Below are 60,948 nucleotides of genomic sequence, written 5' to 3' on the forward strand. Positions count from 1 at the left end.
TCATTTCAAGTTGGGGATATGGTTTTTCTTCGTCTACAGCCATACAAACAATCCTCCCTAAAGCTGAAAGGGCGTCATAAGCTGGCCCCAAAATTTTATGGGCCTTATAAGGTTCTGCAGAAGATTGGTTCAGTTGCTTATAAACTGGAACTTCCTCCTTCTTCCCGCATTCATCCAGTCTTTCATGTTTCTTGTCTAAAGAAAGTTCTGGGTACCACTGTCAGAGCACAAACTACTCTCCCTGAAATGGATACGGAAGGATCCATTATCCTGGAGCCGGTGGCAATCATTGACCAGCGCACTCGCCAGCTTCGCTCTCGCTCCATCTCTGAGGTCTTGATTCAGTGGCATGGCATGCAACCAGAGGATGCTACCTGGGAACCCCTTCTTCAGATTCAACAACAATTTCCACACCTTAAGCTTTGAGGACAAAGCTTTTTTCTAAGGGAGAGGGGATGTTAGGAACCTGTGTGTTCCTTCTGTTTATTTTGTTAGAGTAGTGTTGTTGGACGCATATGCTTTGTAAGTCGTCCCGTGAGTATATTTTATTATCCCACATGCATAGGTAGTATTACTTTTCTAGATTGTACTCAGTATATAAGAATAGGTTGAGGCCCTTGATGGGCACGGACGAATTTAGTGTATTGAGCTTGCTCAAAGGAGGTTACCCCCTCGAAGTGGCCTGCGATCAGTAGATTCATTCTGAGTTCTGCTATCACTTTGTATTCTGTTATTTCGAGCATTCTCACGATATTGCTATAAGGAGGTTCTTCACAATATGTATATATAGATATGTACATATATATATGTATGTATATATATATATATATATGTACATATATATACATATGTATATGTATGTATATATATATATACATATGTATATATATGTACATATATATATATATATACATACATATATATATGTACATATATATATATACATATGTACATATATATGTACATATATATATATACATATATATATATATATACATATACATATATATATATATATACATATATATATATATATACATATTCAAAAATAATTTTTTGGGGGCAGGGACTTTTGTTTTTATTAAATATATATATATATATATATATATATATATAAAATAAAAAATGATTTTGGTGGGTGAGGCCATCAACCCCCCATCCACCCCATCTCTCCACCCCACCACAACAGTGAGAGGGCTGCTGGCAGTCATTAAAGGTTGCACACATCAAACCTTGGTACCATGTTAGCAGAAGTATTGATGTAGGCAATACTCTGCTATCATGACAGTAGAGCTACTGCGAGAGTAACCTAGCCTATATGCTCTAAAACAATTAATGGTAAGTTTATTTTATTATTTTTTAAATTTAATTTTATTAAATTAAATTAATTTAATAATATTTTTATTAAATGTTAATTTTCATAAATGTTTAAATTATTAAATGTTAGATTTAAATTTTATAAATATTTATAACTATTAAATGATATAACATAAAATTATTATTATTTTCTTTTAATAGTTATTATTTTATTATTAGATCAATAGTTACTTTATTAATAATTTAATTTAATTTTTTTATCGGTAAGAGGCCGAAGCCAAGATTAATTGTTTGTTATTATTTACTATTATTTATTAATCTCATGTAGATTTGAACCCAAGACCTCTTAGGTAGGAGGCTCACAATTTTACAGTTGTGTTGTAGGCTGTTGCCTAATAATTTAATTTATGTTATTTTATTAATAAATTAATGATTATTATCTTTAGTAATCTAATGACTATTGATTAAAAATTAATAATATTTAATTAATGAATTATGTTATTATATGTGAAAAGTAAATTTGACAATTTGTATACTTTAGTTACTCGAAAACTAGCAATGAAATGAAAACTCAAACCTTACTGTAAACTCAAACTATGTGTTTTCAAAATTAAACAAAATATGAAACTACACTGTTTGTTGAATGCTTTCTTGTATGTTGGGTTTGGGGCTAACTTAGAGTGTTCTCTAGTTCTAGGATTTTTACTAGAGGCCAGAAAGTATTGTTTTGGTAATTACATATGATGTTATGATTTGGTTTATGTGTACTTTCTTGGATCAGTTCTATTAGGATGATCATATTAGTGATGCTTGTATTTTGACCAAGTGATTTTGGCACTTGTTAGTTGCTTGTTTAGAGAACTGATGTATGGTTTTTCGTCTTTTGAGATCTTTTTGCTTTGTTGAGCCTAGGGTAGGTTATCTGTATGTTAAGTTAGGAAGTGGCTTGCAATGGAGGCCGAAGCCCTAAAGAGGTTGACAAGTAACCTATTGTAAGTTATTTTAATAAGTGAAAAAACTAGACTAAATAAGAGTAAAATGAACTAATAAGAGTTATTGTCTTTCCTCGCCCATGCCTTGAGTGCTAGTACAACATAGGATGGGAGTAGAGAGGACACTTGGTTGCAACCATGCAACGTTAGTATGCCTTTTCAATACAAAAGGATAGTAGTGCCGCATAGAGTCACCAGGTGGCTAAAGGATTAAAAGACTAATTAGGTAACCTTAGAGTTCACTCGTGCGATAACACATGGCCACTAGTATAATAGATTTCTTATGTGTCTTTTTTACCTGTGGATTTAGATGTCATTTTATCTTGGTACCTTTCAGTTAGATTTCTTTTAGGTTTCCCTTGACCTAGATATTACTTTTGGCTTTTGAGTTTGATATCCAGTTTGGGACTTGAGACTATCTCCTTAGCATGATGGGGGTGAGCCTTTTTGGGTTACCATGAGGTTGGGTGGTACTGATTTTTACTTTTACAATTGAGATCTATCAATTCAATACTATGGCTGGAGTTCCTTGTTCAACATTTCCTTTCATTCTATCTTTGTGTACTATGATGGATGGTTATACCTATTTTATGTATTTTAATTTCATGAATCTTAAAGAGATGATGTAATCTATTTTATGATGTATATTCTTTCAACCTTTCATGCCCTATGACATGTATAGTGGATGATTGTGCAATCTAATTATTGCCAAGTGGCATTTGGGACAATTGTATATTAGTTAAATGGATTTGAACTTGTAGTTTTTGATTAAGTAAAACAGGTTTTATAGGGATCCTGAAACCCAAAAGTTTTACAGCATAAAGATAGAAATTTAAAAAGTCCTGCTAACATGAAACTACTACGAAAATCCAAAACCAACAAAAGGCCCAAGACTAAGAGGCAAAAGCCAACACCAAAAAAAACTGTAAGAAAAACCAAAAGAGAAATAGACTGATGGTTGTCCTTATCCAGATCCTATAGAGTTATTGTAGCTTCGTTGTCCTTCTAATTGTCTATTCCTTCCTGGTTCTTGTTTTGGGTTTCCACCTGGTCCACCTAGTTCACCTAGTAGCCTCCTCTTAGCCAAATTCTAGCCTGGTCTTCTGCACCATGTCCCCACCAAGGCCAACTCTCATTAGAGAATCCCCCATATTGACAATGTTCTCATTCAGGGTGTGCAGAGTGTCCATGATTTGTTTTGTCATGATCTGGTGGATGGAATCAAACCTTTGGATTTTTTGTTCAACCAAGGAGAGTTTTTCCTCTTGTTTGTCTTTGGTGTCCTAGCCACTGCAGATATTCTAACTACCTTTCTGATCTCTCTTCCTTCTTGTGGTCGGATGTTCTGGCTGCTATCTTAGTTTTTCTTATCCTTTAGAGCCTCAATTTCCTGAAACAACCATTTGATGGAATAAAAGTTATCAATCAAGCTATGCTTCATGTTGTTCAAGAGGTCAAAGTTGGTTTCCCACGCATTGTCAGAAATGACCAACAGAGCAGAGTCAATTAGCTCATCATAATGGGTTTTGCTATCAAGGTCTTCCAACACCTATATGTTCATTGGCTCTCCAACAATACCCAAACTTACAGTATCCATGTTAAAATTCCTCCAAGCCCTACTCCTATTCTTCCTAATCACCTCCCCACTTTTTTCCACCATAATTTCAATCATTCCCTCAAGCGGTGATGTGGGCAGGACAGGGTCAGGGGTCTCAGCACACTGGGCTTTCAGGTCTTCTTAGGGTAGGGCCTAGTCATCTTTTCTTTTCCTAGGGTTTCCCAGGGGGGTGTCAAGAGCTACCTCCTCCATGTCTCTTTCTCTCCCCTTCTCCTCTTCTATCAAATTATCCTTCCCTAGCTCCTTATCCTCATCCTCAGAGTCCATGTCAGTCTCCTCTTCTTCCTCACTATCTGCCTCCTAAGGCTCAAGCTTGGGGAGAAGGGGAGGGAGGCTTCTAGGGCTCTTTCTATTGGGAATGTGAGGATTATGGGTAGAGATGGCTTTGGTGGAGTTTTCCTCATCCTCAGTTTTCACTACCTGAACATCCCCAAAATCAGAACTGGCGGTGTCCTTTGAAGCACAATCTGGATCACCAAGGGATTTTCCTCTGGTTTGAGTTTTCAAAAACTTGTAAACCAGGAGAAGAAGGCCTTCATGGAGGGCAGGGTTGGTAACAGGTTTTTTCTTGAAACCCTCAATACTCTTGGACATGGAACTATAAAGATAAAAGGGAAGAGAAATTTTAACACCATGCCTAAAGTAGTTTAACAAAACAAAATGGTGCATTCTTATCTTGTTGAACCTAGGGTCGAGAGTGAAATGCTCAATGAGGATCCTAAGAACATACCTCCAATTTTTTTTGATGGATTCTATGTCATAGTAGGTTTCAATCTTGAAAATTTTATCTTTCTCCATTTCATTCTTGACAAAATTGTTAACTACATTGGTTGACATCTTTTTGTCCCTATAGAATTTCATGCCTTCCTAGGGAATGTCTGTCACCTCCATGATCAAGCCCTCAAAAATTTGATGGATGACACCATCAATTTTGACTCTCCTGTTGCTCCATGTTTCCACCATGATTTTGGTAACCCCAGCTTCAAAGCCATGAAGCTTCTCCATGAACTTGTGATGCTATCTTTTTTGAGTTTGTGCCATACCTTCTCCTTCTCCTTCCAACTCTCTGACTCCCCCTAGGGCTATCTTCTAACCTCTCTCCAACCATGGCTACCTTCAACTCTGTAAAATCTATACCACTAGCTATTTTACAATGCTCAATTTTCCTTGGGGTGCTTAAAATGAAAACATTTTTACGATATTTAGTGGTTCTATTCTTGCCATTCCTCGAAGCATGCCTTCTGCATGCATAATTATGACTTGAAAAGGGCTCCACATGATTTCTAATAACTCCCCCTCCAATGTGTGATTTAGCAAATCCTTTCATTATTAAAATAGGATTATATTTGTACCCTAGATTCTATCCTCTCAAATCAACTCAATCGCCATTACTGGGATTTCGTCTCCATTCATCCACATCATCACCAAGTTTCTAGTGACGACATCATTGGCAAACTAGTCAACAACTAACTTGGCTTCCTGATAAGTGTGGCTGATGTGAGTCTTTTTGAACTTGTCCAAGTTGGATTTGATGTCTGTGATGACATTGGAAATCATCTAGGAAGGCACAAATTGACCTTTGATGCAATTGATTATGTTTAGGGAGTTGCCCTCAAGCCACAGGTGCTTGATCCTGGAGGCCAAGGCCAGCTTAACAATATGTTTGGCCATATTGGCTTTAGCAAAGTGGTTTTTCTGGTGATGAAGAGGGAATGAAATAGCTACAATTCCTCTGCCCAAACTATTTCTAATTATGCCTTGGCTTCCGACCGGACTGGGGTTCCCCTTTGCCGCTCCATCAAAGTTGGCTTTGTGCCAATCCTTAGGGGGAAAAGACCATCTTTCTTCATGTCTGCTCTTGGCCCTATCTTTCTTACTAGATTTTTTGATTCCACCTTCCTTGATATTTCCTTCTTTAGTTATTGCAAAGTTCTCCAGAATGAGACCTATTTTTTTAGCAATTATGAACTCTGGAGACTCTCTTTCTCTGAATATTCTATTGTTGCACTCTTTCTAGATTCCCCAATAGAAGTGTGGGAGCGTCCAAGAGCTCATTAACTAAGAGTTCAAACCAGAGTGATGGCTTCTCCACTAGTAGAATAAATCTAGGATACTGGGTGGGGGGCACCAACTTAATCCAAGATCCTTAGTTAGGAAGATCTACACCTTGGATGAGTAGGGGTAGTGGATGAATAAATGATTGACCATTTCTAGTTCATGCTTGCAGAGGCAACATCTATTGGGGATAATTTGGCCTCTCTTGGCTAAATTATCTAATGTGATAATTTTGTCTTGCACGAGGAGCCAGAAGAAAATGTTGATTTTAGGTGTGAGACTAGAAATCCATGCTTTGGCCCAAATAGGTTTCTCCATCCTGTCCCATATAGAGAAATAACCAGAAGCAATAGAATAAAGCCCATTTGAGGTGTCTCCCCAAATGATGGAGTCCCTATCATTGTTGATGAAGGTGGAATTCAGTAAAACCATCAAGGGGTTAAGGTCCAAGGATAGCACAGATAGGTTGTGCCATCCATTCTCTGATCTGAACTTGTAGTTAATCTTCAATGTGGATGTGTTATATATTTGATTTAGTATTAATTAAATTTAAATGTAATTCAACGTCATGGGATCCTTAAGGAATGTAATATGTTTATGTGTTGCTTATGTATGAATGTATGTTATTGCTTCCGTTGGTTTATAACTGTTGTTATATGTTATCTTTAAAAAAATTGTTTGAAAAACTTAGTGAAACTTTAGGTTAGATCTTTTGGATCCCTTGGCAAGGTGTTAAATCATGTGTAGGCCTTCTTCTTTGAACCACATACACGATCTTGGAGGACGTACAACTTATTGGTGGGTGCAAATTCTTTTTTGGAGAAAAGTGCACCATTTTTAGCTTAAGCTCTACAAAGTTTTTCTTGAGCTTTGCGTTTTTTGGAATGGATTTAGCTATGTCACATCTCACATACCTACTGGCCCTACCGGCTCCATACCTTCCATGCTGATTTGGCTCAATTTTTTGAGTGTATGTGAAGGCATGATTTCACCCACACCTTGATCCAATTGGAGGTCTCCCTACACTCACAGGTCTCATGAGTTATTTGAAATAAAGAAATTCAAATTCTATTTAGAGGATTTGGAGACTTTTTTGGAGGCATTTTTAATTGGTAAAGCATGTTTTTGGAAGGCCTACAACTTCTCCACCAAGCACCCTACCACGTGCTCTTATCTCCATGCCTCAATTTGTTTTGGCACCTATGCTCCTTAGGTGTCTCCTTTCATTAAAATGGTGCTACTGATGCATATGAAAGAGGTACTTTTTTTTGGATCTGATGTATCATTTTTTGGCCATCAATTATTGGTTGGGGATTTTTGTGTAGTCAATACTCTCCTTGTGCCCATGAGTTTAGCACACTCTTTGGGAAACTCTCCTATTCAATGGAACCTGTGCTCCTTGGGTGTCTCCTTTCATTAAAATGGTGTTGTTGATGCATATGAAAGAGGTACATTTTTTTTGGACCTGATGTATCAATTTTTGGCCATCAATTATTGGTTGGGGATTTTTGTGCAATCAATACTCTCCTCATGCCCATGAGTTTAGCACACTCTTTGGGAAACTCTCCTATTCAATGGCACCTATACTCCTTGGGTATCTCCTTTCATTAAAATGGTGTTGCTGATGCATATGAAATAGGTACATATTTTTTTGGATCTAATGTATCATTTTTTGGCCATGAATTATTGGTTGGGGATTTTTGTGCAGTCAATACTCTCCTCGTGCCCATGAGTTTAGCACACTCTTTGGGAAACTCTCCTATTCAATGATTTGTTTAATGAGAAGAACCCCACTTTTTTTTGGTCCCTGTGTGCCACATCAGACCCAGTGGTTTGGGCCTTTTTTGTGATGGTTTCCCACATTATAAGAGATTTTAGTCTGATTGGCAAGTTTGATTGGTGGGTTTGAGTAGTTTGTGGGTGGATTTTGTACTTTTCAATGGCACATTGTTTTAGTATGGTGCATGTAGTTTCATCTCTATTGTGACCACATGGACTTCATAATATTGGCATTTTTCTTTACACCTACAACTTTCTAAAGTTCATGCGAACTCCTGGACAGTTTTCTCCACTTGACATCTTTTTGCTCAAAGATATCTCTGTGATTTTCACATGCACATGCATATTTTTGGTGGAACTAGCATTTTGAAAGAGTTATATTTTGGAATGGTTCTTGTTTTTGATGTCATTGATTGGATCATTCCCACCCATGTCAACCCTACATAGATCAGAGAAGAGTGCATATGTTTTGCGCTAAAGGCATTTTTTTTTCAAAGGAACTCCATGTGAATTTTTTTTTAGAACACTTTGTGTTCCCAACTTTTACAATGCTTTTTTCAGTTGGTCTGAGGCTTAAAGCCTAGTTAGTGCCTTAAATTTATGAAGGGAATTTTTATTGGGTGGTGCAAAAGGTACACCTCCTACATGAGTACCATCCTTAGTGTTGACTACACTCACATCCACCATGACATTTGTGTCTAACCTTTTGTTAGTCCCTCATTGGAATAGGGTACTTTGCCAATTTTGGAGCTCAATTTTTTTTTTTGGGGTCCCATGCACCAATATTTTGGTGCCCTTTGGTGGGGACACGTAGACAGTCTATAAAATTTGTATGGGAAGTTTTTTAGTTTCTAGTTTTTTGGCCATCATATTTTGCTCTAGCACTGACTCTTTTACTGACAATAGATTTTTCATTTCTATCTTGTTTCTAGAAGAGGTCATTTTATGGCATTTTTTTTCCTTGATGACTATTTTTCGTCAAATTTGGGCATGTAGTTTGGTGAAATCAACACCACATAAGCATTGCATCAACATATTTGTCACCTCCTCAGGCTCTGTTTGGACCTACCTTCACATTTTTGCTCATATCTTGGGCATACAAACTCTATATTTTGTAAATGAGATATCACCAAAAAGTGGGCTATGATCCTGTCATAGTGGTACAAGTGATTTTCAATTGTTTTTTTGTTGTCAAAGTTAGGGGTACATTTTTTCACTCTAGGAGACATATCTTGAGCATCAAATCTCCCATTTGAGAATTCTTTATATCGTTGAAAAGGTCTTTTTGACTTCTTTTCAGTGATGTTGGTTGTTTTTCCAAATTTTGCTCTAGGCACATTCTATTTAGTCTTTTGTAATTTTGCATTCTAGTAAATATCTTGGTTGTTTCAGGTCCAAGGATTGATTTCATTGCATCGGATGAATCATATGACTTTTACTATCTTTTGTATTAGTCTTATGTCTCTTCTAGTCTATTTAGACATCATTGTATCCATTTTTGCAAGCACATTGAGATATAGTGCCACTCTATTGCATTTCAGGATCTTGCACATCTTTGTGTTTTTTTGTACTCGCACTACATTATAAAGTGCCTTGGGAGGTTTAATGTTGGCCATATTTTGCATCTTCCTTTGTCAAGTAAGTGTTCCTTCCATGACATTAGCCTCATTATGTATTTAGGACACGTGCCATTATAGGTATTTGTACTTCTTTTGCACTCTTGATGTTCCTGGTTCTTCTTTCTACATGAGATATTGCATTTAGTTTTAGTGTTCATGTCTTACCTCTCAACATTATAGGAGAGTTATGTTGGTTCTATTTCTTTCTTGGTTTGATGGAGTGTGTTATGTATTTATTATTTGATCCTATGTACTAGGTGATTGCAGTGGTTGGATACCTATGCATTTTGGTGAGATGGATCATCTACCATATTGTAGATCCTAACTAGTAGGTGACTAGGATTCCCTCCCTCAACCACATCAGAAACATCAAACATAAAGTAAAACATACATGTACACCATACACATGCAAGTATGTAGTAAGTAACCATACAAACTGAATATAGATCATCCATCTAACTATCATCATGAAATAGTTGAAATCAGTATATGGAAAAATGAAATATCATCGTCAAAAGAATACATATAAGCACCTAAAATAATTGAGTATGAAGCAACTCATCAAATATATAAACTGAGTATAAAATAAAATTCAATCAAATCAGGTAACTGAGTACCACTAAATCATAAAACATAACCATAAAGCTAGCCTTAAAGAATTCGACAATATAACATGAAAGTAAACTAGGGGTAGCCACTAAATTATGATTATGATTTAAAGATTCAAGTAATGAGTGTAGAAGAACCTCAAAATTTTGAAGAAGATAAGAATCGTAAAGAATAGATGAATTCAATGCATGAAGAATGTGTTTCAGTTATGAACAATGACACTTGGGAACTAACTGAACTACTAGCAAGTAAAATATCTATTAGTTGTAAATGGTTGTTCAAAACAAAGTTTAATGCTAATGTTACTGTTGATAAATTCAAAGCTAGACTAGTTGCAAAAGGATACTCATGCAAGGAAGGAATTGATTATGAAATAATTTTGCACCAATAGCTAATATGAATATTATTAGACTTACAATTGCACTTTCTACTAAATTTGATTAGGTTCTTCTCAAATGGATGTTAAATTAGCATTTTTAAATGGTGATTTAAGAAAAGACATTTATCTTGTTCAACTAGAAAGTTTTGTAAAATAGGGAATTAACACTTGGTATGTAAGTTAACAAGGCATTATTAGGTCTCAAACAAGCATCAAGACCACAGTATGAGAAAATTGATAAATTCTTCTTTCAAGAAGGATATATCAAGAGTAAAAATTATCCAAATGTGTACATGAAGAATGATGAACATGGGAATGTGTTAGAATATTTAGAATAATTGAGAGGGCAGCGGGGGGGGAAGGGTGAATCCAAGGCCCAAATGTACTCATTGAACAAACAATTACTTAATCAACTTCAAATCTTATCATTCTATAGCTTGGTCCCTACAGTCAACTTTTAGCAACATCAACTAGCTGTCCACTCTCCTAAATATAATAGACTTATAGAATGTAAACATTAATCTATAAAACAACATACATAACATCCACACAAGTTTGACATAAGGATTTAACATGGAAACCCAATTTCAAAAAAACCACCAATAACATGTCACTAATTTTCACTCCTCTAAAGTAAATTCTATTAGGAGCCAAACCTATTAAAGATTACAAAACACACTATTAAATGCGACCTTGTTAAAGGATTTAATCACCCTATTAGGAGTGGCCTTGTTAGAGGACTTTAGAATATTCCATCAGAATGTCACCCTACTAAAGGATTTACATATGATTGTTAGGTCAACCATGATTAAAAGATTTCAATTCTATTTACAATGGCTAGAAAGTAACAATAGATTTTGATCTATTAGGTTTTCATGTACAGATCTTAATTTTTCTTATAAGCCAATTCAATATCTAGCCTCCATTGTCATCTCATTCTCTAATTTTCTTGGAAACCCACCAAGAAATCACCCTTCACTTATTCTTAGCTCTTCTCAACCTTCTGCTTATATTCACCATTCAATAACATCAACAACTATATTAACTTTCAATAATTCTATCTAGAACATATTAAAAGTTTTCCCTCGTACCTCCTTAAATGGGCAATTCTAATTTTTTCCTTCTTAAATATCACCGTAGATCTTAGGGTTTACTATTAGACCCACCACATACAATGTATGTGAGCATCATCTCATTTATCCTCTTCTTTTCTAGAAACTTCTCTTGGAATCCATTCTTTAGGTCATTTACCAAATCCTCCTTTGGTATTGAATGATCTAAATCATCAATCCTTATCTTCAACACACTTTTCATATTCCAATAAATATATTTTTTCCATGCAAGATCAAAGCATATTGAAACACAACATCATTTTGTAAGAGACGAAATTCAATCTTAAGAAATAGCAACCAACTATTTCTCTTTCATCTACTGAAGTTGAGCACAAAACATTATGTAGTGCTACTTGTGAAGCAATTTGGCTAAGGATAATTCTTGAAGATATGGGACAAAATCAAGAGGGGCCTACTTCAATCAAGTGTGACAATCAAAGTAAAATCAAACTTAAAAGAAATCCTATGCATCATGTAAGATCAAAGCATACTGAAACACAACATCATTTTGTAAGAAAGAAAATTTAGTCTCAAGAGATAGAGTTGAACTATTGTAATACAATGGTGATGTACAACTGATATATTTACTAAGTCCTTAGGAAAAATAAAGTTTGTAAATTTAGAGAGATGTTAGGGGTCAAACAAAATTTGGTTATTTCTTCAGGGGGAGTGTTAGAGTAATGAATAACCATATGCACATATAGCAAATCAAGTTTGAGTTGTTGGTAGTAAGAGTCTAGTTTAATTGTAGCTATGTCATAGAATTCTAGTTTGAACAAATGACTAACTATAGATCTTTCTCTTAGATCCAATTAGTTGTATAGAGTAGTCCACTTGTCCATTACTCTTGTTGTGTTGTCAAATCCTCTTGCGGTATTGTCAAACTCTTAATAGTTTTTTGTCAATCTCTATTGTAATATTTTAGGAATGTAGGTTGCTCATTCAATTGGATAACTAGACTCCCATTATTCAATAATATCAAGTTCCTAGTTCCTCTTCTCCTATCTATTTTCTTCTTATGTATTGTAACTCTATTTTTCAATAAAGTTTCCCTTCCAAATTCACTAAAAAGACATTTGTGAGATGAGGAAGATGACATAAACTCTAGCAGAAAAACTTTGATTGATTTGAATTTTGTTAAAAATAAAAGTAAAAATTGAATGCCTTTAAGTAGGAATACCAAATATTAAATATAAAGACCCCCAAATAAACTAGTATACTTTTATTTGCATGACTTGACTTGGTTTAGAGTTCATATGGCAAGTGCTCTTCATGACAAAAATTGACTCATAATAAATAGCGAAATCTTGATAAACGAGTGATAATTGATAAGTTGAAAAAGAACCCAACGAATGGATATAATAGTATTTTCATGGAATTCGTTACCTCTAAATTCAAAATTAATGGATTTCATGAGATGCTACCCACCTTTTGATTTAGCGACAATGAGAGGTTGTGTTGGATTCCGTGCAAGTAGTTCTTGCAATTCTTTTTCTTAAATGATTGGAAATATATCCATTGAAAATTTAGTCATCCTATTAATTAAGTCTAGACTAACTCTAGATTCAAGATAAATGTTGTGATGGACAGGTCTTGTAGATAGTGGAATGCACCTGTTATATAGTGCATTTTATAAATTGGTCATACAATCATAAGGACACTACGGTTCTATAACATGCTTTCATGTAAACATATAATTTTTTTTTTTGATGTTACAATTTTTAAGGATTTGTAATGATTAAATTCATGTTATAGTATTTATAAAATATTTATGTGGTAGTCTTTGTTGGTTGGTAGTTTGTAGGCTTCGTGCCTTTGTTGGACTACTTTGCAGTTTTGAATCCTCCATCAAAAAAATGAAAATCATACCGTAATATAATAGATATAAGGAAAAAATTACATATACATGTTATTTTCACAATAATAGTAATATTTCTTACCTATCCAACAACTTGTGAGACTCGAGTTGTGGTGGCTTATGTCCACTCAGTTTCATGATAATTTATTTAAGGAATCCCATTATAACTTTCTAAGTTTCCTACTAAGATCTATGTATAAGAAACTCCTTCCTTTATGTCCCCTTTCCCATAGACTCAATACCAAGAGACATTGCAACCTCAAAAGACAATTACAAAATAAGTTTAACTCTCTAATCTAGAAGTCTAAAGAGGATGCTCAAGCCCAACTTCTATCCTATGAAACTCTCCATGTAGAAATTACTATTATGACAAGCTTTTATTTATCAAACTTCCTTTTTTTCTAAAAAAGAGACTATCAAGTGTGTCTTTTGGTTCTTCTCTCATGCCCAACAACTCTGGATGTTCCTCTTCTCCACTTTTGCTACACTATTTTCTCAAGCTTGGTCTTTCCTACATTATTATTTTGTAATCTTTCAGACACATTATCCTTAACCACATTTGGAGAATTACATGTATGATTACCTTTTCATGTCCCTTTCACTCTTTTCTAGTGGAATATTTGATAATCTCTTTAAATTTCTCTCCTTCATTCCTTGCTCTTCAAGTTACTCTCTAGATTAATGGGGGGCTTAGAAGATCACTTGACTACCATCAAACTTAGCTCAGTGTGTTTGAAGCAAAGTGACAAGGGTAGGTTCCTTAAACATCACCAACCTTTTGTGCCCCCAACAAATACCAACAAAATGTCAAATTCTATGGTCACTATTTTATGTTATAACTTATAATTTTTTCTTTCTTATTAATGAAATTGCTTCTTTCAATGGGGAACACCTTGTAGCAAAATAGAAATTTGAGAGCTTCTAATTTGGGAGGTCTTGAGTTTGAGTCTACTTGAGCCCATGTTAATCTATGTTGTGTGACATCCCTTTTTCTAAGCCTTAATTTGTAGTCTTGGAGATGTTTTTCTATTAAAAGGAAACTTGGTCTTTCACCCACAATAAGTGTGTCTATGCTATGAGTTCATTGAGCACCTTTATTGTTGTTTACCTCTCTTACATGCTCATTTCAATTTTCTAATGTTCTCTTCAATTCCAACACTATTGAAGGCAGTTGCAACTCTATGTAAATGTTGAATTGAGAAGAGAAGAATTAGGAATATCATACTGGTTGGTTGATGATTAAGATTGCAGATTAATATCTCACATATCTTATACAAACTGTTCTAATCTAATATTTTTTCCCTTTAAGGTTTTTAATACACAAGGTGGTCACAAAACACATGACACACACTTTCTATAAATACTTAGAATGATTACAACAATTTTTACACTTAAATTATTCATAAATCTTGGGCTTTGATGTAGTAGGTCACAATAAGAAAGCCCACTAGGAATCATTCTTAGATTAAAACATTGAACTATGCATTCATTGCAATTGGTATTCATGAGGCCCTAGAAGATTTAAAAATGAAGAAGGTAGGAAAAATAAGTTATGATTTGCAAGTACAAAAACTTAAAATAGGATAGAAACTTAGGGCTCCATTTGGAAACATTTTACTCATGGTGCAATAGCAACAATACAACTAGATATTGTACATACTTTAGGTAGCTCACTCCAGGCCAATCATTCTTCCTATAGGCTAACATTAGGTTTCAAGTATTTTGATTAGAGCCAAAAAATAATCTTAAGTAGCTTCATTTTGTCAATCCATGATACAAAAGACGATTTTGTAGTATGAAACCCAAAGAACCCACACCTTATTTTTGTTCATGCTTGTGACACACTCAAATTGGGCATTTAGTATGATGTCAGTAAACCACCAATTTCTAACTTCCTCAATTTTGGTGATGCATAACTTATTTTCCTTCATAATTCCCTTATGAATATGTCCTTTCTCCTTCATTACTTCAGCCAGACTAAATGCATCACCTTTATATGGTACCATTTCCAACTCAAATTTCTTTGCAATTAGTTTCTATAGTTTTTTCCATTTAAACACATCTCAATTACCACAATTAAAGGTCCAATTCTTAGTATTAATTAAGTTCCACAACAACTCATATTTCTTGCTTTAAAATAAATTCAACACCAGATACATCCATAAATTGTTCCCAAGTGATTCTATTGCTTGGGTATTTGAAAGGAAGCCCTCATGTTTGCAAATGGAAGCATAGACATAGAGAGTACCAATCATGTTCATCAAGTTCCAAGGAGAGAAGCCAAATATGACTGTAGGGTAGTGAATGGACCAAGCCATTCTCTTTTTCTTCATGACAACATCAAACAATATATCTTCAAGTGTGTAGTAGTCTAAATTAGGCTCGGGTAGCCTAGGAAGCTCTTCATGAAGGGGTGGCTTGTGGGGCTGAATATTTTGACTTTTGGTCAGATTATCAAACAAAGCATAGTAATGTTTTACACTAGTCTACAGACATATGTGCTCAAGATTTTGGGCAATAATTGAAACATTTATATCTATCAATACATTAAATTAGGAAAGGTAAGGAACAGGATAACAAAAATCATTTATAGGGTTCCTCCCTTGTTCAACACATCACATTAAAAGTATTCAACTAGATTATCTAGAGACCAATTAGGCTTGGGCCTCCTTGCAACATCATAAACTTTCCAGGGCCCACCAAGAGTGTTTGACAAAGGAAAGATTTTAGCCAAGCTATTGCCCACAATTTTTGTGACTCCTATTATTAGAATTCATCTTTGCTAGTTGGATTTTTTTTCTAAGACTTGAACATTTTGTTTGGTTCTCCCATGCATCTAAATAATAATCACATACATAATTCTACTAGATAAGTGAGTCTAATTATTAAGCACTCACTTTCCTTGTTTCAATGGTGGAGTGAGACAAAATGGAAAATTGACCTTAATTTGAGCAAAGAAATATCATGTTTTGATCTTATTTTCCTAAACATCATTTATACAACCTAGACATGCAAATTAAGTTAACATCCATTTATCTTGATTGAAAAAACCACTACATAGTATACTCTATTTGGCACAACAAACTATTTCTACAAGGTAGAATATTCAATGTACAAATTATTTTTACTGAGATCTGAGAATTGGGAAGTTCATCATTTTGACTATAGATTTTATTTCAGGGTCATTAGGTAGTGACCTTCACATTACCATGTTCAAATATTTTCCATAGCCTAGCTTTGTACTTGAAAATCCTAATAATTTAATAAGTGTAGCATAGATTATTACTTAACTCTAGAGCAATTCAACTAGAAAAATAGAGCAATTAAAGAGCTCTTTTAAAAAACTCACCAAACCATTTTGTTATTCTCATAACTTTCTAGATCCCATATGAGAAAATGATTCATAACTGCTATTTTTTGAAACATAAAACCCAAAATGATGAGAGCTTCAACAACCAAAATAGAGAATTTGATAAACAATATTTTTTAAAACAAAATCAAAAAATTGAAGAGAAAACAGGAAAGTTGGAACATAAAAGGCACCTCTATTAAAGGTGTTTTGCACAAAGTTAACACATGTTTCCCACCAAGGACTACAATTAAGTAGTTCAACTCCAAGGAAGAAACAAAAGAACCAATGGTGTTCTTGACTACTTTGCACTTTGCTTCATTTGATTATCTTAGAGTTAACTCATCATGTGTCCTACACACACCAATATTGTAAAATACACAGGGAACTAAAACACTAACTTCTCTATGATGTGGAGAGGCTTCCCACCATGAGTTCCAAATTATTATGATGGATCCAATGTAAGAACCTAATGCTAACATGCCATACAATGCATTAGTTCATGAGAGGCACTAGGAAAAGAACAAATTTGGCACAACTTAGCCATATATTGCTATTAAATTGATTTTTAGTGGTTTGGTGGTTGGGTTTTGTGCCCCCCTCACCAAACTTCACCTTTAGTAGTTGTAGAGAATTCAGTTTGTAGAAAAGGGGATGAAGAAAACCCATATCAACACATGTGATCCAATTTTATTATTGAATAGACCTTTTAAATGCTTACCTCCAAATGAAACATACAAATCTTAGACAGTTGGGAATCATAGGTTTCTTGTAATTTCTAAAATGGTAGAAACTATTGAATAGACTATCAAGCACACTGGATACAAATTATATTTGAGGTCTTCAAATTTAGAGAGATTGACATTTTGGTCCCACTCCCATATTTTTATGTTTAATGGGATTGATGTTTTGGTTCAACCCAACTTATGAGGAATTAGTCATCCAAACATCGGAACTTGTGAAAATAGTGATTGTTACTCATATATTTCATCTTTCTCATTTGATCTGCTAAATTTTTTCCTTATTCTCTTCTCTTGTTGATTGTTCTCATTATGTATCACTGTGTTTGATCCAAAATATGTCTAATCCAAAAGAAAACACTTTAAACTATAGAAATTTCATATATTTAAATGGTCACTGGTGCTCCACATATGTTTTCCTCTTTTTGGAGGTTGTCGAAAGTTTACATATTTAAAAATATTTTATTAAGGGAGTTGAGAGTTGTGTCATTTCAGAGCTCTTTGTGGTAAGAATTTCATAGATCTTTTGAATAACCAAAGTGGACCAAAGTGAGCATTTTTGGGTTTAAATGTGTTCCTTGTGTTGTTAGGTTAGGGTAGGGTGGTGGTTTTTTCCCCCTCTTTTAGTTAGTCAATATTTTTTTGAGACTATTTAAAACTTGGTATCTTTCTAAAGTAGAAATGTAATCTAGTTCAAAAGTTTAAATTCTTGAAATGTAAAGAAAAGTGGTGGAATTAATTTTAAATATTAAAGAAAATATTAACAAATGTAATGCCCCGCCCGGAGATCCTTGGAAAAAAGGATTCAAATCAAGCCAAGATATTTTTTTTTACAAGTATAAATGCACAAGACAATATCATACAGGGATCACAAAGATCACAACGGAAGACTTCAACACAATCCTGACAACCAATGAATCTCCGAACGCCACTACCCAACTGACACACCCAAACAAAAGCCAACAACCACCACAACAAGATGAGGGCACAAGAAATGACCACTCATCAACAAAACACCAAGCTGGTGTAAAATGCAAAATCCTAAAATTTGGCTAAGCCTCAAATCCTGAAGCCTTGAATATTGGCTAAGTCTGGATTTTTGAAGCCCTGAAATTTCCTAGAATCCATAACTCATCTCTGAGAGGTCTGAAACCTATCTCAAACGATTTTTTGCATATATTAAAATATATCTTAAGCATAAGGCCAACTTATACTTAAACGATATATTTTAAACCCTAAGAGACTAAAACAGAAACACGAAAACTCAATTTCAAGACAAACCGACAGAATTCAAAATGCAACAGCATAGGGTCGAAGAACGCCCAAAAGGGTATCCAAAACCACTCTCAAAAAGATTCGATCATGAAGAAAAGTGCTCGCTGATGGCATGCGCAGGTTTTTCACAAAAACCATGCGACACTTTCTACTAAGGGAGGGCGACACTTCTCCCTTACTGAGTGCGACACTTCTCAAGAAGGCGTGCGATACTGGAAAAGTATCGTGCGACATTTCTCATAAAGCCATGCGACACTCTTCTAGTGTCGTATGACACTTCTCCAGTAATGTGTGTGATACTTTACAGTATCGTACGACATTCTTTCTATGGGTGTGTGATACTTTATCAGTGTCGCACAATGCTGAACAAATGTCGCCCATAGAAAGGAAAAACACTACCAGAACTCAAAAACGGAGAAAAACCAACAAAAAAACCTCCAAACCGGGGAGTACCGGATCCACAAAGGCTCGAGGAATGAACACTCGAGTGCAAGAACAACACAGAATGAAGAACACCAAACCATCTAAACTACAGCAGCAAAGAACACACTAAAAATAAGCATTGCAGAGAACAAAAGCAACATCGCAATGAACTCAACAACCAAACTAAGTACGCGGTTCCTCCCAACCGTCAATAGCATCATAAGACAATCGTGGGTCCTAGCCATCCCCCGCGCGTAACATCCCAAGCCACCGACCAGATCGTCAGTACTGTCGTAATAGGGATGTCACTACTAAAACATGCAACAATATAAGCATAAGGAAATCTAACATGCTAGTAGTAAAGCATAAAGATAATCCTACAGTAGATAACATCACCTATCACATGCTAAACAACAGTAAGCAACATATACGCTACTAAATCAAATAACGTCATATAATCATATGCTAAACATCATGATAAGGGAATGCGTCAAGCAAACTAACATCATCTAAACATGATATACAAGCATTCCAATGAAAGCATAAATCACAAGAAAGCATACTCCAAAACCTAAAGTACCAAGTGAAAAACATCCAGCAACGGTCGCACTAGGATAAGAGACCGTCTCTGTACACCAGTCCCTAGCAGTGGTGAAGGTAGCTACGCCTCCCAACCACGTAGCACCCATAGGTCCACACCCGCCGTGCTGATGGAGATAATGATCCAACCACAAACACACAAAAGCACAACATCCAAGGCTAACACTCATGTCAGACAGTATGATGGCTGAACCAAGAACCTAAGACAATGCAAGGAGTAAAGGTCCTGGTCAGACACTCAAAAGGCTACTAAGTAGGGGCTGACATCATGGAGAGTCGCTTGGCATCGACAAGCCCAAGCTTGGATCTGTGTAGCTCAACTCCCTCAACGGAAGGCCAATACATTGTGTAGCTCAACTCCCTCAACGGAAGGCCAATACACAAAAGTACCATTTTATTATCTTAAGTTTTATTACCAGTCACACATTTTATTTAGTTATCACTTATATAAAACTTCCTCTGCCAACCGGGAAGTAGTCACCAAGTTACAGGATAGAAGCCCCCTCGATATGCTACCCTACCCTACCCATGCTCATCCTACGACAAGTGCCCGTGGGCATGCATACTCCCATCCCAACCCTAATGATCATAACTTCCGACAAATCCACGGAAGATCAGGCCTCGCAAGTCACCCAACAAATGTACGCGCACATACTCGTGTGTGGTGCACCACCATCATGAAGATCATAACACAAGGACAGGAATGAGAACATAATGCAAAGAAAACACCCAGTCGAAAGCAACATGGGAAGAACGGATTCTACACGACTCCCAAAGCCAATAAAATCGTACATCATAAAATTACTCAACCGGCCTCAATCCAAGAGTGTTGATTCTACACGAACCCCAATGATGTAACAAGACCAAAAGTCATGAACTTACTCAACCGGCCTCAATCCGAGAGTATGGATTCTACACGAATCCTAGCGTTCACAAAACAAAAGCAAAGGACCAACAAAAACCATAACAGGGGTAAAATCACTCAACCGAACACAACGCCAAGAGTACGGATGCAACACACATCCCAATGCAACATAAAAGTGCAAAAGTGGTCTGACTGATATCCAAATGGATCATCAAAGTCCACGACCCACATTGTGCCAAGAAAACTCGAGAAAATAGGACGGCATGCAAAACGAGGTAAAAACCCCAAAAATTTAGAAAACTTCAAAATTAAAACCCATTTGGCCTTTGGGTTCAAAAACCCCAAAAATCCAAAAATAAATGAAATCGGACACCGTATGCAAAAACGGCCAGCATAACGGCGTAAAATCCCAAACCCTCATCTTAAAAAATAGAGAAATGTTCATACCCGCCCAACCGGGTAGAACTAGCATACAGAAACGGAGGGGAACACTAGTTCTCAGCCTCCAAACAAATGGCTACCAAAAACAGAAGCATAAACGGAGCAGAAACAATAAAACGGGAAAGCCCTACCTCACAGCCAAAAGGGCAAAATGGGAATCTGAACCATAAAATAAATATCTCGCAGAAGTAGCTGATACTCGCAGAAATCCAAGGTTTCCCCGAGCTGGATCCAACGAGCCCAACCTCGCGACGATCCCACGCCCGTAGCTCCCACAACAAAATAAACAATAAATCCTCATGAAGAGGATTTTTGGTTTTACTCTCCAACTTTCCAATTTGAAAGTGAGAAGTGAGGAATTAAATTCCTCTTTGGATACTTATTCACTTTTTGGGTGAATAATCGATTAGGGCATTTAACTAGCCAATCTAGTTAAACCCCGAATCGACCCAAATGAAAATAGGCTATTCCTATAAATAGGAATTCATCTATGGCAAAGCTGCCAAAAATATAAAATAAATCAATTAAAAAGCTCAAAAACCCAAAAACACATAAACCTCCTTAACAACTTCGCAACAATGCGAACCTCTAAATGCACAGACACGCTTATTGGTCTAATCACATAATGCAAATGAGCTTGGATTTAATAATCACCGAAAGGTTTAATTTAAAAATTTAATTAAGGATATGTCAACCATACAAAGGCGACATTGGCAAAATATGAACGGTTGAATCACTAACTCCAAGTGCCACTGCCAGGGATATAAATCCTGCACACTAAACAACACGATCAAGTGCAATTGCATATAATAACATAGTCGAAGCAATAAATGTATTAAATCACCTAATTTAACCATTTATTTAATTATATTAAAATAATCTATTTACATCACTCACGTTCGCAAAAGGCATAGCAACGCAGGAATGAAGTAAATAACCATAGCATTAAATCCATCACATAACAAAATTAGAGGTATGTCCAAATACCAAATAACCAGATAACATCATAAAACACACTGTCATCTCAAAATGGCATCATCATGCAATATGATTAACTGAACAACATAGTAGTCTAATATCTATGATACTGGAATCAAAGAGTAACATTTGACCCTCAGGTCATCTCAAATGTAACACATAACATGAGAACAGATATCTCTCAGATCAGAAATATAACAAGGTAAATGTCCACAACACAACCAAATAATCCCATTTGAACAATCCATTTAATTACTTACACATTAATAATGATTGATTACTCTGCATTAAAAAGGCATTTAAAACACATAAGAAAACATAGTCATAAACATGACTAACCATTGCTACAAGAACCTAGTCCAGTGTAGCATGGTAATGGTACACAGTGCAATCTGTGCACACATCTCAGGGTAATCACGGAACAACCTCATGATACCACATCGATCCTGGTAACCACTGGCACAAAGCTCAGTGAACCAAAAATCACATCATAATCTCAAAGATCAGTGAAAAGCATAATCAAAGCAACTGATAAAGAAACATAAATCCAAACACCTCAATGGTGTAGACCACTCAGGGTCACAATCATGATCCATCACAACAAAAGATCAACAAGGGTGCATCCATCAGGACGACTTACAAAAGTCAAATGGGAGAGGCACTACAAAAAATAAGTTATTTTTCTTGAAGTTTTTAGTAAAAATCTAAAATTTCATATGATTAGTAAATACTATGAAAAAAATAGTGTCAAAATGTGCATTCTTATGTTATATTGTTTTGCATCACCATCATCTGCATGGTGTAGTTTGATAATTTTTGGATTATCATTAATTTTAAATTTTTTTTTTAATTATTAATACATATAATTAAATGTGCATTTTGATTTTTAGGTAGAGATTTACATGCATTTTGATTATCTTATAATTTAAAAATTTGTTAGTTTGTTTTTCAATCAATTAATAAATATAGTCAAATGTGCATCTTAATTTATAGATATATGTTTCCACACACCACCATTTATGTAAGCCTTGTAATTTGATGTTTTGAATATTTTAATTTATTAATTTATAATTAATTAATACGTACAATCAGATGCACATTATAATGTTTAAAGAGATTATGTATGCATCACCATCTCATAAAGTCCAAAAAATGGTGGTTTTTAGATTAATTTTAATTTTGAATTATATTTTGTAACGTAAAAGTTTATTGGATTTGATGATTTACTTTATATATAAACATAATGCTAGATTATTTATATTCTATTTTATCTTTTGAGTAAATTGCTACCTAAAGGTAGCTACTGTTCTATTCTTTAAAAAAATGATTACATATTAAATGTAGAGAGAGAACATAAAAGTATGAATAGTCTATATGACTTCCTATAATCTCTCAATATGTGTCAATTAGAACAAGCTCTTGTTTTTAAACATCATGTATTCATGAGTTTGTAAATTAAGTCTATTTATACCATGACACAACACTCCATAATTATCATGATATTGTTTCTAAAGAAGAGATTTACGGGAGGCGGAGATCCAGGTCTATTTGGCTAGATGAAGGTGACAAAAATTAAAAAAATAATAATTTATCTACTTTAAAACATAGAGCCAAAACTAAAATTTCAAGTCTTAATAAAGGAAGTACAAAATTAATTGAGGAAAAGGAAATTTTAGAGGAAATGGTCTCCTTTTTCTCTTCTTTGATGTCCTCAAATCCTAGAATTGATATGACTCATTAGGCTAAGTTGTTGGATGTTATTCCTTCTTTAGTTACTGAAGATCAAAATATATTGCTATGTGTTATTCCTAAGGAAGAGGAAATTTATAAAGTTGTTTGCTTGTTAGGAGGGGAAAAGTCAATAGGGCTAGATGGTTTTCCTATGTTGTTTTTTTAGAAAGAATGGGATCTGATTGGGAAAGATGTGTGTGATGTTGTTAAAGAATTTTTTGGGGCTACAAGGATGTTGAAGGAAACTAATTCAACTTTTCTTTACCTTATTCCAAAGAAGCTTGGTGCAAATTCTCTGGATCAATTCAGGCCAATCAGTCTTTGCAATTCATTTTATAAAATTATTTCAACAATCGTAACTTTGAGGTTGTTGCTTCTGCTTCCTTCTCTTATTTCTGAGCAATAGAATGGTTTTATTCCTGGTAGACAAATCCTTAATTCTATTATCTCATGCATGAGAATATCCATTCTTTATCTCCTTCTAATAATCAGGACTTTATAATGAAAGTTGGTATTACTAAAGCCTATGATAGATTTGAATGGTCCTTTCTTCATAAGATCTTATTATCTTTTGGTTTTAGTGTCAATGTGGTTAAGCTAATTATGCAAATGACCTCTACTAATACTGTTGTTATTCTGGTTAATGGGAAATGTGGTTAATTATCATGCTTTATTTAGTTAGGCTTATTGTAACCCTAAAGCAAGAATATATCATATAAGATAGCTTAGTGTTAGGTATCACAAAAAGGTGATGTATAATGGGATAGGTTGTTCTTACAGCAGTATTGAGCTGTAAGGGTTTGTACAGTAATCATTGGATAATAAGAAAATATGGATGGCTATGTAGGTGGACATAGCCTAGGTTTTGGGTGAACCACACTAAAGTTGCATGTTATTTGTGTTCTTATGGTTTTCTTCTTTTGTTTTTGCATTTAACTATTTATTCTTATATTGTTTTGGATCTGTCAATTCCTAACATTTTCCTTGTATTTATTTAGGACTCCCTCTGGGGCCACATCCTTTAAAATATTTTTGGGAAGATCTTATTAAAAAATTCAACAAGAAATTGGAAGGTTTGAAAGGTGATTTATTGAGTCAAGCTAGAAAAATTACCCTTATTAAGGCATGTCTTTGAAGTATTCCTATGCATGCTTTGAGTCTCTTTAGGATTCCAGCTAAATACATTGATACTATTGACAAAATCCAAAGGAAATTCCTCTGGTCTGGTTCTAAGAATAAGAAGAGAATGGCTTTAATTTCTTGGGATCAAACTTGTACACCTAAGATGGATGGTGGTTTGGGGATCAGGTATGTCAGGAGTATGAATAAAGCTCTTCTCACTAAGCAGGGTTGGAGAGTTTATCATGAAAATAAGGAGTGGTGTTCTATTTGGAAACATAAATATCTCTTTGATGCTCCTTCTTTGGCTGATTTTTTTTCTTATCCTGATGTTTTATCTCCCTTTGCTATTTGGGGAGTTGTTTTGGGAGCTAAAAATATTTTAATCAAAGGATCTATTGGAAAGTGGGTAATGATTAGAAGATCAAGTTTTGGGATGATGTGTGGCTTTTGGATCATCATCTGATTGAAGATTTTGAGGATAGAACTCTTTTTGACAAAATAGACTTTTGGTATTTTTGTGGAAAATTACTGGAATAATAATTAATGGGTTAACCTAGTTGAAAGAAATATGATTTTTTATAGTATCTAGTTAATCTTGAATGCTTTTAGCCTATATCCTCATACTAAAGATAAAATGGTTTGGGGATTTGAACCAAGAGGTTGTTTTAGAGTCTCTTCTATTTTTAGAATTGAGGAAAAGGGAATTAGACCTTTATGGACTAAATCCTAGATTAAAGGTCTTATTCCTAAAATTAACATTTTTTTCTAGATCTTACTTCAAAACAAATTTTAACCTTGGACAATTTGCAAAAAAGAGGGGTTTATGTGGTTGATAGATGTTGCCTATGTGGTTGATAAATAGGTTCAGCAGAATAATATTGATCAATTCTTCCAAACTTGGGCATGTCCTTCTAAGGAGGTTAATAACTTTTGCATTGAAAAGGGAATCAAAAGACAAGTTTCAACACCTGGAACTCCTGAACAAAATGGAATAGTAGAGAGAAGGAATAGATCTATCATGGACTGTGCAAGAATATTAATGATTGAGAAAAACATTGCTATCAAATATTGGAAGGAAGTTATCAGCACTACAGTTCATACCATGAACTGAGTACAGTTGAAAAAGGACTCATTCAAAACCCCCTATGAGTTATGGTATGGCTACAAACCCAATGTAAGTTATCTAAAAGTATTTGGAAGCAAATGTTACATTTTGAAAGAATCTAGAAAAGGTAAATTTGATGTAAAAGGTGATGAAGGAATATTTTTGGGATACTCTTGCAAAAGTAAAGCATATAGATGTTTGAACTTATCTACTCACAAAGTCATAGAAAGTGCACATGTGAAAGTTGATGAGTTTGTAGAAAGAATAGAAGAAGAAAGCAAAAGGGAACCTGAAGACTATAGGAGATTTGTTTGCATTGAACCTGATACAATGCCAAATACATCTGTCAATCAGGAATCTTCAACTCTTGGGTCTTCATTAACCAAGTTACAAGAAGTTCAAACCGAGTTAGTACCTACCAAGGTGCAAGAACCTGAGTTGCAAACATAAGCTACTGAGTTAGCATCTACCGAGCTAGAGCAACCAGAATTAGAACCAGAAGTTGAGACACAGAAGGATAACAGTGCAAGTCATTCAAAAGGCAAGGAGCCTGTGTTAGCCAAGTATGTCAGAAAGCATCATGCACCATATTAGATCATTGGAGATAAATCAGAAGGAACAATGACAAGATGTAAGTTGAAAAGCACTTTTTTACTTCCTGATTTTGAACTTCTAAATGTCACAGATGCATTAGGAAATGAAAGTTGGATTGAAGCTATGAATGAAGAAATAGAAAAGATAGAGAAAAACAAAACATGGACTCTTGTACCTAGACCCAAAGACAATAATGTGATTGGAACTAAGTGGGTATTCAAAAAAAAGTTAAATGAAGATGGTAAGGTATCAAGGAACAAAGCTAGACTGGTATGCAAAGGATACTCTCAAGAAGAAGGTGTAGACTATGGAGAAACTTTTGCTCCTGTTGCAAGATTGGAAGGTGTCAAAACCTTACTTGCATATGTTGCATTCAAAGGATTCAAAGTTTATCATATGGATGTCAAGTCAACATTTCTCAATGGCATATTGGATGAAGAGGTTTACATTGAACAACTTGAAGGTTTTGTTGATCTAGACAAGAAGGACATGGTCTGTAAATTGCATAAAGCATTATATGGTCTGAAACAAGCCCCTAGAACATGGTATGAAAGATTGCATAACTATCTTATTCATATTGGTTTTCAAAGAACTAATGATAATAGTAGTTTGTAGATAAAGGAAGGACCAGATAATAATATTATTTTAGCAGAGATAGTTGTAGATGATACTTTGTTCATAGGAAATGATGATCTTTGCAAAGAATTTTCAGAACATATGAACAAAGAATTTGAAATTTCAATGTTTGGTGAAATTAAAATTTTTGTTGGTCTTCAAATTCAACAGAGTAAGAATGGCATCTACATCACTCAATCTAAATACATCAAGAAGATACTAAAAAAGTTTGGTATGGAAGACTACAAACTAGTTGACACTCCTATGTGTACTGGATTGAAACTTACCAAGGATGATGAATCAAAGGAAGCGGATCAGACATTGTATAGATCTATGATTGAAAAATTGCAATATGTAGTGCACACAAGACCAGACATTGCTCTTGCAGTAGGAATTGTAGCAAGATTCTCAGCAAAACCAAAAGAAAATCACATGATGGTAATCAAAAGGATCTTGAGATACTTAAAAGGAACTGAAGATTATGGATTATGGTATGAACTTGGAGGAAATTTGGATTTAAAAGTGTTCACTGATACAGATTGCATAGGGAATGTTGATGACAGAAAGAGTACAAGTGGAGGAGCATTCTTTCTTGGAAAAAGGTTGGTTTCGTGGACAAGTAAAAATTAGAATTATACATCTCAATCCACAACAGAGGTTGAATATGTTACAATAGCAGTAAACTGCTCAAACATTGTGTGGTTCAAACAATTATTGGAAGGTATGAAGCAAGAAATCAAAGAACCTGTTGCTATGTTTTGTGATAACACAAGTGCAATTAATATCTTCAAGAATCTAGTGATGCATTCAAAAACCAAGTATATTGCCATAAAATATCACTTTGTTAGAGAATTGGTACAAGAAAAGGAAATCAGATTGGAATATGTCCATACAAAGGAACAAATTGCTAACATATTCACAAAGCCTTTACCAAAGGATGCATTCTTGTATCTTAGAGGTAAGTTAGGGGTCATTCCCCTATCTGAAGCTCACTAAAATATAGTTTTAGTGATGCATCAACAGGAATAGAATTGAAGATCTATTAGTTGATGCAAAAAACCTATGAAGACATTGCATATGAATCAGTACATCAGGTACAATGCTATTCAGTTGATTTGTGTTATCTTTGGCATGTGTTGTCAAAGAGGGAGAGTATACTGTCATATCTTTCTGAAATTTGATAAATAATAAGAGTTTGTGTAAGAGGGAGAGATTATTATGAAAGAGGGAGTTTTCTAAAAAAAAAGTGAAGTATTCTGTTAGTAAAGACTTGTTTCCAAATTTCATTCTGCTATGGCATGTTGTGTTGCCATCAATGCCAAAGAGGGAGATTGTTGGATAAAATTGTTCAATTGTGTGTTGTCTTTGATGTCACACAAATGTCATATCAGTCATTAGACAGAGTCTATCGAGCTCAGATGGTCAGCAAGGCAAAGAACAGAGTCTACCAAGCTCAGATGGTCAGTAAGGCAAAGAATAGAGTCTACCGAGCTCAGATGGTCAACAAGGCAAAAGAAAGAGCCTACTGAGCTTAGAAGGTTAGTAAAGAAAATTTTCATTGTCTACCGAGTAGACAGTTGTTACCGAGCTTTCAAGGTTAATCAAGGAAATTTAGTTGTTACTAAGCTCACTCAGTCATCAAAGGGAAATATGGTAGAAGCAGTTCTTACCGAGCTCTCATGGACAGAGAAGGAATTTAGTTCTTACCAAGTAAACTCGGTAGCCAAAGGATTTTGTAGATGTTGCAATGTTAACCGAGTCAAGATGGTTAACTAAAAAAAAATTTGGAAGCAGTATTTACCAAGCAGGGTCAGCCAGTGAAGGATTCCATTGTTTTGTGAAATAACATTTATTTGTTTAAAGTAATATTTGTCGCCGGTTGATGTATGGTTTATTGGTAAATGTAACATGTGAATGAGCCGACTTGATAATTTGAATGGTATAAATAAGAGGTCAAGTTGCAAATTCTAAGTGTGGAAGTGGAATTAATGTGATATGGGGATTGATTATTGTGGAAGCGAATTTGAAGGATGATAAAAGATCATTGAGGAGTAGCAAAGCTATATTTTATCAAGGAGGATCTAATGATGCTGAACAGAGACCTATAGTCAACAAATTCAATTGCATCTTGTTTAGGTCAATTCATTGTTGCTTTCTAACAATTGTAGCAGTGATTTCAAATCTCTTAACAGAGTTGGTTTAACAACCATTTTGTAAATCCTCTAACAAGGTGACAATTCAGTTGAATTGTTCTAAAAGACCTCTAACAAGGCCACTCCTAACAGGGTGATTAAATCCTCTAATAGTGTGTATTGTAACCTTTAACAGGGTTGGCTCCTAACAGGGCTCACTTCAGAAGAGTGAAAAATTGGTAGCTAGTTACTTGGTGATTTTTCCCATATTAGGTTTCCACATTAAATCTGGTGTCTCTTGTTTTCATTTTTTTTTCAATTGCATGCATGTTTGCTTGAAGATAAGTAACAGTTTAATTTACCAAGTTACAACATTTTAGTTATATTTACCGAGTATCAACAATAACCAGATCTTTAAGACATCTAAGGGATCTATGATTAAAGTTTTTGTAAGTAACTGATTCACCCCCCCTCTCAGTTACTCTATCTTTAATTCCAACAAATAGCTCCTCAGTAATCTTCAAAAATTTATTACTTTTTTTGGTTTTTGCTACTCTAGTGATTTGCAAGGGAAAACAAGTTTTCAAGATGGGAGGGGAACCTAGAAAGCAAGAGTTGAGAAATCGTAGGGTATGGAAGGAAAAGACCTCTATGTGGGAGATTTTGTAGAAAGTAAAAATGATGACCTACATTAAGAGACTCCATGGGTATAAACCTCACATTATAGATGCCTTCTTTCAAAACTAGTTTGAAGATAGGGTCACTTGGCACAGGGTCATAGTGAAATTGACAGAAGAATTTATTGCTAAGATTACAAGGCTTCCAATGGAAGGGATTAAATTTAACAAGGAGAATAGTATCTCCAATGTGGCTTTTAAGAAATTTCCAAAGGAAAAAGATGAAGAGAAGAATTTGGAGAAAAATGATGACTTTTACGAACTGAAACAAATAAAGGTTATCTAGAGGGACATGTTGTCACATATCCATGAGTATTTTATTCTTGATGGTAGGGCTAAGAGAGTCTTGTTTTCCTAAATCATTTTAGGCACAAAAATAGGATTTCCTTTCTATTTTTTCTTAAATACTCTCTGCTTCAAAGCCTTTATGCTCATAGGAAGAAAGAGTCATGTCTTGTGCTTCATGAGAGTTTAATATTACTTATTGAAAACTTTTGTAAAAGTGAGGCTATAAATCACTATCTACTACTAGAGAAGAGGAATGGGTTTGGTAATGATCCCCACTCTAAGAGAATAAAGGTTGAAGAAGAGACTAGTGATAGCAAGAAGGTTTTCAAATAGGAGAGGACTAAGAAAAATGTTGAGGAAATCACAGAATCTAAGAATTCTAAATTATGAGAAAATAGAAATGGGGGATCTTAGTTCTAACTTGGATGGTTACTCTACGAGCAAAGGGGTGTCAACTGGTAAAGATAATGTAGAGGGAAGTAAGGATAGAAATACTAATTCAAATGTTGGGTCAGAAGCCCTTGGGGAGGATGAAGAAAAATAGAGTGATCACCCTTCTCACATGAAGAGTAATACCAGTGAGGAGAAAATGGAGAATATTAGTAAGGAAATTGAGGATAAAGGCCCTGCTAGTAAGGAGAACAACTAGAGTAAAGAAGAAAAGGAGGAGAATATGGAGAAGCTAGATATCAATACTGATACCCAAATCAATACTATGACTACTACGATTGATTCTGAGCCTAGGGTTGTGGTAGACAGGAGGGATGACTTTCAAGATGCAAAACTTTCCTTTCTTGACACTGATAAGCTTAAAACAAAGACTTCCCTTTAAGGTGATTCTTGGTTGTATAATGAAATTATGATTCTCAAGAAGAAAATATGGGTTATGCAGAAAGATTTGGATGTTGAACGCACTAAGAGAGCTTAGATGGAAGTGCAATGGTAACATCCCTGAAAAGCTTAAAGAATATGAGTAGGAGATTTGTTACTTAATTAAGGAAAGTGGTCAAAAGATGGAACAACTTACTTCTATTTTGTGTGTTGCGGCGACTAGTTTGGGTAAGAAGAGTAATGAGGAGATAATGTATCCTAGCAATACAAGGATGGGAAATCTGGGAGGAGCTAGTAAGAGAACAAGGTAGATCATGAGGAAAAAGGTTGTTGAGACTATTGAGGCTCTTGTTCTTACTTCGGTTGACATAATATAGAGTATTGTAGAAGCATGTAAAGAGGTGGCGAGCATTATCAAAGATTTGTTGTAGGTGTTCATTATAGAGAAAGTGTGTTGGTTCTTGGTCTACCCAATTTTTCTACTTTTTACTTTTTACTTTCTAGCTTGTTTAAACTCTAGGTTCTAGGTCCTTGTAAAACCTAGTTGTTTTTTATGGTTTAATATTTTGGTTTCAAGTCCTTGTAAAACCTAGTGGTGCTTTAATGTTTATCTTTATTTTTTTGTAAAGGGTTTTGAGTCTCTTCAAAACTTGTTTTTACCTTAATCTAAAAATGCTCCATAATTATCTATTTCACAAGTTTTACCATCACATCACCCTCTTACACAAATATTTCTATTAATTGGTCTTCAATGGAGCCTAGGTTGCACTTGCACTCATATTGTGGTATCAAGATGGTTTTTTTTGGTTTTTGTCTTTGATCTTTATCACATACTACCATGTAATTTTTTTTGGACTAGTTTCCATATTAGCTTTTGGCATTGACAACAAAATGGGAGCCTATTTTGATGGTCACCAAGGATAATACATCCCAAATTACTACCAAGTTTGAGATTATCAATGGGATACTATGATTTATGACATGATTAAAAAGGATTTTTTCTTTCCTCTTAGCTTTCTAAAAAATGTGTTTAATATAAAATTCCATGTCCTTAAGACTCTCAAGAGTCCCATCAAACCACATCTTCGATTTCCAACTGGGAGCAAAATTAGAAATGATTGTGCACATGAATGATATCAAGAGGCTCACCTTTGATATCAATTGATCAAAGGTTATTTTCTAAGAATTTTTCTAAGTTACTAAGTAGGCCTACGTATTCAACAACTTTTTGAGTGTCATTAAAGAGTTTAACTAAACCTACACGCATCAATTCTCCCTTTTCATCTCAATTATAAACCCTATAGTTGATGGACTAGGAATACTCCTAGATTGCACCATAAAAGTTCAATTTCAAGTGGCTTGTTGGTGAAATTTACATAATAATTATATAGTCCTAAAATATTAGCTCCCATAATAGAATTCTCTATTAAGCCCCATTTTGGTGATTTCAAGAGTTGATGTTAATTTTGCTTGATTCTAGTAACCTAATTCCTCCTTTCCCACATATTCTATACCATCCTAACACCTAATTTGAATTAGGATTAAATATATTAGGTACAATTGTTTGAAACACTCTATACCTTTGACTAAAACATTTGAAACATTTTATTCCCCCACTTTTTGGCCCAAGTTTAGCTTGGAGCTTTATGTTGGAGCGTTAGTGAGAATTACATCCCATGGCCAACTTGACTTATTTTTTGAATTCTTAAATGATGGATGAACTATATGAATTCCTTATATCTCCTCATTTTAGTAATCTATCCATTTTTATGCAATCGTTCTATCAAGTGAAAACTAGAGATCAATATAAATCAAACATTCAAATAGTTGGATTCAAGATTTGAAGGCACACATCCAAGGTACAATTTCTATAATTCATTCAAGTCAATTCTAGTACAATATTCTCCATTAAAGAAAATATCTCTCCTATGGTGGCCAAGTAGAGGATTTCTTAATCAAGCAAGAAGATCTTTCCTTCTGTCTACATTCATCTCTCCTTCATTGCAAGTAATTATCAAGCTTATAAGAGTGACATTCACATATTTATTCATTTATGAGGGAACCATTGGTTCCTATTCTACATTAAAGGTCAAATTTTTGAGTTTAGGTACATTCAAATATCTTCAAGGGTATGAGTGATTCCTACATCCATCAATGAGGGTTTATGTAAGGTGAATCAAATATTCACCTTTTACATACTTTCCTTTGTTAAATTTCCTTTAATTTCCATAGTTGATCTCTATGAAGGGGTTTGACAAATGACAACCCCCTTTACCTAAATTTTCCTCTAATTTTTTTGTGTGTAGAAGCATTTTTTAAATTTGTCAATTTTTATTTTTTTGAATAGATGAAAAATATTTGGATGAATCTCAAAAAGCTTCAGTCAAAAGTGCCAAGTACAAAATACCTGAAACATTTTGTACACCTAGGTACAAAATGTCTAGAATATTTTGTATATCTAGGCACAAAATGGTTGAAACATTATTTACCCTAGAACTTAAGCCCAAAATAAATTACAAGATGGTTCAATAGTTTGAGTTGGATCCTGAGGAATCTTGCAAAACTATTACTTGCTTTGTATTTGGTTGTAATTAGGAAGGTGTTACAGCTCGACACATTGCATGTAATCAATTGGTCATGAATAAAGAGTTGAGTTTGGTATCAGATCTTGTGTTGCTATTGTGCTTTAGTTGTGTGGTTTTTAGCTGGGGCTTGGACATCTCCTTTATGGATTCTTTGGACCTTGCACTATCACATTCTTTACATGTTTTCATTTTGTCTTTAGTCTTTCCTCTCACAATCATTAAATCAACGCATCTTGAGGATTAACCAAAGAACAATCAACATTGGCATAACAAACTCTCGAAAGATATGCCTAAACAAAACCAATTAGCTAAAGTAAATAATTAGAATTCACCAACTGGAAGGAAAAAAAATCAACATTCAATATAACATATTCATATATCTAAATTTAGAATATCATACCTAGACTAGATTTGTTGTTGCTAAATAGATTCGGTTTTACAATTAAAAAATGGACCCCTATAATAAATTTAAACTATGAAATTTAAACTCCAGACAATCATTTGATAATTTCTAACTTTTTGACAGGAATAATATGCAAACATACATCTTAATATATCTACATCAAATTTTTAACTAAACAAGAGTTTTGTTTGAACAAGAGTCCCTACCTAATGTGAAAAGTATGAGAAGATATTATAGCTAAAGATATATAATATTAGTTAGAGATATAAAATATAAATCATGCAATATTAATATTTTAATATTAGTTCTAGATATTTTATATATTTGTTTTAGAATTTATTTTAAAAGATTAATAGTTTTGTATTATAACATATATTTGATTATAGTTATGTATGAATATTAATTTTTTTTATGAATTTATAAATATATTAAAAATAGGTTTATAAAAATATTGTTAATCATATGATTAACACTTATATATTAAGTCTTCATATGAGTAGAAAATCAAATTTAAATCACTTAAACATAATTTTCACATAGTAGATAAATATATTTTTTCTTAAAATAAAACTATTCACAACTTAAATAAAATAAAAACCTTTTGTATCAATTGATGAGCTAAAGGTGGAGACAACCTATCCCAATAACAAATGTCATTTCCATGATACTTGATACTTCTATTAGTGAGCCATGTATTAAATTAGTCTAAGCTTTCAAAAATAATAACATATTAATATATTAGTCTAAGATTATAAAAATAAGAATATTTTGATATTGATATGTTAATTTTTATATTTCACTTAATGAAAAAAAAAGCATAAATTTTTCCTCTTAAAATAAAAATGTATACTAGTATAATTTTAATTTTGAAAATATTGATCTAAATTCAAAACTATTTTTTAATCACCACAATAAGAATATATTTAATAAAGTTAATGCATATTTTTAGATTTCATTCTCTTTTTATTAATAGAAAAACATTGAAATATATTAGGCTTCATTGTCTTAATATTTATTCTTATAAAAATTTAAACTTTCCCAAAATTAAATATATGATGTCTTAATTTGATTATTAAAAGTGAAGAGTAACATTAAACACATAATTAGTACATGGGACCACTTGCAATTATGAAACAAATAAAAAAACCAATAGTTAATGTTGTCTAATACTTCTACTACTCTATGCAAGAAAGAAAATAGAGTAATTATTGCCACCTTGTTGTCAATGACTACAGATAGCACGACACAATCATTTGACAAATGTTTTCAACAACTTGAGTTTACACAACTAATCAATGAATAGTTTTTTATGGTACACTAAATGTGTACGTTAATAGATGGCTCCTCTCATATCAACAACTCCACCATTAGGGCCCGTTTGGTTGCAAGCGTAGGAATTGAGAATTAGAATAGAAAATTTGAATGAGAATGGAGAATGAAGAATAGGAATGGAAAAATGCAATGCAATCTTGTTTATCCCTTGTTTGGTTATGCAAGCTTAAATTGGAAAAGGGTTAACTTGCAACTGGCGCCATTTGAAAATATTTCTGAAGATGCAATCGGCGCCATTGGAAAATCGTTGAAATATTTGCAAATATTGAAAACAAAGTTATAGCACTCACCCCACGTCAAAGCGGATTTGAAAATTTAATCAAATTTGAGAAAGTTAAAATGAATGCAAGAATAGCAATTCCAATTACAGGTATTTTTTGAAATGGACAAAAGCTCATTTTGAGGCTAAAATGAGAATATGTATTCTTATTCCCTATTCCTATTCCACGCACCAAACAAAGAATACAAATCATATTCTAATTTCCTATTCCTATTTCGGTTGTATTCCAGCAACCAAACGGACCCTTAATGAAATTGTACAATGCCAAACATATATGGTAAAGGATTGAGATAGCTGGGAGTGTGAATGACAAGTATTAAATGTAATGTTGTCATCTCATTTTTTTTTTTCTCTTTTTTTGGAGTGATAACATAGCATAAATCCCAGCAAAATTGCAACAGACTAATTGGAAAAAAGCAATAAATGAACATAATTTAATTTAAAAATAAATTTTTTTATAAACTTTAGAAATTTTTTAGATGTTGCACAAATTAATTGTGGAGGTCTACTGAAAACATTAGTTCCCTACCTATAAGTAAGCAAGGACTAATAAATTTTTTTATTTCCATGTTTATGTTTATAAGGTTTAATATATTATCTTCTTAATATTGTACTAATTTATCCTTAAAATAATTTTTTTAAAAACTGAGTATAGTGCTAAATTAGTTTAGATGATAATAGTGAGATTAAAAAAAATAAGGAAAACACAATTTATACATTTAACATTATGAAAATAAAAAATTACTTATTTTATTGTTTCTCTATGGCCTAATACAATGCCAATTATATATGTGTAAGGTTTTTTTTTTCCAAAGTGGGTGAACAGAGATTGCCTGATGGTGAATGTGGGGGACTTGGGAGCAAAGACATTTTTGTTGTTCCATGGTTGTCAAGATTGGCAGTGATCAATGAGCTTGCTTAAAACTCAAAGCAAGGAAGTTCAAATAGATTTTGATAGATCAAAATGTTAGAATCCATCTCAAGACATTTTTCTGCCTTGAGCAATAACATCAACATGGTTTGGAGTTGATTTCCAAATTTCTTTGTAACATGGAAGAAAATAATAATACAATTATAATCATAATAGATGTCTCTAGTAATTTTGAGGTTGTCTTCAAGAATTGTCAACATTCATTTTAGTCAAGCCTATAAAGTGATGAGGAGATAACAAGAATAAACCCTATAATAGCTTCAAAATGGGATGGAAAGAAGAAACTGGAGAAGACTACAAGGAAAACATCAAATATGAACAACACCTTATAGGTTACATTTGTTCATTCATGGCAAGCACATAGGGATGTTGCCTTACCAAAAATATGTTTCTTCAAATTGTAGCTTGTTCTTGCAATTGACCATGAAGAAAGTAGTGTACATTCCTCCTACTTGCTCTCCACCACACTCAGGCCACTTCACATGGTGTTCATGTGAGCAAGAGGCATTTCTACCCAAATTAACTTCTAGAGATTCTTGTGTGAGTCTGGCTTCTTGCAGCAATAAATTCTACACAAAAAAATAACAATGCCACTACTATTTTATTCAGAAACCAATAAATATGTTATGCATCTCTAATCAATGTTCTATGTGAATAAAATATAAACTAAGTAATAGGAAACCACTACAGTGTTATTTATTTCATCTATTCAGTACAGGGTACAAATAATTTTTCACAATATCTCGGCCTTCTTCCCACACAAAAGAAAATCAAATCCTCTCCTCAATGATCAACTTTGGAGAGAATATGTAATCAATGATAAATAGTTAAAAATTGTTTTTGGCAACCACCAGATCTGTAAATGTTTTGTTCAATCCTTTAACAAAACATCAAAGTATGCCCTAAAACATTAAAATATGCCCTAAACATCAAAAATTTACTAAGTGATAGAAAAATATTAAAATATGCCCTAAAATAATAAAACATGCCCTAAAACATCATAGTACCCCCCATAGAAATATTATTCCTATAGCTGCTCCTGCAACATACTTCCGAGGGTAAATTTTGTCTCAAGTCCTCTTGGAGACCAACTATTGTAGATCCCCACCTTGCCTTAGAATTTCTATTTCCGATAACCAAGTGGCTTCAAAATCTGGAAGGCTATTCCATTTTCCCAAGTGCTCTATGTGCACTCTGTGTCTTGTCCTAATGGCCTCTCTGCTATTGATGATGCACTCCATCTGTGACTTCTCTTTAGAAGGAAATTCTTGAATCTAGTCATTTGATTCATGTGATATTGCTTCTGCACCAACTTCCTTGTTTGAACCTTTATATACTGTGAGATCTGAGACATTAAATATAGGTGAAATAGCTACCTTTGGAGGCAATGCCACTTTGTAAGCATTTTCTCCATACTTTTCTAGAATTTCACATGGTCCAATCTTCTTCATCATCAACTCTGTATGGCTGCCCCAAGGTAACTGATCTTTGTTGAGATGTACCATAACCAGATTCCTAACTTGGAACTGCACATTCCTTCTCCTCAAGTCTGCCTTAGCCTTTACCTTTAAGTTATTCTATTGTAGAGTTTTCCTCACGTTCTCATGCACTTCCACTATTGCCTAATCAAACTCTCTTGCATGTCCACTCCTTTTCCCCAAACTATCCACATTCTTGAGTTCCAAAACTCCCCTTGGATGTCTCCCATAAACAACTTCAAAAGGACTCATGCCTGTGCTATGATTCACCGAATCATTGCATGCAAACTCTGCCTAAGGTATGTTGGCATCCCAACTACCTCCATGTTCCCATGTCAAACATCTCAAAAGGTTTTCCAAGCATCTATTAACCACCCCAATTTTCCCATCTGTTTGAGGATAATAGGCTGAACTAAAAGATAAATTTGTGCCAAACTTCTTCCATAGGGTTCTCCAAAAGTGACCCACAAACTTTCTATCCCTATCAGATACAATGCTCGATGGCCAACCATGAATAGAAACTATTTCTTTAAAGAATAGTCCTACAATATAACTAGCATCATTAGTTGTCTTACATGAAATAAAGTGAGCCATTTTACTAAATCTATCAACAACCACAAATATGTTGTCATAACTTGTCTTTGTCCTTGGTAATCCCATCACAAAATCCATACTCAAACACTCTCAAGGTCTATTTGGTATGGGTAAAGGCTGATAAAGTCTAGCATTTGTTGATACTCCCTTTGCTCTTTGACATACAAGACAGCCTTCCACAAACTTCCTGATGTCTATTTGCATCTTGGGCCAATAATAAAATCTTTGTACCAATTCCAATGTCTTGTTGAGTCCAAAATGACCACTAAGACCTCCATAATGTTTTTCTTTATTGACATTCTCCCGCATAGAACATTTGGAAATACATGGTTGGCTACCTTTAAAAAATTGTCCATCTTGCACAATGAATTCAGAAAAAATAGAATGAAAACTATCTTCCAACTTAGTGCAAACCTCATATGCTTTGCTAAAATCTCCATCTTCCACATACATTCCCTTCAATGCATCTACACCCATGCTTTGGAGTTGTACTTCTTGCACTGAGTGCACTCTCCTACTAAGTGCATCAGCCACCTTATTGGCTTGTCCCTTCTTATGCTTGATTGTGAAGGTATAAGCCTGCAAACTCTCAACCCATTTCATGTGCCTATGGTTGAGTTTTTCTTGTCCATTCAAGAAACTAAGAGCATGGCTGTCAGTATACACAATAAACTCCTTAGGCAGCAAATAGTGCCTCCATTTTTTTAATGCCTGGACCATGGAATACAATTCCAAATCATAAGAAGAATATTTCTTCTTTGCCTCATTTAGCTTCTCATTGAAAAATGCAACGGGTCTGCCTTCTTGACTAAGAACAACCCTTATTGCAAAGTCACTAGCATCACATTCTATTGTAAAAACTTTATTAGAATCTGGTAAAACAAGAATAAGATACTTGGCTACCTTTTGTTTGAGTTCCTCAAAACTCTTATTTGCTGCATTATTCCATTCAAAATTCATTTTACCTCCTCCTTTGATGGTGTCTAAAATTGGTGCACAAATGTTGCTGAAGTTCCTTATGAACTTCCTGTAGAATGTGGCCAAACCATGGAAACTTTGAACCTCTCCAACAACCCTTGGTGTTGTCCAATTAATGATGGCCTCCACTTTAGATGGATCCATTTTCAAATCTCCTTGGATATCACAAATCCAAGATACACCAACTCTTGTTTCAAAAAGTCACACTTCTCTAAATTTATCTTCAACTTTTGTTCCTGTAGCCTTTGAAAAACCATCTTCAAATTCTACAAATGCTCTTCCTTATTATTCATATACACCAAAATGTCATCAAGGTAGACAACAACAAACTTCCCAATGAAGTCATGCAAAACTTCATTCATTAGTCACATAAATGTACTAGGAGCATTAGATAAACCAAATGGCATAACTAGCAATTCATACAAACCTTCATTAGTTTTAAAGGTTGTCTTCCATTCATCCCCCTCTTGTATCCTTATTTGATGATACTTGCTTTTGAGATCTATTTTAGAAAAATATCAAGCTCCCCCCAAACAATCAAACAAATCTTCTATTCTAGGAATAGGGAATCTATATCTTATAGTTATCCTATTAATGGCCCTAGAATCAGTACACAACTACCATTTACCATCCTTCTTTGGAGCAAGAACTGAGGGTATGACACATGGGCTAAGACTTTTCCTTATCAACCCCTTGTCAAGCAACTCTTGTATTTGCCTAGAAATCTCTTTATTTTGTTGCAGTGTCATCTTATATGTTGCCTTGTTGGGTAGCACCACTTCAGGAATAAGATCAATCTAGTGACTTATGTCTCTTATCAATGGCAGAGACTCAGGCATTACCTCAACAATGATGTCCTTATACTGGTTCAACAACTCTTCAACTTCTTTCGGGCTTGCTGTTCTATGTTCCTTCTTCCTATCTTCCTTAGGCTTCAACACCAATGCAAAGCTTATTGTGTCTTCTTCAAGAGTATTAATGAACTCTTTCTCACCCACCATCAACACACTTGGTCCAACTTGACCAACCCCTTTCTCTTCTCCTTCAAAATTCAATTTGTATGTTACTCCATCTTTTTGGAAGCTATAAGAATTCTTCTCACCATCATGGCGTGCCTTCCTGTCGAATTGCCAAGGTCTTCCTAGCAAGAGGTGGCAAGCATCCATGGGCAAGACATCACACAATATTTTATCCTTATATCCCCCTATACTGAACTCTACCCAAGCTTGCTCATTCACAACTTCTTGTTGCCCTTTGTTCAACCAACTAACCTTGTATGGAGAAGAATGTGGAAGTCTCTCTAACTTCAATTTGTTTAGAGCCTCAAGCGAGATGATATTATCTGTGGAACCTGAATCAGTTATCACCTTGCACAACTTTCCTTTCACCTTGCATTGAACTCAAAAAAGAGCCCTCCGTTGAGTGGTATCTTCTTTCACCAGTTCCTTAAGAAGTGTCCTCCTTAACATGAGACTTTCTCCTTCAGCTTCTATCATCAACTAAACTTCTAGTGAGTTCATACTCACATTATCTTCTTGCACATAAGTAACTCTCCTTTCACCATTTTGAGAAGTAGATGCCTTTTGTGGACACTTATATTTTGGGTGCCCTATCTGACCACAACTATAGCACTTCATTCCTGAGAATCTAGATCCTCTGCCTGATCCATCTGACCTTCCTCCATTAGATCCCCTTCCACTGTAGCCTCCACTACTACTTGAGTCACCTACTTGCTCGTTAGGGTTAGACTTGCCTTGGGACCTTTAGCCCTGTCCTCTATTGTTGAAGTTTCCTCTACCTTGGTCATTCCTTCCACTTCTCCCTCCTTGTTGCTGATCACCCTTCCTCTTCTCAACTTTAAGAGAAAGTTGAAAACACTTTCCCAATGTATCTGGGGCCAAGAGGCTAATCTCCTCTTGTATGCTCATTCTCAAACCATTTAAATACCTAGCCACTCTTTCTGGTTCCTCCTCTTGTTTCTCTGCCCTAAGAGTTAACCTATGGAACTCCTCTGTATAGGTATTCACATCCATCTCTTGTTGCTTCAGGCTTCGCAGCTTTTTGAACAACTGCACTTCATGATCTGCAAGCAAAAATTGTGCCTTGATTTTTTCCTTCATTACTTCCCATGAAGAAATTAGACTCTTATTATTTTGTATCCTTTCTCCTTGAATATAATTCCACCACGAGAGAGCAGATCCTCTCAGTTTTCCTTTTGCAATCCTTACCTTATCATACTTTGGAACTTCATTCAACTCAAAGTGATTGGTGATTGCTTCAATCCATTCAATCAGTTCCTCACTATTGAGACTACCTCCATATGTAGGTAGCTTGTTAGAAACATCTCCTGTTATTGAATTTAAAGCATCAACGAATGCCTTTTGATTTATAGGCAATTCCGTTGGTGGATCTTGGTGCTATTCTCCTTCTTCATCTCCACTGGCATCTTCTTCCATCTCATTCTCCTTATCCTTGTCACTGGATCCCTTCTTAAACTCCTTCAACTTCTCTTCTAGAAGTTCCTCCATCATCTTTTTAATACTTTTCGGAGGCATGGTGTGAGCCTCAACTTCAACCTATGATTCTTCTGTAGACATACACTTCCTAGCAAGACCTTGTCTCACTCTGATACTAATATGATGAGGAGATAACAAGAATAAACCCTATAATAGCTTCAAAATGGGATGGAAAGAAGAAACTGGAGAAGACTATAGGGAAAACATCAAATATTAACATCACCTTACATGTTACATTTGTTCATTCATGGCAAGCACATAGGGGTTCTACCTTACCAAAAACATGTTTCTTCAAATTGTAGCCTGTTTCTGCAATTGACCACAAAGAAAGTACTATGCATTCCTCCTACCCACTCTCCACCACACTTAGGCCACTTCACATGGTGTTCATGTGAGCAAGAGGCATTTTTGCCCAAATTAACTTCTAGAGATTCTTGTGTGAGTTTGGCTTCCTACAACAATAACTTCAACACACAAAAATAACAATGCCACTAATATTTTATTAAAAAACCAATAAATATGTTATGCATCTTTAATCAATTTTCTGTGTGAATAAAATATAAACTAAGTAACAGGAAACCACTACAGTGTTATTTATTTCATCTATTCAATACAAGGTACAAATAATTTTTCACAATATCTCAGCCTTCTTCCCACACAAAAGAAAATCATATTCTCTCCTTAATGATCGACTTTGGAGAGAATATATAATCAATGATAAACAGTTAAAAACTATTTTTGGCAACCACTAGACCCATAAATGTTTTGTTCAATCCTTTAACAAAACATCAAAGTATGCCCTAAAACATTAAAATATGCCATAAACATCAAAAATTTACTAAGTGATAGACAAATATTAAAATATGCCCTAAAATAATAAAATATGCCCTAAAACATCATAATACCCCCCATAGAAATATTATTCCTGTGGTTGCTCCTGCAACATAAAGGGACTTTTAGAGAAATTAATATTGCCTTTTTGAAGATTAATTAGAATACGAGGGACACCCAAGTTATAGAGTATTGTGAGTTTAGTAAAACTTTTCTAAGTATGATGAATCCTAAAGAGTTTTATTTTTATTTTATTTATGTTGGTCATAGTTTAATTTTTTTGAATTTAAATAAGATCCTTTCATATTGTTGTAGTTTTTAGGCTTGACTAGTATGCACATCCCATTGAAGATTCTTTAATTTATTTCCTACTAGATGTTCACCATATTAAACTACATTGAATAACACTTAATATAGTTAATAGAATTGAGCTTGGAAGAGGTCATCACCGATAAACACATGAAATTAGATGGTTAGCATGAACAATGCAATATTAGAATTTAATTACAACATCCAAGTTTAGTAACATAATTTTTCATAACACTAATTCTGACCAATTCCTAATCATAATGCTAAATGTAATCTTAATGAAACTTTAATCCTTATTTGAACTTTAACCACAATCATGACACTAGTCCTAATCCTAATTACTGAATAAGTCTAACATTTATAAAGAAGATAAATCAACCATCGAGATCAAATGTCTTCACTCTACTAGCTTAAACATGACTTAGAGGATCTCACTTGTTATTTTTGTTTATAATGACATATTGAGTTATTATGACTATATTGTAATGTCCCAAATTTTTAATAAAATGTATTAATTAGTTTAATTAATTAAATGGTCCTAAAATTAAGTAATATCACAAGGACTTATTTAATTAATAAAGAGGCCAAAATTTATTTAATTATCCTAGGTGTTTGTTGTGTTGGCATTCTTTTGTAAACCCTTGGGAGTTTTCTTCGAAGGGGTATTTAAGTGTGTCATAAAGGTAGTTGTTCTTAGAGTAATAAGATATTGCCTCATTAATCAAATCATTTTGATTTAATTATTAAGTCACTTATTATCTCTAGTTTACTTAAGCTAAAATTTAGGCATATAATAATTAATTTATTCAATTATTACAATGCAACCTAAGTTTTACCCTATTAGGGTTTTGATCTTCTTTTATAAGGATTGATCTCTTTGTAATTTTATTCATTCATCTTTGATAATAGCAATCTCTTTTTTGGCTAATCAAGAATGTCTCATCTATGGATGTCGGATTTCTAGCCTCTATAGCTTTTTGCTTCTCTCTTTAGTGATAGGTGTTTGCATGCAAGTGATTCTTGGGAGCTGTGGGGTTGATCTTTCATCAGTTTCAACATGGTATTAGAGCTCCAAATCTTCAAGCCTTTGTTCTGTTTATGAGAAGTTTTTCTTGACTTTTAGATCTATGCTTTTTATTTAGAGGGTTTCATTTTTTAGAGTTTTTTATGTTGAATTTGGGGGTCACCATTTTTCGATGTACTTTGAGCCCAAACATACATCACCATTGATCTTAGAGTGCCCCAAAACCCCTATTTTCATTTAAATTTGTCCAATTTGGACATAGTTGCAATTTGATGCAAACAATTTTGCTCCTAGAATGGACACGTTTCCTGAGGCAATGATTTTCTATTTTTGACACATTTCTCGAGACAATTATTTTTAGATTTTTTGGCACATAAATTGAGATTTTTTGTTCATTTTTTTTTAATGGCACATTTATCGAGGCTATGTTTTTTAAATTATTCTTAAAATCAAGATTTTTGGACTCATTTTTCAAGGCTATGATTTTGTGGTTTTTGGTCAAAAAAATTGAGATTTTGTGCACACAAATCGAGATTTTGGGGCACACAAATCTTGATAGTTTTGGTACGGAGTTGACATGCTTCCCGAGGCAATTTTGTACGGTTGGGTACACTTTTTGAGATATTTTGGCATGGATCCCGAGGTAATAAAGATTTTTATTTTGCTTTTCTAGCGCTTTTTTGACCTACATGTGGTTTTTTTGCCATAATTTGCTCATCCAGATTCATTTTTCGATCTGAAAGAAGTGCCAGAAATATGATTCTGAGCTCATCATGATTGTGCATTTTATTTGGATTTTTGATGTTGTTTAGTGGTATGTTTTGGTTATCAAAGTCAAAAGTTATATTTTGTAGTCCAAGAGACATATTTTGAGACATTCTATTTTCTAGATTCTGCTCTAGGCACATCTAATTCAATTTTTTGCTTTTCTGCATTTTGATAGATATCTTGATTGTTTTGGGTCTAGGGATCGATTTTGTTGTTTTCGATAATTTTTCATGGGTTATATTATCTATCTTATCAACCTTATGTCTCTTTTAATCTTTTTTGACATCCTTTTGTAGTATTTTTTCAAACACACTGAGATAAAGTGTCACTCTATTGCATTTCAAGATCTTGGACATCTTTGTGTTTTGTTGTACTCGCACTACATTATAAAGTGCCTTGGGGGTTTTATGTTGGCCATATTTTTCATCTTCCTTTATCAAGTAAGTGTTCCTTCCATGACATTAGCCTCATGATGTGTCAATGACACGTGCTAGTATAGGTGTTTGTACTTCTTTCAAACTCTCGATGTTCCTAGTTCTTCTTTCTACATGAGATATTGCATTTAGTTTCAGTGTTCATGTCTTACCTCTTAGCATTAGAGAGGGATTATGTTTGTTCTATTTCTTTCTTGGTTTGATAGAGTGAGCTATATATTCAGTATTTGGTCATATGTATTAGGTGATTGTAGTGGCTAGATACTTACGCATTTTGGTGAGATGGATCATTTACCATACAGACATTATTTCATTCCTATTTTTGGAGGCCATGAAGATACCTTCCATCTTCGATTGATTAGCTCTTCAAACTTAGTCTTCTCTACCTGGTCACATTCTATATAGTGGAGGTTCTTCAGATCAGTAGTTTGGCAGTGTTTGAAGCTTTATTCTTCAGTGGTGTTTTTCATGGTCATCTTTTGCTCCTAACTTCTGGAACATTCTTTCCATCTCTTTTTGGAGTAGGGTTTTTCCCATGTGGTTTTCTCTATTTCTCCTCTTTATAGAGATTTGGTTGTGCTTGGGTACCTTATCAGGCCTTATTGCTAGGACCCAAATTTTCTTTCAACAGTAGTTTCTAGGTTTTTAGCTACTCCCTAAGTTTATCTTAAGGTAGGGTGTTAGAGTAATAAGATATTGCCTTATTAATTAAATGATTTTGAATTAATTGTTAAGTCACTTATTATCTCTAGTTTACTTAAGCTAAACTTAAGGCATATAATAATTAATTATTTTATTAATTATTACAATGCAACCTAGGTTTTACCCTATTAGGGTTTTGATCTCCTTTTATAAGGATTGATCTCTGTAATTTTATTCGTTCACTTGTGATAATAACAATCTCTTTTTTTGCTCATCAAGAATGTCTCATCTATGGATCTAGGATTTCCAGACTCCATAGCTTTTTGGTTCTCTCTTCTATGATAGGTGTTTGCATGCAAGTGATTTTTGGGAGTTGTGGGGTTGATCTTTCATCAACTTCAACAGTTGTTAGCATGCAATTTGAATTATTTTCTTTGTTACGTGAATTCCAATTGGATTTTTATGTTGTTCACTATTTTGGAAGTGAGAGATCTTTCCTTTTTGGCCCTCGTAGTTTCGGTGGGATTGAACCCTCACCCTATTTTAACCTTTGTACTACCTTGCTTGGATCTGGTAAATTTGGCATCATCTTTGTTTAGGAATATAATATTGTGCTTCAATAATAATTTGTTACATTTTGTATTTGGCATACATTTTATATAGGGCAAACATTTGGAATTCGATCACCTAGATTAGCCTTTGCATTCTTGAACTTCACATCAACATTTTCCCTAGATTGTGCAACCTTCTAGTCATATGACTTCACACTAATTTCCCCTTAGTACGACTTCTCCCTCCTTAGTTGCCATCACCACACTCACTCTACTCCCTTCAAACTTCCCATACACATCTCACCTCCCTTCTTCCAACCATACCATCAATCACTATGTACAAACTTTTTCCCTTCATGTGCTCCCTCTTTCCCTACCACTGTACCCACATATTCATATGGTCCCCTCTTTGACCCCACACATTATTCCCTCATGGACTCGATATGATGTATAGTCAACAATGAGAACATGATAGTGGTATTAGATGTGGTGATCCAACCAGCTTGTTGGGAGAATTGAGAACTTGGACTTGAATCACACTATGCACCCAATGATGCCATATAGTCTCTATCTCAGTTTCCAACTGATTGGAAGGCACATTTTTTGGTCACATACTCCAAGAACACTTTTGCATGTAAATTAATGGATGAAGATATTTAGGATGACCAATACAAGGTAATCAATGACATCATCTACTATAAAGACATAATCTATTTGGGGGTCCTGAGTTCAAGATGAAGGAAATGATTTAGGAAGAAGAAACTTGCACAAATAACATTGAACCAATAACTGATGATCAACCTGATGGAAATATGAGTTCTACCTATGTTCCTTTGGATAAGTAGGCTCTACCAGAAGTTGTTTATCTTCTTGGTGACACAGACTTGATTGAGGATTGTTTGCAAGAGCAATCTTTACAATTGGTTGTATATGGAGTTTACCCCTTGGTTGGGTCTTAGGCATACATGATTGCTACCTCTTCATGTGAGGGACATCCTCATGGAAACTACAAGTTGTACCTGAGCTATGAACATGGAGGCATGAAGGCTTTGGATATGATCATCGAAATATCTCAATGAGATCCTAATGACTCTGGGCTTGGCCATGCTTATATTAGAGCGACGCAATGAAAGTTTGATGGATATTTACTTTTCTCACTTACATCCAAGTGTGTGTACATGATCATGATGCGACATGAAGACTTTAGTAGATACAACTATCTGTGCTTAGTTTGGGATCTTGAAGCTACAATGGGAAAATCATTTGATGATGGATTGCTTGAGGGTAAACAATCTTTGGGTGATGAGATTTGTAATGTCCCAATTTTTTAATTAAATTTCTTAATTAAGTTAATTAATCAGATGGTCCTAAAATTAGACAGTATCACAAAGACTTATTTAATTAATAAAGGGGGCCACTTTTATATAATTATCATAGGTGTTATTCATGTTGACATTCTTTTGTAAACTCTCAGGAGTTTTTTTTGAAAGGGTATTTAAGTGTGGCATGTTGGTAGTTGTTAGTATGCAATTTGGATTATTTTCTTTCTTCTACGAATTCCAATTTGAGTTTTCTGTTGTTTCGTCATTTTGGAAGTGAGAGATTTTCCATACTTGGCTCTCATGGTTTTAGTTAGATTCAACCCTCACCATAGTATGACCTTTGTACTACCTTTCTTTGATCTAGCAAATATGGGCATCATTTTTGTTCAGGAATATAATATTGTGCTTTAGCGATAATTTGTTACATCTTTGTATTTGGCGTACATTTTGTATTTGACAAACATTTGGAATTCAATCATCTATATTAGTTTTCACATTCTTGAATTTCACATTGGTATTTCCCCTTACTGTGCAACCTTCCATTCATACGACTTCACACTACTTTCCCCTTGGTACGACTTCTACCTCCATACTTGCCATCACCACACTTTCTTTATTCCCTTCAAACTTCTCATATGCATCTCACCTCCCTTCTTCCATCTATATTGTTAATCACTTCGTACAAACTTTTCCCCTTCTCGTACACCCTCTTTCCCCATCACCATACCCACATATTCTTACAAACCCCTCTTTGACCCCGTACGGTGTACAGTCAACGATGGGAACATTACATTTTTTTTAATTTATAGTTTTTAATATAATATTTAACATATATATCTAACTGAATAAAAGCACAGGCAATGTTGATTTGAACACGAAGAAGATCATGGTGTTGGACCTAGATGACCTTGAGGGTGTGAAAGAGTCTCTTGGTAAAAAAAGAACCAAGTCAACAAGAAGGAAGCTAAAGGCAAAAAATGACGAACAAAGAGGATTTTAAAATGATCGTCGAAAAGATGAAGGAAATGTAAGAGGAGGTGGCTCTTGAGCCAGTCTAAAGTGTGATTAGTTGTTTGCCTAGCTTACTGGTCTTTTTGGCTTTTTGAGTCAAAATGATAGGCCTGTAGTTTTTTTTGTTGTGGTCTCGGTCTTAGTTTTGTTTTGGTTTTGTGGTGAGTTGCTAGTTGTCTAGGGATGCTGATTTTCTTTAACAATATTGTTTAATATGTGTAACGCCCTGCCAAGGGACCCAAAAGAATTAACCTAAAGTTTTACTAAGTTTGCTAAACATTTTTTTTTTTAAAAGTAAGAATGTATAACATACACATCAAACACATAGTAGCGGAAGCATTAACATGTAATCATCAACAAACATACATAACAGGTTACATTCCTTAAGGATTCCAAGACGTTGAGTCACATTTAAATTTAATTAATTCTAAGTCTAACAACTACCACATCCACATGAAAGAATAATAATAAAGTCCAATGTCCACATAATATACATTTGTTCCGAATGCCTCTTGGCAAATTAATTCGGAATGCTCAATCATCCACTGTACATGTCACAGGGTATGAAAGGCTTAAAAGAATATACATATGTAAAGATAAAGATACATCATCCTCAAATCCATGATACGAAGTACAATAAAATAAATGAAACTAATAACATACCTGATACATCCATACATCCATAATGATATAACATCCATCATAAAATTTAACCATCCATCATAATAATCCATGAACAGAATGAAAGTATATGCCAACAAGAATACTCCAGCCATGGTGTCTCGGATAGATCTCAATGGTAAGAGTAAAAAGCACTACCACCTGACCGCGTGGAACCTAAATGGTCCACTCCCACCACGCTGAGGAGATAGTCTCAAGTCCCAAACAAGGTATGAAAACACAAAACACAAGTACTCTCTAAGTCTGGGAAATCCTAAAAGTATACTAACTCAAAGGTTCCAACATAGATAGACATCTAGACCTAGAAGCACCACAAGACATGTAGGAGACCAACTATGCAAGCGGGAAAGTGTCATCACATGAATCGCATTGGAAGTTACCTGAGCAATCCCTAAGGAATCTCGGGTCCCCAGTAATCCTGCGGCCACTAGTATCCTCTCGTACTGACGAGGCATACTATGGAATGCAAGGTCACAACCAAGTGTTCTCTCTACCCCATCCTAGTCTGTACTAGCACTCAAGGCATGGGAGAGAACATACAATTACCTTATTAGGTTCATTTAAGTCAATATTTAGGTGAGATGTTTTCACTTATTAAAACGAACAACTTACAATGAGTCATCCCCAAAGCCACTTCAGGTCTCTCGTCTCTCATTGCAAGCCACTTCCCGACACTACACATAGATAACCTACCCTAGGCTCATGAAAACACAAAACACAAAATCACCTTAGTCCTATACAAGCAACTAGAAAGCATCAAAAGATAAACCACAATAGTCACATCAGTTCTCCACGAGAAACTGGAAAGCATCAAATAATGATCACAATAGTTCTCTATCAGCAACTGAAGGCATCAATGATAAATCACAATATCCATCGGTTCTCCAACGAGCAACCAATAAGTATCCCAATAATAGATCACAATACTGATCGAAGACTCCAAAATGGTCAAGTCAAAACATGTCACAACATGACATCATCAAGAACAAATCACTTTAAAACACCTCAGCTTCACACAAGGAGACTGGAAAGCAATAGCAAACAGTAAATACATCCATCATAAAACACTCCATCACATTACCATGGTCGGATTAAGAAAGATCGAGACCAAATCATCACGACATCACATTCACAACCCCGAGCCTCTGGTAAACGTCCTAAACTGGTCAACATCTAATCAACCCCAAAGAACCCCAAAGCATAGACAGTACAAATAGAACAATATAGTTTCGCAGTTCACCCTTTTCACTTAACCCATTCTTATTCTAAATAGTTTTTGCAAATTATCCCTATTGATTTAAGTAAATTTTCCCCAAGATAACCAGTGAGTAATAGTTTATTCAAATTATTAAATAATATCTATCGATTTCCAAATAGAATAATTTACAAATTATTAAGATCATTCCTTTATTAATCTTAGTTAAATAAAATTTTAACTAAATTAATTAATACTTGCATATCTTTAACAAAAAACATTTTAATATTATTTAATTGTTTATTGATTAAATGAAAATACTTATTAATTATAAAAATAATAAATTTTAATAAAATTTATTAATAAAATCCATTAATTAAAAATTAATTGAATTTAAAATATAATTAAAAGTTTATTGTTAAATTAAATAATACAAACAAGCATATTATTAACAATTGATATTCATTAATATAATAATTATAAATTAATATCTTAAAAAAAAAAAAAAACTTTTAACAATGCTAATAATTAAAACATCATAATAAAAAAATGAATCATAATATACGTACGAGTCTTTTTTTTAAAAAATATGCCAAGCGATATACAAATCACTGACTGCCGTATCGTAGCGCAGACTGCTGTCGCAATTGTCCTGCGTCAGCAGGTACGACTGCGTACAGCAGGCGGCCTGCTATACTTATATTAAGTTTGGGGGGGGGGGGGGGGGGTGCGTGGGATAGCCCCCACCCATTATTAATTCATTTTTATTTTTTTAAAATTTATATAATGTGAAACAGTTAAAACGTTGATATTTAATTAATCAAAATTTATAATTATATAAAAACAAAATTAATTAAATAACTCTCTTTATATATATATATATATATATATATATATAATTTTTTTTTAAAAAAATTTGATCACCATATTATTCTGATAGGGGAAATATTGCCAACTAACCAAATTTTCAACTTAGAATTTCTTTTTAAAATTTGAACCCTTCCCAATTTAAATCCTACTTATACAGAAGTTAATTGACAAGCATCTAATAAATTCCAATATTGAAATGTTTAAACTTTCATCATAGAGAATCTACAGGCACGAAGAAGACAAGAAGTAGGAAAATTGCGTAATTAAATCAGTGATCACAAGACCCTACCTAATCTTGATGCTGATATGAAAACTCCGAAAAAACTATGAGAGAATTCGCTCCTCTGAAAAACTTTCCTAGAATACTCCTTCTGAAATTTGCTACCAAAAGATGTCTCCGCAAAATTCCTTTCTCCAAAATTTCTGGTTCCCAAAAATGAACCCCCAAAGTTGTGATAAGGAGTTTTCTTCTCAAATCGGGGCATTAATTATGTGTTCACCCGAGAGGTCTTCTTGCTCAACTTAGTTAACTCTTAAATTAACTTGCATCAATCTTTGTTTTATCTCTTAATGCACATTAAATGAATTATTAAATAACTCAATTTAGTTTTCCCTCTTGACTTCTATTTTAATCTTTATTACTTTTGAACCCATGCGCACTTTATGAAATTAAAATAACATTATTATTTCCACTTATTTTATCTTTTAATTTATTTCTTTTATTTTCAACTCAAGCTCACATCATGCGATCTAGAAACTTTAATAATTTAATATCTTTCAACTTTTAATTTATTTTAAAAACTTAATTGATAAAATATTTAATTAATTTAAATAACAATAACATTTAGCATTTATTTAAAAATGAACTCTAAATATATTATTATTAAATTAAATAAATATTATCACGTTCTAAATTTATACTTGAACTTTTATCTCCAAATTTTAATTCTTTTTATTTAATTAATTTCTCAATTAATTAAATATTAAAAAATATCATATTAATTTTCCATTTAATTAAATCATTAATAATATATATATATATATATATTTTAATTAGACTTAATTAATAGAAAATACATCAAGGAATCATAAAGCAACATACGAAAACCCATCATAGAAAAATACATACTAAATCAAACAAAAGGGTTATAATCGCGAAATAACATCATTTGATGCATTCAGAGGGTACTTAACTCAAATACTTGTCCTAATAATCAATTAGGACAATTGGCTAAAGGGTTTAGGATTTGGACTTAAGAGTTTATCTCCCCTCTCTTACCATTGAGATAATGCGATAGGGTACGCTCATCCTGGCAATTCAGGAAAGTCGATACCCGGTACCTGCAACCTGCATAAAATCCACGCATGTACAGACACAATATTCTAAGCTAAACAGACAATGGCAGGAAGTGGTGCATCGTGTAGATCCCGACTAGTAGGTGACTACGACTCCCTTCCTTAACCACATCAGAAACACCATACATAAAGAAAACAAACACGCACACCATACACATGCAGTATGGGGTAAGTATCTATAAGAAAGCACATGTGATAATAAACCATCTAACTAATCATCATTGATAACTGAAAACATTGAATAATCATCATACATGCATGAAATATAGAGTACCAAGTATTCTCATCATATAATAAACTGAGTGTAAAACAACATCTGATAATCTCTAAAATAATAATACTAATCATCAAACATAAAATTGGCCTAAAAGAATTTGGCAAGGATGACAGAAATGCGACATAAGGGCATGCACTACAATATGGTGAAGTATTTTTAATATTTTGTAATGACTGTTGAATTTTTAGGTTCCTTGATAAAAAACTATTTAACCCTTAATAAAATATATATATCTCAATGTGGACAAACCTATGTAAATGGTAATTTTTAACACTATACTCCAAACACTCTAACTTGGCAAAACATAATGACCTCCTCTCCTCCAAAAAAATCTACAATACTACTTTTTTCCTTTGCAAAGTATCATTATTTTTTAGACAGCTTAAACATCATACACTAAGACTTGATTCTTACAGTAAAAGTGTATGATGTTTAAGTGTCTTTAAACATCACACACTAAGACTTGATTCCTTGGTATATGATGTTTAAGACTGGCCTTATTTTTCACTCGTACTCCTATCAGACAACACCCTTCACATTCTTTTCTTTTAAAACTTCTAAATGATATTTACTTCTTCAATTTATTTCATTCTGGAATTCTTCCCACATCTACCGACTTCGGAACCATTCAAGGAGTTCTAAAACAATCGAATTTTATAATCTTCCACAAAATAATGTTCGAATTCCGTTAAATTAAGCAGGCGCTACGCACGAATCAGCACATTGCTAACGAGCCTGAAAAAATCCTGATCTTCTGAGCTCCATTCGTTTCATTTTCAGGTACGAGATAAGAAATCCTACGCAGTCATTAAATCTGCCGATGTGTGTTTTTTCGTTTCATCCTTATTTATTGTTTTTCAAATTTGTTCTTAGTTCTGTTGCTTGCAGTTCCCCTTTCACGGATAGAATAGCGAAGGAAAATGTATTAGTTCTACCCATATCGCGACTCCATCTCATGTCGAGGGATATTGTAATGGCAGGTTAACATTCGGGTTATTTTATCGGATCCCTCAAAATGAGTTGGTACTCCTGGTGGACAGGCGCTCTTGGTTCCAGAGCTGTAAGCATTTTAACTGTCCGTATGTTTTATAAAATTTGGTTTATGTGGGACAGATAGAGAGGTAAACTATGAGATCGTCGAATGCCGCAAAATTGCTTTTAACCCCACAGGCCACACTGTCTCTGCTGCATTGGGAAACAAATACTTAATTTATGCCCTCTGTAGGTAATAAATGTTAATTGGGGTTTTAATTAGCAGGAAAGATAAATTTTAGCTGTAATAAGCTCCAGATAGCGATATGTTAATTGGGGTTTTAATTAGCAGGAAAGATAAATTTTAGCTGTAATAAGCTCCAGATAGCTTCATATTTTTATGTATACTCTTAGCTAAGTCGTCAGTTGGGCAATCTAGTTGTTATTGTCCGCAATTTGAAGTTCGGTGAGGCTTTGGGCTTTGGCAATCCTAAAAAGTAAAAAATCATAGCCTAATACAAAACAATAGGAAGCTGTTCTGATTAGCACCAATAAAAATAATAAACAGTTGTGAAGATAATCATTCTCAAAAGCATGAAGTGCAGGGTTGACCGGTGCACCCAATTTCCATGAACAATCAACTTGAACTATTTGTGGGAAGGGGAAAAGATAGGTTTGATTTTGGGGAGTCTATAATCTTTCAGTTTCGTGTTAATGATTATGGAAGATAGATCCCATAATAGGGCCGGTAACTTAGTGGAAAAAATTCCAACAGCAAATGGGAGGTTCTAAATTTGAATCTAACCAGAAGCTCTCTGTCCTTACCACCACGTTAAAGCCTTGTTCTTACCACCATATTAAAGTTTGTATGGACCAATTAGAAGTTTAACTTAAGGCCTTCTATTTGCTGTCAACCCTCTTTATGATTGGTCCATCTTTAATTCAAATATTACTAGCACAAGCAAAGGCTTAAAGATTGGTATAAATCCTACACCACTTTATACTTAATAGAAAATTAGTTTTTATACAAATCAATTAGAAGTCTATGATCTCCCACTTGCTGCTAAGGTGCTCCGATAATAAACTGTCGGTCCCCTTTTTCACTGGTTCATCTTCATTTTAAATATGGCTCCATTTTCAATAGTTTTTCACCAGCCATACCAGAACTGAAGATGATCTGTTAACAAAAGATATTGATCACTTGGTAGCAGAGCATCCCAACAGTAAATAAGAAGTCTTAAATTTAATTCTCAAATCTATGAAAAAAAATCAAACTAACATTGGATAGAAGATAACGTATTAATTGTACCATTCTTTTTAAGTCCTTGCTTTCTTGCTCGCCATTCATACTCCATTCCAAATGTTGGAGGTCTAGAATTATTCATCCATACTCTTAAAAGGAGTCCAATAAATTTGTTTAAAACTTAAAAGAAATGAATATATAATTTAATAGAGACTATAGAATAACAAAACACACAAATCGTTGTATCATATTGTCATATTTTATCTGGTAAAAGTTTTATGAGTGAAAAGTTCAGTATAACTTAAAACTGTTTTCTATTACACAAAATTCTACCATCCACAAATGTAAAATGTCTATCAATCTTTGCATGTGCCATGTGTTGATGTTAGTAGATACAACACAAAAAATTGTGCTTACAAAAAGTAAATATACATGCTTTAACAGATGGATGAAAATAGGAAAATCCAAAGTAACATTCAATTTTTAAAAATTATGATATTGGAAATATTTTTAAAAAGTTATGGTATTGAAAAGCTATTTCAAGTTTTTACCAATTTCTCAGTGCTAAATAACTTTTACTTGTTTTGAATCCATTTATGAATTTGTATGATAGTTTCATATGTTGACTGCAATACTTTTGTACAATGTTTCCATGTGACTGCTTAATTCTATTTTCTGTTTAAATTTAAGTAGTTAAAGTGTTCTCATAAAACATTGGAATTGCAGAAAATGATAATATTAGGTCTTTTCCTACTTTAATAGATTGACTACTATTTAGTGAATAAAAATAAGCTACGGAAGAAAGGGGGATGGAGGGTGAGACTTATGCTAATTGAAAAAAATCCATGTATCTTCATTAATTTAATTCACTTCATTTAATTTTTATTTGCAAATTTTCTCTCCAATTTTTATATAAAAAATTATATTAAAATATTTGTATAAAAACCAACAACAATATTAGCATTTGCAATGGGGCCATCAGCTCCCTTAAAAAGCTTTAGAGTGGCTGGAGAGAAAATAAGCCTAGCAGCCTTACTCTTGTACTGTCGCAATGATCCCTGCTGAACTAAAAGAACAAAGCTGATTCAGATGCATTCCTTTCAGTGATGAAGAGCACATAGAATTGTTATGGATATCTTGGTGATTGGCAGATCATGGAAGATGAATGAATGTAGTCTTCTTGTTGGGCCACTCTATATTTTGTTTTAAATTTACAAAATCAGATTAAACAAAGTAAGAATGTAGTTAGAGATATATTTCTTAGAAATAAGATGAGTGGGGCCTATTTTAGAAACCTACAATTTCAAGTTAGATAACATTACAGATGTAGTTGATGAAATAATTCTAATTATTAGAACAAAGAAATCATGTATTCATCAATAAGTGGTAAATCTGATTTGTATGTTCTTTGCCATACAAGATGTGCAATAAGGAGGCATGGTAGGGCACCTCAAGATAGCCATTCTCCATCCATGCAATCATTCTCTATCTTACATCATTGGAGATCTTTGGATTTGTTAACATCCCCTCTTCTTTAGGCCGTATTTTATATGACTAAGATTCACATGCACGTCAGACATGCTGCTGATTAATATATAATTTTCATGTTCTATTAATAGATTTATTTCATGAACTGTATTTGTAAATGTTGTCTAATTTGATTATAGGTTTGTAGTCTGAGTTGGTCTAGTGCTGATTCATTGTGCTCTCAAAAAAGAGGTCACAAGTTCAAATCACACTGGGGGGTAGGGTATGTACGCCTCATTTGTAGTACAGTTAGGTACCTCCCACAAGAAGTACGAGGTAGTCCCATACACTGTCATCATATGTTAACACATACACCTATAACTGACATCGTGGACTATTAAGCCCCCTTTCCTTTTTCCTTTCCTATCTCACTCTAAAATCAAGAATGCATCATTAATTATATTATATGCTATGCTTTGTTTTATCTGATTTTCTAAATTTAAGACAGAATATAGACTAGTCCAGCAAGAGGACATCGCAATGAAGTCACGAAGAAAATTATCCCAGATGAACGATAGAAGCCTATTATTCTCATCTTTGCTCACTCAGAATGAGCGATTTCCCTTCCTGACTTGGCATTACATTTGTTTCCAGCTTTGTAGTCTTTTTGGTGCGCATTTTTGTTATATTCAGGGGATTTGGGTTTGAACATGGAAAAGAGCCGGTGACATCTGCATCATAATCTGTCACCAATAGAGTATATTACATATCGGTTTGAACTTTGAAGTCAAAACAAATGGACATCAACTTAATTTGCATGTCTAGCTTGTAGTAAACTGTAGGATGATCGTTGGTGGTAAGAAAATGAGATCAGAAATTGAATATTTCCTTTCTCTTACTAATCTCTTGTCCATTTCTTAGCAATAGATTTAAATTTCACCCCCACCCAAATGGGATATAATGACCTCCAACATTTGGGTTAACCTATTGTTGTATTATCTAGCAAAGTTGTGTTTGTGACTTTTTGTTCGCATGCAGGGCGGAGTCCAGCAAAACGTTGATGGCTTGGAAATAAAATCTGACAAGCAAAGAGTAGCCCTCATTATTGGAGTCACAGGAATTGTGGGCAACAGCTTGGCTGAAATCTTGCCTTTGTCTGACACCCCCGGTGGACCCTGGAAAGTTTACGGTGCTGCAAGGAGACCTAAGCCTGATTGGTCTCCAGATAATCCAGTTGAATACATTCAATGTGATGCGCTGAACAGGGGAGAAACCCTAGAAAGGATTTCTACTTTGAAGGATGTGACTCATCTTTTTTGGGTATGTTGGGTTAATAGAGAGACAGAGGAAGAGAACTGTGAAGCCAATGGAAGGATGTTCAGTAATGTCTTAGACGCTTTACTGCCTAACGCTGAAAATTTTGAGCACATCTGTCTGCAGACTGGTAGGAAACACTACCGAGGTCCATTTGATAATGTGACCAAAAATCGAAATATTCAGCCCCACGAACCACCCTTTCATGAAGAACTTTTTAGGCTACCCGGGCCTAATTTCTACTACACGCTTGAAGATATACTGTTTGATGCTGCAAAGAAGAAAGAGGGACTAACTTGGTCCATTCACCGCCCTACAGGCATATTTGGCTTCTCTCCATGGAGCTTAATGAACATCATTGGTACTCTCTGTGTCTATGCTTCCATTTGCAAATATGAGGGGCTTCCTTTCAAATACCCAGGAAACAAAATTACTTGGGAACAATTTACGGATATATCTGATGCTGAATTGATTGCGGAGCAAGAAATATGGGCTGCTGTGGAGCCTAATGCTAAGAACCAGGCCTTCAATTGTTCAGATGGAGATGTGCTCAAATGGAAAAGACTGTGGAAACTACTAGCAGAGAAATTTGAGCTGGAAATGTTACCATATGAAGGCGAAGGATTTAGTCTGGCTGAAGCAATGAAAGACAAGGGACCTATCTGGGAGGCAATTGTGAAAGAAAACAGATTATACCCTACCAAAATTGAGGAAGTTGGAAATTGGTGGTTTGCAGACATTTTACTAAATGCTCCATTTGAGAGTGCCCTTAGCATGAACAAAAGTAAAGAGCATGGTTTCTTTAGGTTTCGTAATACAGAATCATCTTTCCTATCATGGATTGATAAGATGAAGTCATTTAAGATTATTCCATAGCTTTGACCTGCATGCATGAAACCTATTGCTAGACAGTAGAAGAGTAGCAGGCTTGGAGTAAGCTACATAGCTTGTCTTCATTCTAGTTGTAATATTGTATGCTTTTAGACTTTGAAGTATTTGCAACTTAAATGAGTTCTGGTGTCCTAAACACAGTATGGTTGTAAATAAAAGTTCATCAGCTATAACGTATGTATTTACCTTGATTGCATCAGAGCCCACTATTAACGATGAGATTAAATAAGAAGATCATTCAAGAATTTAAATAAGTGTATCTAGCAAGGTTGATGTTTCCGTGTCGAATAGGAAAAATATTTGATCAAAATATGAATGATTTGCTTTTTAATGCTGAAAATGATTGGAAGCATAAATATAAATATAACAAAATTAAGTAATTGTTGCACATAGTGTTAGTATTTTGGAGTTCTATAATGTTTTTTAAATAAATATTTAGAAAATATTGTATTTCTCTATAAGTTTAGGGGAAATTAAATAAAAAAATATTCAAATTAAACATTAAGTGATTTTTAAAAATATTTAAATTTGAATTTTCTAACATTTCTTTGAAAGTTTAAAATGATGGATTAGTATAATATGAATTGATTATATTATCTAATTTAAAAATCTATTGAAATGATTGAGTAAATAGGCTTGTACATTGAGATGATGTGCAATTGTTCATGTTTAAGTGAATATTTTGATTGACATCCAAATCTGCTTAGAACACCCAGAAATTCTCCATATAAAATAAGAATTGTCTTAGCAAACCACCAACCTAATTTGCTCAAGTTGAAGCAAATTTACAAGCTAAACATACTTTATGTAAATTAAGATGCATTCAATATTGATAAGGAAAACCATAACCAATTGAGAATCAACATAGTCAACATATGGATTCCAAAGTTGTAGATAGATCCTAGTCTAAACATACATGAGCACTAAAAAATATATATATGTAGTTTTTATATCTTAAGCATTTGTTGAAAATGTAACACTTATGATGATGGATTTTGTAATGAGGGTAACTTACTGGACAAAGAAGTTATTATTGACTTCAGATTCATGGTCAGTTGATATACAATCTTGATTCCATATACACTAATTTCAAGGACCGATCTTTATTCTTAGGTTTTCTATTTCTCCAATGTGGTAGATCCATACTTTGCACAACTAACTAATGATGGTTGTGCAATTCACAAAAACGAATCCAAAACACACATGTTGAATCAAAATTAGAGGTTAATATAACCCTTTCTATTAGTCATTTTATGTTGACTTGAAGTACAGAATATATATGTGCAATCTTTGGAGTTGTATTTAAGGTCTAACCCTAAATCATGTTTAGATGTGATTTAACAAGGGGCGCATGCGCCAAAGTGTAGTATTGCATGAAGGGGAAATTAAATTAGTTACAATTTTTAGCAAACACTTGTTGACGATAAATTTTTTTAGCTACTTAAAAAATATATATATATATATATATTACTTAAATCAAAGTACCAAAATATGTAGTAAGTTTGAGAGATAGTATTAATGGTATAAAAAAATTGAGCAAAATTGTAAAATAGTAGCTAGTAAAACATATTTAAACTTAAAAAAAATAA

The 60,948-nt window shown here is 34.0% G+C and overlaps 1 protein-coding gene and 1 pseudogene across 2 annotated transcripts; one reads left to right on the top strand and one right to left on the bottom strand.

Moving 5' to 3' along the window:
• Positions 1–15,064: 15,064 nt before the first annotated feature.
• LOC149552019 (3-oxo-Delta(4,5)-steroid 5-beta-reductase-like) lies at positions 15,065–42,240 on the bottom strand (annotated as a pseudogene).
• An 11,707-nt stretch (positions 42,241–53,947) lies between these two features.
• On the top strand, positions 53,948–59,613 carry LOC149552020 (3-oxo-Delta(4,5)-steroid 5-beta-reductase-like). Of its 2 annotated transcripts, none has more exons than XM_089787504.1 (3): positions 53,948–54,252; positions 54,453–54,532; positions 58,193–59,613. In XM_089787504.1, the coding sequence occupies exons 2-3, from the start codon at positions 54,488–54,490 to the stop codon at positions 59,342–59,344; spliced, it is 1,197 nt and encodes a 398-aa protein (XP_089643630.1). In that variant the 5' UTR covers positions 53,948–54,252; positions 54,453–54,487; the 3' UTR covers positions 59,345–59,613. The 2 variants fall into 2 exon arrangements, with proteins under 2 accessions (XP_089643630.1, XP_089643631.1); XM_089787505.1 differs by having other exon boundaries at positions 54,051–54,252; positions 54,346–54,532.
• The last annotated feature ends 1,335 nt before the right edge of the window (positions 59,614–60,948 follow it).

Source organism: Cupressus sempervirens, chromosome 6 (genome assembly GCF_028749045.1).
Source record: "Cupressus sempervirens isolate cs-2001-9-10 chromosome 6, ASM2874904v1, whole genome shotgun sequence".
Taxonomy (NCBI): domain Eukaryota; kingdom Viridiplantae; phylum Streptophyta; class Pinopsida; order Cupressales; family Cupressaceae; genus Cupressus; species Cupressus sempervirens.

What these genes read in the sequence shown, in the direction of transcription:
- LOC149552020 (XM_089787504.1), top strand. Translation starts at nt 54,488, where the DNA reads ATGAGTTGGTACTCCTGGTGGACAGGCGCTCTTGGTTCCAGAGCT. An exon ending in GCGCTCTTGGTTCCAGAGCT is followed by an intron (nt 54,533 to 58,192) that starts GTAAGCATTTTA and finishes GTTCGCATGCAG; the next exon opens with GGCGGAGTCCAGCAAAACGT.